Source organism: Diplotaxodon limnothrissa, linkage group LG17 (assembly GCF_057381915.1).
Source record: "Diplotaxodon limnothrissa isolate DT_005_m linkage group LG17, D_limnothrissa_male_GT1.1, whole genome shotgun sequence".
NCBI lineage: Eukaryota > Metazoa > Chordata > Actinopteri > Cichliformes > Cichlidae > Diplotaxodon > Diplotaxodon limnothrissa.
Window position 1 is genome coordinate 25,083,716 of NC_140612.1, and position 71,800 is coordinate 25,155,515.

General features: G+C 41.2%; 4 protein-coding genes across 4 annotated transcripts; 2 read left to right on the plus strand and 2 right to left on the minus strand.

Moving 5' to 3' along the window:
* Positions 1-4,931: 4,931 nt before the first annotated feature.
* LOC146615062 (uncharacterized) lies at positions 4,932-23,847 on the plus strand. Its single transcript, XM_085375529.1, has 5 exons — positions 4,932-4,987; positions 5,284-5,701; positions 8,082-8,241; positions 8,691-8,787; positions 23,670-23,847. Exons 2-5 carry the CDS (start codon positions 5,360-5,362, stop codon positions 23,845-23,847), a joined length of 777 nt encoding a protein of 258 aa, XP_085231655.1. The 5' UTR covers positions 4,932-4,987; positions 5,284-5,359.
* Positions 23,848-29,776: 5,929 nt separating this feature from the next.
* LOC146615063 (E3 SUMO-protein ligase ZBED1-like) lies at positions 29,777-31,799 on the plus strand. Its single transcript, XM_085376355.1, has 2 exons — positions 29,777-30,010; positions 30,396-31,799. The coding sequence occupies exons 1-2, from the start codon at positions 29,777-29,779 to the stop codon at positions 31,797-31,799; spliced, it is 1,638 nt and encodes a 545-aa protein (XP_085232481.1).
* Positions 31,800-42,334: 10,535 nt separating this feature from the next.
* On the minus strand, positions 42,335-42,893 carry LOC146615064 (transcription factor Adf-1-like). Its single transcript, XM_085376690.1, has 2 exons — positions 42,764-42,893; positions 42,335-42,622 (listed from the first exon to the last, which is right to left on the minus strand). The coding sequence occupies exons 1-2, from the start codon at positions 42,891-42,893 to the stop codon at positions 42,351-42,353; spliced, it is 402 nt and encodes a 133-aa protein (XP_085232816.1). The 3' UTR covers positions 42,335-42,350.
* Positions 42,894-44,563: 1,670 nt separating this feature from the next.
* Positions 44,564-53,866, minus strand: LOC146615065 (uncharacterized). Its single transcript, XM_085375530.1, has 16 exons — positions 50,012-53,866; positions 49,649-49,942; positions 47,501-47,584; positions 47,329-47,384; positions 47,042-47,230; positions 46,764-46,904; positions 46,579-46,644; positions 46,347-46,478; positions 46,131-46,254; positions 45,889-46,040; positions 45,684-45,783; positions 45,478-45,554; positions 45,199-45,307; positions 45,042-45,099; positions 44,717-44,874; positions 44,564-44,635 (listed from the first exon to the last, which is right to left on the minus strand). The coding sequence occupies exons 1-16, from the start codon at positions 53,864-53,866 to the stop codon at positions 44,564-44,566; spliced, it is 5,667 nt and encodes a 1,888-aa protein (XP_085231656.1).
* Between the last annotated feature and the right edge of the window lie 17,934 nt (positions 53,867-71,800).

The following is a 71,800-nucleotide window of genomic DNA, read 5'->3' on the forward strand; positions in this document are numbered from 1 at the left end:
AGTTCTTTGGGTATGTGATCTGCTTAAGTGGCTATGTAGAGCATTCCATGTTTTGAAAACACAGACACAATCAGAATAGGCACATGGATACTGCTGTCTACTATGAACTAACCTGTAGTGTTTTAATAACAGAGCTCGTGATGACACCACTTTTTTGCACAATTTGCACTGCCACATCAACGTATCTGGGGGAGAAGCACAAAAGACATTTTCATTACACTGTCCCTGAAAAAACTAAATAATTTGCACATTGTTAATGTTTCATATTAATCAGTTTTATTTTTAATATTGTATGCTACAACAATGAATTTATTGATCTACATCATCACCACTGCATATTGTGTAAATGTGTGTGTAATCTGACATTAAAAGTCGAGTGAGAAATCCCATGGACATTGTACAACATTAATGCAGTTCATCTTACACCAGCTTACTAAATGCTTTCTGCAAGCTACATCAAAACGTAAGCTGAAATATTAGACAGAAAATACACCCTAACCTGTCTGCTAGCGAGGAGCGCTTCTCCACTGTTGTTGGCTAAAGTGCAACGCAGTCAGGCGTCCGAGTATAAACTTGGCGCGAAAGTGCGTGCCGGACCGAATGCGCTGCCTGTACCGACGCATACCGACGCTAGCGCTACACTACATTTGGGCTGAAAACAGAGCTTTGCTATTGCAATGGAGTCCCCTCCAAAATCATTTGGAAACTCACGTGCAGCAAGTCCACGTTAGCAAACCTTTACCGGGCAAAACCCTGCCTGTACTCTTTTCTTAGTAGCACTTGCGACATTAACTGACGTGTGAACATATATATGTAGACGGGCTTTACAAGAAAAATGACTTCTTACCTGATTTTTGGACAAAAATGCGGCTGAACCAGTCCACATGGCGAAGAAATAGCAAGCTTGAGAAAGAGGGTGGTGCGCATGCGCATTGGCCCTTATTTAGGCGGGCTCTGCACGCAGCAGTATGTGCCGAGGGACAAACCTGTGAATTTACTCAACAATGTTACGTTGACACAGTTCAATGACTTTGTGTAACAACAAAAAGTAACAACATTTCATTAAATTTGCACAAACACTTTAAGGATTTTTGCAAAATCGAGTTTATTAAGAACAAACAACAAAATCTACTTTAGTAAAAGCAGAGATAGGCTGAGTTCATTTTTTTGAGTGTAATCAAAATTTGAAAATAGCCACAAATCGACCCAAGACCCTCCAGGGGTTAACAGTGTAAACTGGAGAAATGTAATTGTAACATGGTAGACTAATGTGCCTGTGTTAATTCAGCTCCATATTATTGTGTGAAGTTGCACTGGGTTGGGAGTGGTTTTGTGTGTGTGTGTGTGTGTGTGTGTCACATTTTTGGTGAGCAAATGGCTGGAATGGGGTTGGACTAATTAGAGGCAGGTGTACTTGATTGCACTGATACACTGGTCTACTTATAGCCCACACTACAAACACTGCTGTGTTGTTTTGTCTCGCTGTGCAGGTATGTAATGTGATGAAATCAGATATGTTTGGGATGGATGGGTTTTGCGCTATGAATTTTATATTAAGTGTGTCGTTTTGTCTCTCTGTGCAGTCCAGGGCCTATTATATGCCACAGCCTAAAGGCAGCAGAGTTGCAGAGGCTTGAGTGACCACTGACTATATGCTTGCAGGGTGGTGGGTCTCCAAGGACAACTTCTAACCCTGTTAAAGGCAACATGTGGAGTGCAACTTGGCTGTGTGGCATAGCTGGCTCTGGCCTTGGGACTGTGTGTTTTTATACAATTCTTAAGTGGGACACTGGACTGTTTTATCTTTTATCTCTTGATATATTTTTTGTCAATAAATTATCTTTTAGAATTTTATTGACTGACATCTTTTTGCCCATGACTGAAACGGTTGGTCAGACCTAGAGTCTTTCTTTGGGTGTGTTACAGCAGCTTCTGCTCTAAAAGAAACAAATAAATAAAAAGAAAAGAAAATGTGTAACATGCTCATCAGCTTAGCAGTGTCTACATATTTAATTCAGCTTCTCAATCCTGTAGTTTTAGCTGTTGTCTACAGGGTTTTGCTTATTGGTTGTTATTATAGGTGTGCTCTATATCTCAGCAATGTGTCATTCTAGGATGATAGGTTTCAAGCTGGTCAAGTGCCTCTATGCACTTCATTAGTTTAGTTATTCTCTGTATTGTCTTCATCTCACATGTCATTACACTGAGTTTCAGCAAACCTTAAGCTTGATGCAGACTACTGCTTAACAATTATCCACCTCACATCATAACCGATTAAGGTGCCTCTTCATATTAATATGTCATTGTTAATATTATCCTCTTTGTCTTATATAACAGCAATAGCATATTATAATATTTTATCAGTGTGTACCACTATACTACTCCTGAGCCAATTTGTTAGTTAGGATCATCTTATTCAGCAAACAGATAATTTAGAATTCATCCAATCTGCGGTCACATTTGTTCTCTCTGTTGCATGGCGGACCAGGCAGTTCTATTATAATATATTATTTATATTTTATTTTGTATCCATCAAGGGCTTCAGATGACCTGCAGAATCATCCTTTTCCCAGGGTGGAGACAGTTACCTTTTCACACACTGTCCTTGGCTGAACAATGACACAGCCTTAATATACCTTATTTATTTTATTAAAATATTTTCGTGTGAATTATTTGCTTTATATTCATTTTATACATGCTGGGCATGGTCATCATGCCAACTGTGTTTCATTGTTAATATCACTTTACAGGTTGTTATCCTTGCTATTATTAATTTCAAATACTCTAAAGATAATTTCTACTGTAACTTTCCCTTTGTTCATCTTTATTTCGTACTTTTTATATTTATATCTACTCAGTGGGGTCTGTTTTCAACCCTTTTAAACTACTACAAAACTACTGTGATCTCTAGTTTTCACTTAATAAGGGATTATTATGTTCTTCCTGATATGGGTGTTGCTGCAGATGCGGCTGCAGGAGTGAGTGATGGTTTACTAAAAGGATTGTGGGCACTGCACAGTGTCTCGTCTTCTGGTTTTACTAAACTGGCAGTTGAGTTCTGTTCTTCTGACTGTTTATATTTTGTTTTCTTAAATCTCTCAGTTTACAGACACTGTTTTTGTCCGGCGTCTGGACTTTTCTTTTCTCACCACTGCTCGTCAGCAGGAGTGAGTTTTAATTTCACTTGCTTGATTACCCATCTTATTTATGTATTTACTTATTTTTGTTTAAGTAATATATACACAATACAGCTGCTATCACCTTCGCTGGTATTAGAGACGAGAGTGGTTGCTCACACGCCCTTCTACTTTCGGACTATTTCCAAAAGCGGTGTGAACTTTACGAGACGGAACTCGACCGTTCTCTCAACTCACCAGCACGTCAGTGAATAGCAGTAAAAGAAAAACACAGTAGGAGCAGCTCAGTCTCTTATTGGACCGTGAAAATTCAGCTTGCTCCATTAATTAAAACAATACACACACACACATTCACATTCACAGCTTCGACGCGCGCGCGACCAGAACCCTTATGATAAGGGGAGCTCCCAGAGCTACTTACTCCCTAGACCCAGTCTAGACCCAGCTGGGGGAGCTACCCAGAGCTCCAAAGCTACCAGTCGACGAGCTTCCAAAGCTTCCAGTCGACGAGCTACGCTACCAGTCGACGAGCTTCCAAAGCTACCAGTCGACGAGCTACTTCCGCTATTTTAAATTCCCTGAATTCAAAATGCGCTTTTACGCAAGATTGTGTCAGTGTGTCTGTATCTACCTGGTCAGTGTCGCCGGGTCTGGTCCACCTCGATCGGGTCCCACCACCGTGGGTCGCTTTCTAAGACGTTGGCCAAGACCCGAATTTAAACGCTCTTGGACTTTTATCACACACCTGGTGTGTGAGCTGTCGACAGACGAACAACGTGGACTGGTCACGGAGATGGGACACGATGGAGGCGCTCTGGCTGTCGAAGGACCAAGAAATGTTGGGGGAAAACTCTGTAAAAAACCCAGGAGAAATAAAGACACAATGAGACAAAGTTACTTTCTTTATCAAACGTGTACACGGGTGAGCTGCTAAGAACAACTCACACGTGTACAGAGGCTGGGCACTTTTTATAGGAAAGACAGTGAGAACAGGATAAGAAAATACAAAACAGATAAAATAAACAACTCCATATGTGGCGCTAGTCTCGTCAGCAGAGAGCTGGGAGAAAGCTGTGAGAGATAAAACAATCTAAAACAATATGTCCCAAAACAGTATGTCTTTGCTGAGAAAGTCTAAAAAGATAATTCTAAACTAATCTAACCATAGACAAAAGGGCATGCTTGCACATTTAAAAGAAGGTAAAGAAACATAGAATCATTTTTCCTGTAACACTAAAGGACTGATGAAACTTTGTGCTATGGCCAACAAAGAGCACCAGGTTGGGGTGTCACTTTGAACGAGCTGGGTGTGGGATATGGGGGTAATGCGCAAGCTTATTTATCTTTGGTTAAAAAGTCCCCGAAAATGCAGACAGTCTATGCAAATTCTAACTGATTTCAGCATTCATGGTTTCTGTCAGGCAATATCTTCCTTAAAGTTTTGCAAGAAAACCAAGGTCTCTCATTGAAATTAGCACGTAGAAAGCAACTGAATTGAGACAAGTTTTGCTTTACACAAGCCCAGTTCTACTGAATAATATACCAAGCCAAATGTATAGATACTTTATACTGTTATCTGTATCTACAAGAATTCTTCTAAGTCCTGATTTGTATATTGATAACTGACTGTGATTATGCAGAGGATGTTTTGAAGCAGTTTGTGAAAGATTTTGCTTTGATTTATGGTCTTGACTTTGTTGGTTATAATATACATTCTTTAATACACCTAGCTCAAGATGTACGGAAGTTTGGCCCTTTAGACAGCATTTCCTGCTTCCCATTAGAAACCTTCCTTGGTGGAATTTATTTGGATTCTGGAAGCAGATTGGGAAAGGGAAGCGGAAAAGGAGGTAATTGTGTTGAAAACACCTTAAAAGCAAAAATTTATTGAGATTATAAGAAGAAAAAAAACCTGACAGTTTCTTTAGCAGACCCTTGCTGCTCATCAGGTTCAGATATGATTTCAAAATAGCGCTTTATAACTTGTTGACTTTTAAAAAATTGTTTTAGACTTTTTTTTTGATGCCATTATATACATTAATGTTTTTAGTTTGTAGGACTAACCAGTACCCTAAATTATGTGTTTGGATTATTATTTATTTGTGTGTGTATGTTTGTTGTATTTTGTTTGTTTGTTTGTTTTAAGGCCAGTGATCCCGTCGAGCTCTGATGAGGATTGGGACAACACTGCGGAACAGCCAGAGACCTCACCACCATCAGCAATGGAGAATAGACATTCAAGTGAAACTCACTTCCTGAACATCACTCATCCATTTGTTCAGCCGCTACAACCCTCAACTCCTTCACCTGTGGTTTCACAACCAGTTCCAAGACAACTTCTACAAGCCACCAATACGAGCATGTTTGTACGTGTTCTAACCCTCCTGGAAGACATTAAGGACACTCAGAGGGTCCACAGTCGAATGCTACAGTCTCTCCTTACACAACGTGATGGACCAGTTGCTGCAGTATTACCCGAGGGTGCTGTATTTCCCATCCGGACAGTAGCAGATGTGGCAGCACTGGAGCAAAAACTGGCAGACCCTGTCTTCCTAAAAGAAGTGGTAAATAATAATGATGTAATAACAATATTCAATGATTAAAGCTGCAAGCAGCGTTATGAGGGCCCTCGCACCCCATCGCGTCGATCTACGCCCAACACCTACAACCAGCACCTCCGATCTGATGTCACATTGATGAAATTCATGCATTCAACCACCAGCTAACATTTCATCTCATTCAATCATGATTATAGTCGTCCCACTAGGTGGCGCTCTAACCATTACTGACAAATGGCATAACAAACATTTCCGAGCTCGAGTCTCATCACACCTGCGACCTTTGGGACATATTGGACATTTTGATTTTGAGTGACAGCAGATTACTGCTTTTTGGCGAGTGACTGAAACTCCACATGCCGCCATGACCACCCCGTTTCCCTGAACGTAAAAAGCTTCGCAATTTAACATCACAAAGGTCTTTAGATTCCACACACTGGAGATCGGTTCAATATGATGAAATCCCTTGGAGGAGTTCGTCAAAGAACGGTGCCTGGAAAGAGGGGAAAATGTCACAAAAATTACACATTAATTTTAAAATGGCTGACTTCCTGTTGGATTTGGGATATTGCACCAAGAGACTTTTTTGTACATCTTGATATCTCCTATAAGCTTACCATGTTTCAGAATCATACATAGAACACAGAGCAGGGGCTGTGGTTTTGAAATTTTGTAGGGGGCGCTGTGGAACAATTTCGCGCTATTCAATGAAAATGATCACATGCCAACAAAGCCTTCATCCATTTGGAGGTGTGTGCCAAATTTCAAGCCTCTATAAACTTGCCAAGACCCTCAAAAGCCACTTCATCTTTCATGTTGAACAGCGTTGCCACCAGGGTGCGCCGTTCAGTTTAAACTCACAATTTTTGCACTGAAGCATCACGAGGGACTGATGGTGATATTCACCGCTTTTGAGGTGGCCACGATGAACCTGTGAAAATCAGTACAACAAAATTAAAGCCATGACATTTCCTGTTGCCACTAGGTGGCGCTGTCCGTATTTCCGACAATGGGCACATCAATCTGTTCAGGGCGGGTCTGACATCATGCCTGTAAAGTCTGATACTGATCAGACTGGATTTCATTGAGTTATACTAATTTGTTTCTTCATGGCGTGACATCAAAGTTCGCCACGCCGCTGGGGTCACACCCTTTTGCGAAAAGTCACAGTTTTCACTGTAACCCAAGACCAACTCCTTAAGGCTTTCCTGGAGAAATTTGAGGCTGCAGATGTCACCCATCACTATACTGTACCCCAAAGTGTAAAACATGACATTTCCTGTTCCCACTAGGTGGCGCTGTCCTTGATGTCAAATATGGCAGTTGAAATATGTTCAGGGGTGGAGCCTTATCATATGTGTTCACTTTGGTCAAGGTCAGAAAATCTATGACAGAATGAGAGGCAATAAGATTTTCATGGCGAGTCATCGAAATTCGCCGTGGCGCCACGGCCTCATGGTATTGTGAAAACTCAAAAGCTCCGCAATTTAACATGGCATAAGGGTGTAGTTGGCACTGACCAAATATGAAGGTTATGAAATCAAACCCCAAGGAGGAGTTCGTTAAAGTTCGAGGCATGGAAACGGTAAAATCAGAGCCAAAATGTCACATTCAATCCAAAATGGCGGACTTCCTGTTGGGTTTAGGACATTGCCATAATAGACTTTTTTGTTCGACTCTGAACGTTATATAGGTGTACCGACTTTCAAACATGTAGGTGATACCCATACCGGGGGCTCGCGTTTTTCATTTTTCTAGGTGGCGCTACTGAGCTAATTTTCCCTGGCCATGTCTGAGAACATTAAAATACGTAAATTTTCACCAGACCTGACGCGTGTGCAAAATTTCATGAGTTTTCGAGCATGTTTAGGCCCTCAAACGGCCAATTCATTTGCCGAAATAATAATAATAATAATAATAATAATAATAATAATAATAATAATAATAATAATAAACAGAGCAATTACAATAGGGCCTTCGCACTATCAGTGCTCGGGCCCTAATTAATGCCTCAATCAGTCTGTGTTTCATGCTAGCAGTTATGATCAAGGAAAGTTGCTGTTTGTTCGAACATGGTCAGTGCAATGAAGGAGTGGGAGGAGAGCTGAACAAAAGTTGCTATTTTTGTTAATAAAATAACTTCTCCAAACATTACCTAGTTATAAGTTGTGCCATGCCAAACCCAAAACTTAAGAAATTACTTTTGGTGAATCATTTAGCTCTTTGCATTCACATCAGACAGTGTTTGACTTTGACACCTAACTCTTTCTCAGTCAATTAGCATCAATATTATAGAGCCTAATTACTGTGTAGCTGTGCTTGCTTTCTTTTAGGTGTGACTGATGGTACTACTGTCAGTAAAATTATTGTCCTTGCGTGTCCTAAGGTTTCTGTTGTGGCAGAGATCAGAGGGAGCACTGTTGATGAAGCCACAAGAAGAATGATGGCCTTCATTATGGACAATGCTCTTTCCAGGCAATATAACTTCGTTGGGTGCCATGGAAAGCGGGAATTTCGAGGGCTTAAAGTTTTTGAAGTGCTATATGGTAAGTTCATTAGTTGTAAGATATTTTGTTGATGTTTGAATAACGGATGCTCACTACAGCTGCAGTCATTCAGAATCAACTTTTCTCTCCACCATTGTGAGCGGCTAGCTTCGCAATAACAGAAGTTTGACTTGATTGACGCGGGAATGTTCCCAGTTAGCCTAGCAGTCAGCAAGGAGGCTTCAGCGGTGCATTATGGGATCTGTAGTTTGTATATTATTAGCGCCTCATATCGCCGGGCCATGCATAACAATAATAGTACATCTATATAAAATGATCTTGCGGGCCGGATATAAATGTATGCCGGGCCGGATGTGGCCCGCAGGCCTTGACTTTGACACGTGGTTTAGATAGACTGTACAAATTGTGGAGATGAAACCATCAGCTCATGTTGTTCTGGAGGTTGGTGGCTGCTGGCAGGAATGACCACGTTTCTTTCTGGCTTGTAGCATACTTGAAGAAGTCTCTCACTAAACAGTTTTTTGGTTGCTCACAGAATGTGAATAAGCTCCAGGAACTCCAGAGCCAGCCTCTATTTTTTCCAGTGTAATTAGTAACACACTGATTTATCTGATGGCCCTATTTTTGATTTACATGAAAATTATTGGCGCCCGCCTGGCACACACCTCAAGAAGTGGAATCTGTTTTCTCCTTGGTAGATGTAGCCCTTGTTACATTTTACTATTTTGTTTTGTGTTCATTATGAGGTGCTGTACCATGCAAAAAACTGGTTAACCACTTGCCTGTTCTAAGCTCTGTGCCAATCACTGAGACAGCCCACAACACCAGTTATCATTGTAACTATGTAGACATCTTTTAAACATTTGTCTTAAATGTTTTAAGGTAAAATATTTCACATTAATTTAATTTTTGAGTGCCTACTTGGTAAATCATTTTGTAAATAGCTTTTCTGTTTCCATGAATACTCATGGTCTTCAAAGAGTTCAATGTAGGAGGTCAAACAACTTGAACAGCACAACCTCCAAAACAACTTCAGTACTATCGCAAATCTGATTTTGTTTGTGAAAATGCACTAATTTCTTTTTTTTCTTTTTTTTCTTTCAGGACCAATGGATTGGTGAATGAGTGAGAAGCTGTGGTTTGCTGCATTTGTTTTTCCTTTAAACTGTATAACATTTATTTGTTATTGTTTTGTGTATACTGTGGACATTTTTGTCAACATGTTCTCCACACAAAAAATGTATTATATAAAAAAGCATACTGTTTTAAAATTTCATAGTAATCAGTATTAATAAAAAAGATAAACTGGCTTTGTTGTACAGGTGATTTAAATTATAGCTTACTTACATTATCCAAAATTCCATCTGGGCAAACACACTTGGGGCCACCATGGAAACTGAGGACAAAAATAGCTGGGTCTCAGGTTGGTAACCCAAGTGGGCCCCAACCATCAGACCCGCTTCTACCCATCTGGGCCCCATACTCATTTGTTGGCTGGGCCTGATTTGGGGCCCATCCGGGTCCCATCAATAATCCATCTGGGCAAACACATTTGGGGCCACCATGGAAACTGAGGACAAAATTAGCTGGGTCCTAGGTGGGTACCCCAAGTGGGCCCCAAATATCAGATCTGCTTCTACCCATCTGGGCCCCACATATTTTTTTCAACTGGGCCTGATTTGGGGCTTATCTGGGACCCAGCATAAACCCATCTAGGAAAACACATTTGGGGCCACCATGGAAACTGAGGACAAAATTAGCTGGACCCCAGTTGGGTTTCCCAAGTGGGCCCCAAATATTAGCCCTGCTGCTCCCTATTTGGGCCCCACATATGTGTGTTGACTGGGGAGCGTGCCTGCTGAGGATACATACAGATACTTCAGTGAACCTGAGCAGTGACTTGTGTATTTATGTTCCTAGATATCAAATCCACCCAACCCCTCCTTTCACTCTTCTTTGCCTGTGCTTCATTACTCCACATCTCCCCTAACCTTTAAATACAGATGCATTTGCTCCCCTCCTGGCTAGCTGGGTAGTTCTCCTGCTGCCTGAAAGGTTAATAGATTTCCTGACCCCCTTGTGCAGTGAAGTGCAGCAGGATGGGAGGACACGATCAGGTTGCATGCATACCAAATTTGTGCATGTGAGACATACAGTGGAAGTATGCTGACAGGAATTTGACCGTGCCCTTTTCCAAATTTGACATGTAATTCTTTTCCTCTCCAATCGTTTGAGAGGATTGTGTTCATTTTGCAATACTTTGCACGAACAAAGACTCTCAAATCCACTGAAATCCTCAAATACTGTGCAAAATACCCCAAACTCTCTCCAGCCACTTTAGTATATTTTGTCTTTGAGTGCCATATTTCATAAAGAATAAGCTTCAAACTCAGGCCACTATGTGCCAAACATATTAGTAATCATGAAAGGACTCCCACTGTTTGCCCATACAAGCAGGAAACAGAGAGAACACACAGCAGAAAGAGAAGAAAGCAACGCGAGTGCAGAATAGAAAAGGCCAGATGAGAACTATTGGGCTAAATTGATTTCTCTCAGGGAGACAGCAGTGCAGATGATCGTGCATCGTACGCTGTGTTACATAAGCGTCTTGCCACAGCTAAAGGGAGTGATAGAAGTAAACAAGGCATAATTGCAAATGCAAGCAATCAGTAGTGACAGAGTCGGTGGCGTGGGGTGGCCATTAGATACCAGGGGGAATTTTGCACTGGAAAGTAACCACGAAAACTCGGCATTCTCTGAGGTGTATCTGCTCACATTTCATTGGATTGTTTGCAGTGAGACACAAAAATACACATTAAATTCATTTATATCTCCATATGTTGGCCTTTCAAATTGTTCCTCATTTATAATTTAGTGATTTTCCCGTTGAAAAAGGTACTGCGGACTAGATGTAAACTCTGATGAAACCGACATGCTGGTGTTAATGTTGGCTTTGCCACCAGGTATCTACAGTTTCACATTTCAAGACTTAAACAATGTTGAAACTTACAAGGCCTGTTCTCACACTGACTCAACTACCTGCGATTTATCGATATGAGGGTGTAGATTAAAAGCTTGTTAGCGTCCTCTAGTCAGAGATAAAAGGTAAATGGACTGACTTGTGCAGTGCTTTTCTCTGAAAGCATTCAGAGTGCAGCCCACATTTGCCCATTGACACACACATTCATGCCTTTAGTGCTTTTTACCCATCATGCACACACCTTGGTACTTAGAAGCTCAATGACATTTCAACATGCAACTTATGAAACAGCCGAAGTTGGTATGGGTGTAGCACTGACAACACACCTTGTTGGGCCTCCCCAGGACCAAAACAGTGAGTTGGGAATCAATGAAATGAAGATAAAAAAAATTTAAAATCCCAATGAATCCTCATTATATCCATGAGTGTGTCATTTTGGCTAAAACTACTTAGTGGTTTGATCACAACCAAGACTTTTCTTTCCCCTTCAGACCATCATCTGGCTCAACAACGGCTGGAGCTGGCTGGACAGTTCTTCAATTCAGCTGATTCCTGTTGCATTGCCTAGGGATCATTATTGTCCTCCAGCACACTGATGTCCACTTCAGGGGATTTAGCGGAGCTGGAAAGTCCTCTAAATCCACAGACGCCTCTGTGGCTCGGACGTCACTTTTCTCCATTGCACCCTGCTAGCATCCAAAATAGCAGGTGGGGTTGTTTTTGTTTACACAAAGTTAAAAATTGTACCTGCTGAGGTTAAATTATTAATATTAATCCTGACATGAATAGTTAGTTGTTCTTTTTAAGACCTGGTTATTGTGACGTGCCACCCTGTAACTGTAAATGTGTGTATAAAAGCCTTTCTTTACAAAAATTGTTCCAATTGTTTTCTGTGACCACAGAAGATAACTTGTCTCTGTAAATATTTTAGGCTTACTGCTGTCGTCTTGTATGTACTGTTGTTTGACCCTTTGCTAAGGTAAATAAAACTCATAAAGACAGCCTGCTTGTGTCCAACTCGATTTATTTTTGATTTCCACAACAAACTTTATGTCAGAATTGGGATCCCATGGTTGATTAGATCTGTGTGCTGACATGGACGTGACTGCCTTCCCAGCTGCTGCTTCGCATAATTGAGATGAAGACGACTAATTTTTTGGATCACAGATCATCTCCGCTCCACTCGGCTTGTCTTTAAAGTGTCTTTGGGCAAAATGACCAAACCCAAATAACACCGAATTGTCACACTGCCTCCATCACAGTAGAAAGTTATCCTGCTGGAAGTAGCCAACAGAGGGTGGGCACACTGTGGATATAAAGGGAGTGACACGGTCAGCATCAATACTCAGGCAGGCTGTGGTTCTCAGTTGGTAGAAAGGGGTCCGAAGTATACCAGCAAAATATATCCCACGGCATTACACCACCCAAACCAGCCTGAGCTGTTGCTACAAGGCAGCATGGATCCCTGCATTCATGCTGTTTAGAGCAAATTCTGACCCTACCATCTGAATGTGATGGCAGAAATTGAAACTCATCTGACCAGGGGTAAGTTAGCTGGATTTGATTGTTGACGATTTCGCGTCATCTTGGATCGTTCGGTTCTCCGAAGCTCATCCGGGATTTGCTGTCATAGCAACAGATCCGTAAGCGTAAACCTGCTTGGGAGCAGGCTTACTTTATGTAAACAGGATTAGATCGCGGCCACTCAGGTATGTCCGCTTCATTTATACGAAAGCAACAGCGATATTTTTCCACTGTTTTTCCATAAATAAATATTATCAATGTAACTAAAGATAATGCAGTACTTGATTCTTCGATTGATTTCATACAGATACATACAGGTCATTTCCTAAAAAAAGGGAAATGTACTATTAATCATTCTATTTCATGTACTTGATTATTTCAGATGTACAGTGGGGCAAAAAAGTATTTAGTCAGCCACCGATTGTGCAAGTTCCCCCACTTAAAATGATGACAGAGGTCAGTAATTTGCACCAGAGGTACACTTCAACTGTGAGAGACAGAATGTGAAAAAAAATCCATGAATCCACATGGTAGGATTTGTAAAGAATTTATTCGTAAATCAGGGTGGAAAATAAGTATTTGGTCACCTCAAACAAGGAAAATCTCTGGCTCTCACAGACCTGTAACGTCTTCTGTAAGAAGCTTTTCTGTCCCCCACTCGTTACCTGTATGAATGGCACCTGTTTGAACTCATCATCTGTATAAAAGACACCTGTCCACAGCCTCAAACAGTCAGACTCCAAACTCCGCCATGGCCAAGACCAAAGAGCTTTCGAAGGACACCAGGAAAAGTATTGTAGACCTGCACCAGACTGGGAAGAGTGAATCTACAATAGGCAAGCAGCTTGGTGTGAAAAAATCAACTGTGGGAGCAATCATCAGAAAATGGAAGACATACAAGACCACTGATAATCTCCCTCGATCTGGGGCTCCACGCAAGATCTCATCCCGTGGGGTCAAAATGATCATGAGAACGGTGAGCAAAGATCCCAGAACCACACGGGGGGACCTGGTGAATGACCTGCAGAGAGCTGGGACCAAAGTAACAAAGGTCACCATCAGTAACACACTACAACGGCAGGGAATCAAATCCCGCAGTGCCAGACGTGTTCCGCTGCTGAAGCCAGTGCATGTCCAGGCCCGTCTGAAGTTTGCCAGAGAGCACATGGATGATACAGCAGAGGATTGGGAGAATGTCATGTGGTCAGATGAAACCAAAGTAGAACTTTTGGTATAAACTCAACTGGTCGTGTTTGGAGGAAGAAGAATACTGAGTTGCATCCCAAGAACACCATACCTACTGTGAAGCATGGGGGTGGAAACATCATGCTATGGGGCTGTTTTTCTGCCAAGGGGACAGGACGACTGATCCGTGTTAAGGACAGAATGAATGGGGCCATGTATCGTGAGATTTTCAGCCAAAACCTCCTTCCATCAGTGAGAACTTTGAAGATGAAACGAGGCTGGGTCTTCCAACATGACAATGATCCAAAACACACCGCCCGGGCAACAAAGGAGTGGCTCCGTAAGAAGCATTTGAAAGTCCTGGAGTGGCCTAGCCAGTCTCCAGACCTCAACCCCATAGAAAATCTGTGGCGGGAGTTGAAAGTCCGTGTTGCTCGGCGACAGCCCCAAAACATCACTGCTCTCGAGAAGATCTGCATGGAGGAATGGGCCAAAATACCAGCTACTGGATCCTTTAGCTCAGCGCGACAGTGTGCTCATAGAGAGATATCGATTTTCCCGTGAGGGTATTATTTACTTAACCAACTTGTTGACGAGGGGGTGCAGGACCACCACCTGTCTTTTTTTGCTCTGCCCTTTTCTTGGTTGCTGTTAGAAACAAACAGATTATTTCAGGGTCTCTTTTCAAGAGACTAAAAGCAATATAAGTGATAAATATTACCAGTGTGTAGAATATTCTTATATTTCACTTTTACTTGTTCCCATGTTCTAGTGGGTCCTGTTGTGGCTCTAATGTGAAAGAGGATATAATGTAATATAATATAATATGATATAATATAATATAATATGATATAATGTAATATAATATAATAAATTTACCCTACCGCCTACTGGTGTTGGCCAGAGGGGCCGATGGCGCGATATGGCAGCCTCGCTTCTGTCAGTCTGCCCCAGGGCAGCTGTGGCTACAACCGTAGCTGCTTCCACCAGTGTGTGAATGTGAGAGTGACTGAATAGTGGCATTGTCATGCGCTTTGAGTGCCTTGAAAAGCGCTATATAAATCCAATCCATTATTATTATTATTATTAAATTACTTACGAGTTTAATTTGTCAGCAACTTTCTGCCAGCCCTCTCTCCTTGCTTTTGCAGCCTTTGCAGTGTTCCCTTGCGTTTTAATTAAACTCTGAAACTCCTGAAATCCCTCACTCAAGAGTTCTTGCTCTGCTGCCGAAAAATACTGAGCGCGCTCCTTCGACATTTTCGCCGACCAATCAAAGGGTTGCCGATCAATGTTTCTACTATCGATGCGTAGCCCCTGTTAAGCCACCCAGTGATCTCACATTACTTCATCCAGCTGTACTAATCGTCAACAACAGGTGTTAGGTTTTGTATTGTTGATTGCCATTTATGCTTAGAGATATTTACTCATATATGCTTAGAAGTATATAATCATTTGTAGATAGGTTCAAGCTACAAACCTATCAACAGGTGTGTTCGGAGAACCGGAATAGCGAGCTCAAAGTTGGCGCGATGATTTGATCTTGGATGTAGTAAGCGAGGTACGAAGAACGGACCCCAGGCAACGTTTTTACAATCTTTTATTGTTATAGTTCTGGTGAACCTGTATGAATTAATAATCGGCATCTGCTGTTGTGATTTTGTGCCATATAAATAAGACTGACTGTAGCCTCAGTTTCCTGCTCTTAGTGGACTGTGTGGTTTTCCATCTGCTTCAGTGTGTAACGTGTGGTGAGTTCACACACGCTCTTCTGCAAACCTTGGTTGCAACAACTGGTTGATTAAATTGCTTTTGTTTTCCTATCAGCTCAAAGCTTTTGGTCAATTCTTCTCTGACCTCTGGCATCAACAAGGTACTTTCACCCAGAGAACACTTCCTAGATGTTTTGTCTTTTTTGGATCATTTTCTGTAAATAATAACTTTGTTGAAAAATCCCAACAGCTCAGCAGTTTCTGAAATACTCAGATTACCCTACCTGACCATCCAAACCACTGGCAAATTTGAAGTCCCAAATTTGAAGTCACCTTTCTTCCCCAATCGGCTGTTTGAACTTTCAGATTTAATTGACCATGTTTATGTGTTTAAATGCATTTAGTGCCTGGCATGTGATCGGCTGATTAGATACTAGCATTACCAAGCAACTGGATAGTTGTACTCAATGAAGTCTCCCATGAGTCTATATATCAGTGAAGACCACTTGGTGTATTTTAAAAGAAATTTATCAGCCATAAAATCAAGTAAAACATGAAAAAGATGAGACTTTGAGATGCTAAAAACTTCACTTCGTATCCTGTTAGATACTAACTTTGGTTATAGAGTGTTATAATACTGTGCCTCACTGATTTTCACTAATTATGTTTTTAAGGGGGAAAAAACAGCTTCTTGATTCAATTTACCCTCCAATGTGGCTGAATTATAACATTTCTGCAAACACGAGTGGGCCAAAATTCCTCCACTGCACTGTACAAGTTGCTGCTGCTGAGGGTGGACCAACCAGTTATTAGGTTTATGGGGCAATCGTTTTTTTCCACACAGGAATATGTAGGTTTGGATTTTTTCCACTTGATAAGAAACACCTTCATTTAGAAACTGCATTTTCTGTTTACTTGTGTCATCTTTTTTTCTAATATTTAAATTTATTTGATGATCTGAAACATTTACATTTGACAAACATCCAAAAAATAGTAAATTAGGAAGCAGGCAAACACTTTTTCACACCTCTGTGTATCAAAATAAGAAAAACAAACCTACTGCATAAATCCATAAAGTTTTGTACGATGATTTGTTGAGCTCGTTGTACGGCTGTGTGAGGACTGCATCCTGTAAGCACCATCTGCTCTGGTAAGAATAATGCACTGTTCATTTCATCACAGCCAGAATCCCATTTGTTAGCGGCAGAGTGGCCCGGACTGTCCCTCTTGATGGCATCGTTGATTAGATTCTTAGCTCTGTACTTTCTAAACGTCATGCTAATAGAGCCAGAATAATCCATCTGGCAGACTAATTTTTGCCTATTGTCAGGCTGGGAGCATTAACTACTACAGAGCAGACTCGAAGTCAGACAGCAGACACTAATTCGTCAGCACACCTCTTAAATGATGTTATCAGTCTTTGATGGGTTTTTTTTCCGGTTTTGAACAACCATGTGATCGGCCGTTCTGTCTGGGTATTAAGTAAGCCTGAATATACTCAGAGGCCGAGCAGGAAGTAAAGGGTTTACATGGTGATGAAAAAGTGAGAAATCTCAGAAAAGAAGAACGTTTTCACAAATTGCAGCTTTAACTCCTTTAAAAAGCTTCTGGTACTCCTGCACAGACTGAGTCATTTAGCTGAAATGGCAAATGTTAACCATGTTAGACTTTACCCCAACCTGGATCTCTGAATAGTTTGATGCTTACAGTGGAGTAATTCAATCTGAAATTGGTTGTTTGCAGTAGAAAACCCACACAGCAATATTCTTTGTACTCTTCTTCTCAGGATATTTCAGCTCATATTTTTCATTTCTTTAAAAAAAATTTTTATTAAATTTGTTATTTGAAATTAGCGTCATGTTTTGCTTCAAATCCTGTGCAAACTGTCTGAAAACATTAAGGTGAAACATAATTAAAAAGAGTGCTCCACTGGAAAAGCTCTCATTTTGGTTCTTTAAAAATGTTGTGGTGTTGAAGCGGATTTAAATTCTCCAATTTGGGGCTCTTGGCCAACAAATTCATTACATCCGTGCAATACGCAGGGCAGCTTTGGTTCAGGTAGAGTGGGCAGTCTTGTTACGTTACTGCAGTGTTTGCTAAAAGAAAATAAACCATACAGCCTGCTTTATTTTCCAATTGCTTTGTATTTTAAGCCCCAAAGTAAAAGACATGAATTTTATTGAACCTATTTCACAAAATAAGTGCAGAAATTCTAAAACAAAGGTATTCACTTGTAATAGTAGATTACGATGTAGATTGTAAATGTCATGAGCAAATATCTAAGTTAACCAAATTATACACAGTATGTTGACAACCTGACCATCATGGCCAATATTCACTCCCCTCTTATCTCTTATCTGGCCTCCACTGACCTTTGAGGAAAAGCATGTGACTCTGTAGCTGATAAATGCTACAGTTAACTTTGTCAGGGACAGTCCTCACTCGTCATCAGCTGTTACGTTTAAAAGGATCTATATTTTATGACATTAAAGCAATTACATATAAGTGCACATCATTTACCATTTTACCTGCTCAGCACCAACAAATATAGAGCAATATGGGGAACACAGCTGCAATTTCAGCAGCGTAAAGCGAGGTTAGCGGCAGATTAGAAGCAAGTACAAACACATCTATAAGGGATGACAATGCAATGCACAGTTGGCACTTTATCTTTACAACTGCTTCTTTACAGCTTCTTTTGGTGGCGTTAGTAAGGTACGGCTTAACAAGCTGCTCATACACAATGTATTGTAGCAGGAAGGAAAGTATATTGTCTGTAATCAATGAAAATGTAGTGCTTCCAGCCAATTTTAGACTGAAACTCTCACTTAAGCTCAACATAGCTTGCTAAGCCATTAATCTCTCTTTGTACTACACCCTCTGGTCAGCCATCAGTTCTGAGTTTATTTCACAATAAACATTTCTCTTGCTTTTAAAAGTAGTCTCCCAGTGACTCCACAGTAGTATACATTATTTTTTGACAGTAGGAGTAGGTGTTAATGAAAACGATAGATCAGAGCAGTTAAAATAAATTAATGTAAACTGAGCTTTTGGATGAGGCTGGTTCTAATCTCTATTTAAATATACATCACCTTGGATCCTTTTTCTTGTTAATGATTGATGAAAAAAATAAAAACATAGAATGTGAAGCGTGTACTTCTGTGGAGGATCTGCCAGAAAAAGACTGGCTTATGACATTTACTTTTAACCCACATAGTGATCGTGCAATAATTAAATACCTCTACTTTGTGCAAAGGTCAACTCGCTGCCCTTATTCAGTCAAAACTAGTTGAAACACATTTGGGCCTTTTAGCTCGAGGGCACTTAGGGAAGCGTAACAGTTTAACAAAGAAGCAGTGGGCATGTTTTAATGACTCTTGTCACTCCCATTTATCACCATTTTCACAGCACACATTAGAGCGTTTTAAGCCCACGTGGTTCTTGTGATCACAGCTCGGGACTTGTTAGCGTAGCGAGATCACAAGTTCAAAACCGTAGGTGAGCTCGAAGCTTTCAGCGAGTTGGAAGCACTCTCAATTTAACGTTTTTTGTTGAAAACTGACTGGCTCAAGAGTCCGAAAGGAAAACAGAAATGTGTCTTTCTAATTTGAATGTGTCTGTTTCCATGTCAGAAATGTTCCATGTTTGCAAACCATTTAACTGTGACAGAGCTGGCAATGAAGACGGGGAAGGCTTCTTTCTACTCATAATCGAAATTGCTCACTGGGCAGACAAACCCTTATTGTAGCCATGTGCAGTTTGCTCTTTTTAATTCGTCTTTGGTCCTGGAAATGACTGTTTAGTGCGTTTTGTTACTTTTTTACTTGCATCTTTAAATCTGCAGGAAATCATTAAAAAAAATTAGTAAAAATCAGGAAAAACCTCAAAACATCATCATAGCTGCTATGATACGTTAATTACCCTTTTTTTTTTAAATTTTCATGTCTAGCTAAAAGGAGGTGGTTTGCATAACTGTTCATTTTGGAAATTAAACTTACATTCACCACTTTTTAATGCACACTTGTTCAACAGCCTGTTCAGTGTCTAATCGGCTGATCACATGGCAGCAACTTAGTGAATTTTGACAGGTAGATATGGTTGAGATGACCTGCTTAAGAAAATCTAGCACCAGAATGGGGAAGAAAGGTGATTTATGACTGAACGTGGCATGGATGTTGGTCTCAAACAGCCTAGTCTATTTCAGAATTTTTGCTCCTGCAGGTTCAAAGAAATCTGTCATCCTACCTGTTAGAGGGAAGACTTACCTGAAACATGCCCATTCTCCACCACTACACCCCTCACCTTTCTAGAAACTAGACTTTCCACCAAAAGCCCCAACCTGAGCTTCAGTCGCTCACCCCACCAAGTAAGACTGTTAAACTTCCACCTTTTATTGCAAAACTCAGAGTTCCTTTTCTTGTCCTCATCCACAGAGCTCCTATTTGTGTCGTTGCTGCTAAACCAAAGTCTCAAGTGTCACGTTTACTCAATATTAGAAACTGGTTGCCTTTCAATAAATCTATTAAAAACTTTCTTTGGCATGCTGAGACTGACTCCAGAGTGGTACTTTAGACCAAATATGACATTTTCCCATATAATCATCTCCAGGGTTTACAGAGAATTATCAGAAAAAGGAAGAATATCCAGTGAGCAGCAGTTCTCTGGGTGAAAGCTTAAGCTTTTGAGAAGAGATTCTATGATTACACATCACTTTAAACCCTGAAACAGGTGGACTACTAAAAACAGGGCTCACCAAAATTAGACATAGAAGATTGGGGAAAAGCTTGATCAGTCTTGATTTCTTCTGTGACGATCAGATTGTGACAGCTGCTGTCAGCACGATAACGAGCCACGTCACAAAATTCAAATGTGGGGATTCCCATCACGTATGTGCAGATGACAAATCTGCAGCAACTGTGTGATGCTATAGTGTTAATATGGATCAAAATCTCTGAGGAGTGTTTCCAGCACCTCGTTGATTTGATGCCACAGAGAACTAATGCCCAAAGTCGTAGGTGTATTCAGCAAAGTGGCTGGTAAGTGTATATTTTAAGAGGATTAAAATAAGATGGCATGTAGATTTCTGACAAACTGAAACCAAAACTTTCCTGACGTCATTGTAAATGTTTTACTGAAGAAATGTAAACTGTTATTTTTCACCCTTATTTTCCTTTATTAAGATGACTATGTGCGTGTTTTCTATTACGTCAGCGTTTTGTCAAGCCCCTGGCTTTATTGCTGACCTTTTAATACCCTTTAAGAGCACAAGGGTAGTTTGGGTCACTAAATTTAAGCCTGAAAACAAATAAGAACAGAAGAGAGAGGGTTTTAGGACAGACTTACCTTGAAATAGACATTTTGCAGGGTCCTGCAGTGTGCAGTAGTTATACCCATCACTTATATACAGGCATGTGAAAAAGGTGTCTACACCCTTACTGCTTCCGCTAGAATTAAGAGGGTAAATAGCAGCCAGGTGCAGCTATTCAAATGCACTTGATTAACTGATCATCAGTAAGCGCGAGCACCTCTGTTAAAGCAGCTGTTCTGGCAGTTTGCTTTGGAGCATTCAGGTGTTTGCAACGCTGCGGTGTGCATCAAAGTTTTACTTTATTTCACTTATTTGAGGGTTTTTCTTCCCCACAACTCTCCATCTGCATGAAATAGTAAAACTTTATTTTCAATCTAGACATAAAGTGACAGAAAGTTTGCAGCTTTTCCCCTCGTGTCTCCTGGTAGCTGTTAAACAAATTATTGACTGCTTCCATCAGGTCTGAGCAGACTGCCAGTACAATTACTGGATGTCCGTTTACTTTCCCTTTGTGTCCTTCCAACTCCATTACAGCTTCCACCACCCGAACCTTTCGTCAGATGCCAGCACATTTTGATGGACACACAGCCGGTGAAAGTCTCTGCGAGGTGCGCTGCTCTGCATGGTGTCAAAGACCAAATAATGAGCCAAGTCCAGCCTGTGACCCACAGCTAATGCTGCACACTGCAATCCCTCTGCCCTTCTTGCGCACATCAATGTCAGCAAACATGAGGGTCTGTTTCCAGAAATATCTTCACAATTTCCCAGCCATGTGTAATTGCTAATGAAGAAGTTTTAGAGATTACTTGTTGTCTGGGAAACTTAGTAAGCAATTACATGATTGAGGTTAGGGGGTAATTGCAAGCATGTGAAAATATGACAGATTACTTGCACCACTTGGGCAGAATCCCATTAAAGTGAAGCATACGTTTCCCTGTTGACAAGTCTGAGACAGCTTAGCTTAGCTTAGGTGTGATATGATGCCATATTTTAGTCCTGCAGTTTTCTGCATGTATCTGCAAGAAAATAAAGTGAATGAAGACATTAACAGCAGAGGAAACAATGTGAGAACCTGCAGCTGATCTGAGAAATGATCTGAGCTGCGCTGACTTGTAACACAGTACTTATACATTTTTCAAAGCTGCCACTAACAATAAAAACTTTCAAATGAGTTTTCCCTCAAATGAACTGCATTTTAATGATTAGATGATTCAATTATGTTTTGTTTTTTTTCTGACTTGCTTTGAGAGCGTTCTTCTTCTAGCTGAAAAGCTCAAACCAAGGGTCTGAAGCCCATGGCTCTTTGACCGTCTCTTTTACAAAATGCTATATGAATATAAAGATTAATAATAATTGTGAACTAGAAAATGCATTTTCTGAAGAAACTGCAGTGTGGATGCTGATAGCTGAATGTTTTGAGGAGCCATTTTAACACTGGACTCTATGGAAGAGTTGAAAGAACCATGACATATACTACAATAACCATGACATTGGATGAAAGAGGGCAACGATGGCTACATTTTGAGGGTAAAATGATGACTGTCGACTGAACACTGTGGACACAGCAGCAGTTTAAAGAGAAGATTTTAAGATAAAAATTTCCCTTGATCCTACTCTAGCAGCTAAGCTGTCTCACTCTAACCTCCAACATTCCGTCCCATACACACCCATTATAAACTCTGAAACAGGTGAAAAGCATGAATTTTAAACTGGAGCTGAAGAAAAAGTATAATAGCTATTGAGAAGATAAATACAAGTTGAATAGTTGAATGTCTTGGCTTCGTTTTTAAGTTTGAATGGTGGCTCTAGGTCAACGTATGTGAAAGTAGATACAGGTCAAAGAGGAGTAAGTTGAATGAGGATTCAAAGGATCTCCCCATTGAAATACATTATAAATATTTGTTGAATAAAGTTGAATAATTGGCTAGCTGCTGTTAAGCTAGCACAAGCACAGAGTACTTAAAAGTTGGTGGCTACATAATTTGTCCTCTAAAACAAGTCATGTCTATATTTTCAAAACACTAGTATTCCAGCAGAGAAGAGAATGGTAGCACCACCAAAAGTTCAAAAAACAACTGTTACAAGCTTCTAGGATAAATAGCAGTGCTCTACATTCAGCTTAGAGCTGGGCGATAGAACGATAACGATATGTATTGCGAAATAACTTTTTCTCGATAGAAAAATTAAACTATTGAGATAGGCCTCGCCGCTCTTGTCCTCTTAAAAAAAGAAAAGAACAGCCAATCCAAATTAAGTAGTGCAGAGCCGAACCAATCACAGCCGCAGCGTCACGTCACGTGACTTGTTACGTACAGCACAAGTGCCAAGTTGCACATGTGTATTTGTTTTGGGAAGCAGCCAGCCGCCGTGCCGCCCGGGTAATGGAGGAAATGAGTGTGCCGACTAGAGAAAAATCAACCGAGAGCGTGACCGAAGGTTACCGAAGAGAAAACCGATGATGGTTCCAATGCCGGAGAGGTTGTCGAACGGAAGAGCCACAGAAGTTCCGTAGTGTGAAGGTATTTCGGCTATTTCAAGTCTGACAAAAAACAGAGTAGCGCTCACTGTAAATTGTGCCGAAAGCAAGTCTGGAAATCCAATAAACCGGTGCATGCTCAATCTCTGACTGGAAGCGCTAATTCGGCTTTTGTCAGACTAAAGTAACTGTTAAAACTGTTTGAAAAGCTAAGCTGTCACGACCTGCAGGGTCGGCAAGGCACTGATCAGCAATCTCTCTCCCCCTCCCCTGTTTTGCCAGGGCGGAACTCATGGCGGGTTCACGCCCTCGGCCCACGCCCTCCCGGATCATGCACACCTGGGCCTCATCAGACCAGCTGGTATATCAGAAGGAGGAGATCAGCTGTTCAACGCTGGATTGTTGTGAAGACTCCTGTCAGTACACGTCTAGTTTCCCACACTTCCGCCTCAGAAAGTAACATTTGTCTCTCTGTTCTAGATTCCCCGGACCCGTCCCCGTGTTTCCCCGTGTGGAGCGTGTAAGAGGTGGCTGGTCACTAGCGGAGAGAGGTTGGCGTGAGCGTGTGTGTGATTCCCTTGTTTTCCCTGGAGCCCTGGAACCCGTCCTCGCACATCTTGTATATAGCACTGTCCTCGCACTGCCTGTAAATACACTTGGTGAAGATTTTTGTGAATAAACTGTCTCTGTTACAACACACTCCGGAGTCCTGCGAGTGGATCCTCAGAGCAACCCGTGACATAAGCTATACAACAAGGAGAGATTGAGAATTTCCTTTTAGTTCTCAGTTTATTTGATATTGACAAAAGTTAGTCAATTTTGTCTGTTCTTCTGTAACACAAACTAAGATTTATTTTTAGAATTAAAATTTTGTTTCTAACTGGAATTGACAATTTAGTCTGTTTCGTTTGTTCTATTTTGAAACTTAAACGCTTTAGTGGCTGCCTTTTGTGTAGTTTGCAATATTTGCCTTTATTTATCTGAAAAAGTCTCATGTTTCTTAAGTACATCTACCCTGTTGAACTTATTATGGGAAATAAATATTTAAATCAAAACAAGCTGCTGATTATTTCACATTTTACTTGTGAGCAACGGCACATTTAAATCTTACAAATATAGTTATTTGGCTTATATCGTGATAGATATCGTTATCGCCTGAAATGAAAAAAAAAACATATCGTGATATGAAAAAAATCTCATATCGCCCAGCTCTAATTCAGCTAATAGAGAAATACACAATTGGTTATATGAAAAATGAATATGTTACCTTACCTGAAGGTGTAGTTTTATCCAAAAAGTACAGAGAGGCCAACAGCAGCTGCATTCATTCAGGTGACCCTGAAAGGGCGCAAAATTTTCGAAGAGGACGGACCGTTGTTTAACTCAATAACTTTGTGTTCTTGTAACAAAGACCATTTTGAGAGAAAATAATTTAGGTTCACCAGACGAATAATAATTGCAGTAATGCTGGAGTCCTACATTTACGTTGAGTGAGATGAAAAAAAATGTTTCAGCTTAAAGAGGGCCTTGAATTTTTTTCTTTGAGTATACAAATTAGTGATGTGTCGGTCGTGAACGGAACGGCTCTTAGAGACGGATCTTTGACGTGAACGATGCGAGCCGGCTCCTTATCGCGAGCCGTGTTTTTTTTTTTTCTTCCTTTCTCTCACCCTCTCTCTCTCGCACCTTTTTTCCGCTTCACTCCGCATTAGTGATGTGCGGATCGATCCTGAAATATCGATTCCTCCGATACCAATCATTTATGTTCTAGAATCGATTCTCACATTAAAATATCGATATTTTAGTCATTTAGAGTAAATTTGTAGTTTATCATTCGGTATTCCCCATATGGAAAAGAAATAGTAAAAACTTATATGATTTACTCATGAAAGTGGCCACTTTCTCATTACTTTCATACATTGTTTTAGTAAGTGTCCAAAACATACAAGTTTCATTATAAAAAATTTCAAGGGATCTTATATCTGTTTTCACTCTTATATGCTTTTCATACAAGTTTCACACAAGACAGATACAAACTTTACAAGATTTATATATATCTTTTCCATATGGGTCTCCTTGAAAAATCGGGAGGGTTGGCATGTATGGTTGTGGCAAATCACTAACCTTGTCAAAAACCTCAGAGTAAATCATATCACAGAATATGATGAGCGTATGTTGAGGCGAACTGAAGAGGAGGAGAAGGACAGGTGCTGCTAGGGCGAGACAGACGTCTCTCACGGAGTCCTTTCAGTATCGTCGATACCACCCTGAATATTACTTGGTATCAGATCGGAAAGAAAATCAGTGGTATCGCACATCACTACTCCGCATACGAGCCTTGTACTTTTCTACTAAACAGTCGTCTTCTACTTTGGTGAGGTTTTTTTTTAACACTGTTTTGCTTTTGTTTTCTTTTTTACTGCAATTCCTGTAGAGCAGCTTTTAATGTGTTAATTCAGTATGTGCTACAAAATAAATACCTTTCCTTTACAGTAGGTTTATTTTAAATTGTTCCAATCATGGAACTTCAAAGGAACAGCACTTAAAAATGAACAGCCCGTGATGTCAAAGTACACATTCTACTGGCAAATCCCATAAATGGGGGACAAATTCAACCAACTTTAGTGGATCTCGGATGTCAGAAACACAAAACAACCTGATTGTTAAAACAAAGACAAGGCAGACGCAGAGAAACGCAGACGCAAACACTGAAGCATCTACAATGGCAGAAGCACAAATAGAAATGATTAGAAAAAGAGGACTCGCTGCCACCAACTGCAATGTCTCTGCAGGAGCCTCTGAAAAAAACAAGACACCACGGAACAAAAGATGGAAAAAGAAGAGTCAGCTGCATTCTCTGTACAGGAATCTTTGCAACAACTACGAGACAAACAGAAAACACTTACTGCCCACTCTCTCTCTTTTTCTTTCTTTCTGATTGTGTAATAAAAGTATGAACATGTGTTTATAAGTTACACTTGTGTTTGAATCTTGCAACTCATCACACATTTGATTTCCATGTGTGACAACTTCAAGTGTCCAGAGTGAGGACAGAATGAAGGACCCACTGCTGCACATCATCTGTGAGGCTTTGCAGCCCTGATGATCCACCACCAGGACAAACACAGCAGTATGTGAGGAAGAGAACAAGGAAGAGCCAGCAGCAGCTGACAGATGGAGAGAATAGACAGACTGTTCCCTGTTTGTGAAGGACTGCTAGAAAAGTTTAGAATAACTAATTGTCTGTCCTGAATCAGTCTTATTAGGTAATGTTCAAATAATTATATCATTCCAGTATTTTCAGTGTGGGAGAAAGTACTCAGGGCCTTCAAGTTACACACTATGAAAGGCAGTAACAAGTTTAATATTCAGAAACCTAAAGTGTGTATCAGCAGCAGAATGGACCTAAAAATAAATGTCCATGTTTGTTTCATTTCTATGAAGCTTTGAGTATTTTAGTAGTTCTGCTGTGTTTGTTGCATCATATTGCTGTAATTGTTTATGAGCTTTAGATATTTCGAGGTAAGTTGATCTATAGTGTTACATCATATTCTATAAGGATGTTATGTGTTCGTATACTTTCTTCCTAGTTTGACCCATTTAGCAGAAGTCAGCCTGTTTACGACTCTGATATCTATTCTGTATAACTTAACCCTTTGACTGCCTGCTCAACCATTTGGTTTAGCATATTTTGAGAGACTATATATAATGAACTGGAGTACTTAGCTTAACTCAACCTTACTGAGCCATCTCTACCACTTGGTTGAGTTATGTTATCCTAAAAAAAAACACTAGATGGCACTGTGTCAGGATCAGTGTTGGTCAAGTTACTTGAAAAAAGTAATCAGTAACTAATTACTGATTACTTCCCCAAAAAAGTAATCCCGTTACTTTACTGATTACTTATTTTCAAAAGTAATTAATTACTTCGTTTCTTTTTAAAAACACGATTTACAACCTGAAGAGGTGATAAAGTGATAGATCTTTCAGCCCAATTCTACTTTTTCTGCATAATCCATCATACAAAATGTAATCAAATGGAAAAGTCTCTTTTTTTAACTTGTTTTTATCAGTTTTAATCTTTTAACTTTATGCATCAAGCAAAAAATTTAATTATATGCAACATTCTCTGACTTGAATAAATTAGTTTAACATTTAAACCTTTTTTCTACACATTCCAGCACATAAAATAAAATATTTTTTGTGTTTACACTCACTCTTTCAAACAGATGCAAGTAAAACACAGCAGAAAATAAATAAAGTCAAAGACTCACCTGTAAAGCAGGAGCAGGGTAGGCGGAGGTTTACCCTGGTGCAGGTGTGCCGCGGTCAGTTGAAGAATCCGTGAGTTTCTCTGTGAATTTCCCATTACGTCGTTGCTTGCTTGGAGGTTTAGGGTTTTTTTTCACTGTAAAAAGAAGTTTTCTTCCCACGCACGATGGACGCTAATGTTTTTGTCACTTTTTATGGAATTATATTCAAAGTAAGGTCAGTGTTAGGATGCCTGGGTCGTCGACCCAGGGTTTTTGAGTTTATGATATTATTTATACTGTCTAGTTTTTGGTTTCTTTGAGTTCTGTCTTATGGCTTAGGTCTCTGTCTTCTTTAGTTGCTCTGTCTCCCCTATCACCTGCATCCCCTTGTCTAGTTCGCGTCTATGTGTATCTTAAGTTCCTATATCCCCGTGTTCAGTCAGTGTTTGTGTCTACCCTGTTCCCACGTCTCTGTTCCCTTTGTAGTGCCTGCATGTGAGTCTGTGTCTTTGTTCAGTCTGTGTTATGTGTTTCCTGTTTTACTTTGAAGGTCTCCGTCTTTTCTCAGTGTGTTCAGTTTACGCTTCTTTGGTCTCGTCAGTTCTGATTTGCCCCAGCTGTGTTTCCCTCCTGTTACTCATTCCCTGATTGCTCCCTCTGTGTATTTAAGCCCAGTGTTTCTCTGTGTCTGTGTCGTGATCTACTGTTTACCAAGCTGTGTGTGCTGTCTGTCCTCCGGTATTAGTTTATTTTTTGATCGTTTCCAGTTATGTTATATTTGAGTTTAACATTAAAACGGTTTTTGAGTTTACATCTGTCTCTGGAGTCTGCACCTTGGGTCCTTTTCCTGTCTGCACACAGCCGCACCTAACAGGTCAGTACTTCCACGCTTTAAACACCGCACGCTCATACTCTCTCCCACAATCGATATGTGATCCATTGTTGATCTGCACACAGCTGTTGTCACTAACACGCACTCGCTTACGTCACTGTCGTGAGACATTCTCGCAAAAAATCACGGTTTTAGTAATGCAGCGTTCCTACGGGAAAGTAACGGTAATCTATTTACTGTTTTTGCAATAGTAATCCCTTACTTTACTCGTTACTTGAAAAAAGTAATCAGATTACAGTAACGTGCCCATCTCTGGTCAGGATATGGCAGGCCTCATCTGCCACCTTCCAACCAGGAAATCAGAAAGCAAAAAATCACTCTGGACACATGGACTGTTTTGGCTAAAAATTTTAAAGGTAAGTACATTTTTCTGCAGTATAAACATGTCAGAGTCTTTACTGAACATGATTATGTCATTTGATACCAGAAAATAGCTGTAATAAATCCATAATATTTTTTTAAAAACATGCTCAACCAAACGGTTGATTTGTCAATTGATGGTAAGAGTAGCAAAACTTAGCTAATGTTTAGAACTGTTGTTTTAACATATGAAATTGACTATTTACTAGGGCTGCCACGATTAGTCGACTAGTCACGATTACGTCGACTATCAAAATCGTCGACGCCTAATTTAATAGTCGACACATCGTTTAAATGCCGTAAAATCCTGAAAGGTGCAGGAATAACAGTAGGATTTAAGAGTGTAATAACGGACTGAAACAGAAGATGGTGGAAATGCACCTACAAGGATACCGTTAAACGCCAAAGATGAAGAAGCAGCAGTCTCCGTTATCATGGCTACTCAGCAACGGAACTCGACCAAACAAAAGAAAAGAAGGTCCAATGCAAAATCTGCAAAATGGAACTTGCCTTCCATGGCAGTACAACAGCGATGCACGAGCATCTAAAAAGGAAGCACGTCGTGACATCCGACGACGAAGTGGTACAGTCGTCTCGGTAAGCTAATTGGCTAGTTAGCTGCTAACATTATTGTAAACAGCAAGCTGCTAATTATTTGTGCTGTCAGTGTTAATCTCGTTAGTATGATAACGCCATAACCGCATTAACGCGGCAAATCCCCGTTAGTCAGTGCCATGCAGCCCTCGCACCGCGTTCTCGCGCTAACGGGGATTTGCCGCGTTAACATCGTATTGACGAGATTAACGCTGAGAGCACTACTTATTATTGCTTATATTAATAGCTGTTAACATTACAGGACTGCTAAAAAAATACGTTCGTCTTCAATGGACGACTTTGTCACCAAGCCAACAACATGTACACCTCGGCAAGCAGATGTCCTGACTGAATCAATCTTGAACATGTTGGTGACGGACATGAGACCCCTGTCTATGGTTGATGATCAAGGTTTCAAAGAGATGATCAAGCAGTTCAACCCACATTACCATGATAACTACCTACCAGGCCGATCCCACTTCACCAAATTGATGGAAAAGAAATATGATGCTACCTTTGAGAAGGTTGGTCTCTCTTTCTCTCCACTCTCTCACACCACAAACACAAAATAGCAATTTGTATTAGAATTTAATACATTTCATGATGAAATAATATAGAGCTTGCTGACTGAGGAACCAATAAATTAATCTTGGTTAAAGCATGTAATGGAAAGTTGTTGTTGTTGTGTGTGTGTTTTTTTTTTTTTGTTTTTTTTTTTTTGTTTTTTTTTTTTTTAACTGATATGTTGAATGTTTAACATACGTAAGTGTATTTGATGTAACTGAATTATTCAATTGGTAAATTCAAATCTTAATGCATAAACTGACAAGCATTATTAATAATGAAAAAATATACTGTAATATATTTCCCTAATGCTTACTATTGTTCCAAATCATCTCATATCTTTAGGTAAAGCAGACCCTTGGTGGTGTCAAAGGTTTCTTCACCCTGACTGCTGATGTCTGGACCAGTCGTGCAACAGAGGCCTACCTTGGTGTGTCTTGCCATTTCCTGAGTGAAGATTGGAAGATGAAGAGCTTCATCCTTGATACCATGCCTCTTGAGGAGAGGCATACTGGTGCCAATATAATGACATGGATGGAAGAGGTGCTAACAAAGTTTGACATCTTGCCTGCCAAAATAAAAGCAGTAGTACATGACAGTGGTTCCAATATGGTGGCAGCAATGCGACGACTTGAAGAAAAACATGGATGGGCCTCTATCCGCTGTGCTGGACACACACTCCAGCTCATAGTCAATACTGCTCTCAAAGAAACCACCATCAGCAGAGCACTAGGTGCTGCTAGGCAGCTAGTGGAGCACTTTAAGAGAAGCGAGCTGGCTAGTACAAGACTAAAAATGAAACAGGAGCAAATGAATGTGAAGAAAAATACACTGATCCAAGATGTCAGTACAAGATGGAATAGTACATTCCACATGATAGAAAGACTCCTCGAACAGCGCTGGCCTCTCACTGCCACTCTTTCAGATCCCGAGGTAACGCCAAGGGGGAAACACTACTTCGACTTGAAGCCAGAGCAGTGGGTGCTGCTTGAAGAACTGAAGCAAGGTTTGGCACCTTTTGAGACTGCTACTGTTTACCTTAGTGGACAGAAGTACACAACGGTTTCAGGTCTTCCACAGGTGGTCAAAGGGCTGACACGGGCTGTACACCAAAGCCAACTGGAGACGAGCTCAGGAAAATCTTTCATTGCCAGTGCAGAAAAAGGCATAACACAGAGATGGGGGAGTATATGTACTTTCTCAGCAGACAAAGAAAACTCTCTTATTCTCGCAGCTGCCTTGGACCCCAGATACAGAAAGTTGAAGTTTTTGGCTCCTGAAGATGTCATCAGAGTGCAAGGGACTGTTGAAGTGCTTGCTGTCAAAGAAGCAAATGCTGGGACACATGAGCATGCAAAAGTGCAGACAGCCAATGGTTCAGGTAGAACTGAAAAGACTGCTCTGGACAACCTCCTTGAGTCTGACACAGACAGTCAGGGTGACAATGAGGAAGAAGCATCTAAGGAGGACCAAGATGTCCAAGTTGTGAGAAGTGAAGTTCAGCTGTACTTTAAAGAAGCCACAGTTTCTAAAAAGGATGATCCTCTTAAATGGTGGAGCGAAAATGAGGGACGTTTCCCCACACTATCAAAGCTAGCTAAATCTTTTCTGTGCATTCCTGCAACCTCCACCCCATCGGAGCGGATCTTCTCCACAGCAGGGAACATCTGCTCTCAAAAGAGAGCAAGCCTTTCTGCAGAACATGTAGAAAAGCTAACTTTCCTGGCTATGAACAATAATCTCGTGTAGATTGCTATACTGACTATATAGTCCCAAAGTTCAATATAGTTGTGAGGACTGAGCACAAAATGCTATTTTGTTATATTTGTTTTCGGGTGGCTTCAAACTTGAAATTTCATTAAAAGTTTAATAAACTATCATCTTGTCTTTATTTTTAGTTTCACATACCTTAAACACTTAAAGCTGTAAGCTAATGATAGTTGTATAAGAGCAGATGCATGCTGCTGCAATAATCTGTACGTTTTACGTCCAATGGATGCATAATCTGATTAGTCGACTAATCGCAAGAATAATCGGTGACTAGTCGACTATCAAAATAATCGTTTGTGGCAGCCCTACTATTGAATATAAATAATTCAATGATCTATACATGTAAATATGACATGTTTAAATTTTTCCATGACAAATACTGTGTTACAAAATGTTCTAATGTTTAAAGATTTACTCACTTTCTGTGATTATTTTTTTTAAAGTACAGTTTTAAATGACACATGGAAATCAAACCAACTATATTTCTACAAATTTTTTTTTTAATGTTTATTAGATGGATTGCTAAGTAATGCTTCTGGGATCATGCCACTTTTCAACTGTCAAATGCTGGAGCAAAGAGTCCAAGGCGAAAGTTATGATCCCATGCCCATCACTCATCCCTGGATACAATGAGCATATGGGAGGGATAGATCTCTCTGACATGCTGGTACACCTGTACAAGACCCCAGCCAAGTCTACAAGATGGTACCTGCCACTCTTTCGTTACATGCTTGATCTGTCCATTGCAAATTCCTGGCTGGTCTACAAGAGGGAATGTGGACAACTAAACCAGAAACCAATCACACTCAAAAGATTCCGCCTGGCAGTTGCGCATAGCTTGAAACAAGCCAGGATCCAAAGTTGGCCGACCATCATCCAGCTCTCCACCACCACCAAAGAAACGATACACCCCAAGACCCTCACAACCACAGCCAGATGTGCGATATGACTGCTTTGGGCATTGGCCACTTCACTGTGACAAGCGAGGCCGATGCAATTACTGTCCAAAGGGCGTCTCAAGATGGAAATGCCAAAAATGCAATGTTTTCTTGTGCTTGAATGCCAGTCAGGAATGCTTTGCAGTGTACCACCAGAAGATCTAATCATCAAGGGTTATTGGTGAAGTTGCATGAACGGCAAAAGAAAAGAGCCAGAACTGTTTCAGTGTGTTCCCAAATTTTTCAGTGCAAAATGGCAATGGTGTATATAATATACCACCAGAATTTTCTGGAAAATAAAATAAAAAATGTTAGTGCTGTTCCAACACTACAGTGAAAAGTTTATGTTAACAACAGGTCAAAAGTGAATTTGTATGTTTATGAATTTTCAGTAATTGCAGATCAAGTTTTTGATCAAATTTACAATATTTTTGTGTTTTATACATTTTGTGGTCTGTTATTATAACGCCCACTGTTGAAATGGAATCCAACAATGTTTGATGTTTTACTACCACAATAAAGTGGGTCAAACACAAAATTGGGTAGTTATTGTTTTGCAAAAGGAGTATAACCTTTACTTTTTTCTACTAGTTATGTCTGTAGAACTTTATGTAGTTGTACCATAGAGAGACATCTCAACCGTTTGGTAGAGGGTAATATTTAACCCTCAGGGCTCTATACTGGCCATTTGTGGCCACTTTGCTTTTCGCTTTTCAACCATTTTTGTTCTGTTAATGCCAGTGGAATGAAACTTCCCAAAGGTGTGTATTTTTGTCAGATTTTTTAATTTTCAACATCAGCTCCTTAATAATGTCAATATTCACTATACACTAAATAGTTCCTCTTGGTTCTATAGTGGCCATTTGTGGCCAATTGAAACCCATTATAACCACCTTTTTTGATTCCTTGTTACTGACAGTACTATATCATGCAATTTAGGTAAAATTGCTTTCATTCTAAAGTCAACACATGAAAATTGTAGTTTTTAATGTTTTTTACCAAATTACATCATTTACCCATTTTTGGCCAAGCAAGCAATTTCATGTAATATTCTGAGTTTCTAGTAGCAGCCTTTGATGGCCTACCACACTCCAATGGACCAAAATAATGAAACAATTTTGACATAGGTTTGATCTTAAGGATCTAATAGTTTGTGTTTATGCATGACATTGCAGTACAAACATGTATTTGCAAGAGACTGGAATAAATTCAAACATTACATAGGCTGCAGTGAATTTCTGTGGATGCAGGATATTGAGCTTTGAGGTTCCCAGTCACTTAGCTTTGAAGCACATGCTAAAAGCACTTTTACTCTTGTATTTTTCATCAAAAGATACCATACCCAAAATATTAACTCTAGAAATAAAAACAAAAACAAAAAAAAACCCCAATCACAGGACATTTTGCAGAGTTCAAACCTGCAGCTGCAGCTGGAGCGCAAACAACAACAAACACTGTTTGTAAACGTGTCCTGGAGTTTATGCAGGTGCAGACAGAGCTACTGCTGTAAGTAAGCCTAACAGCTTCCAGATCATTTATTCTGGCAATATGGCAAGAAGGTCATCACTGCTTCAAGCACTGCCTATATGATCTGGTCAGAGAGCAAGGACAGCAGCAGTCATCTGTCCTTGAAGAAAATACATCTGCCCAAGATGAAGAAACCTCCTCTCCAGAAGATGAGGGGACAATCTTCAAAGAGGCTGACTGAATCACCACTGATGTTGAGTTCTAGCCAGTGCCCGAATCCTCTTCTTTGTGGGAGGATTGGGGTTGGGGGGCATGGAGGTGGAGCCCCCCCCCCCCCCCCCCCAATGATTGGAGGGCTCCACTCACTCCACTCCACTCCAGACCACTGGAGGGCTCCACTCACACCCAGTTCTCAGGAAGTGTTGTTGTTGTGTTTTGGAGTGAAAGTGTTGAGTTCTGTGGTGATGAGCAATAAACGAGCAGTGTTTATCGACAGCTCTCGTGTCGTCTGTGTTTACCTCCACATTGGTGACCCCTGACTCGAACATGCTGCAGTCCGATGGTGGCGCAGACTCCGCTCTGGATGCATCAGCAGCGCCAGCCCTCTGCCTCCGGCTGCAGCTACGTTTGCTGTGGCGCAAACGTCCTACCTTGTCAGAACACCGGACTTTTGGCTTCACGATCCCCCGTCGTGGTTCGTGCACGTGGAGGCCCAGTTCGCCCTTCACCACGTGGTGGCTTCTCTCGACCCGCTAGCAACCCGTCGTGCGTTGACGCTTCACCCACCCGAGTACGCCGCCCCTAAGGAGGTGCGTCTTCGGTGCTATGCCCTCACCGACGCAGAGCGAGCCGAGAAGCTCCTCTCCCTCTCAGGCCTGGGTGGTGGTACGGCTCTCGAACTGATGGCGCACATGCTGTCCTTTCTCGGACCGGACGACGGGGGATTTCTCTTCGCCCACATTTTCCTCAGACAGCTGCCGGCCGCGGCCGTGAGAGCCGGCCTCGCCAACTCTCCGCTTCCGGGCACGAAGGATTATCGCTCCCTGGCTGAGGACGCGGATCGTATTCAAGTATTCAAGTATTTATTTTTATTGTCATTGTCAAAGAACAATGAAATTGCGTTCTCCGGCTCAATATTGAGCTCTTTTATTTGGTCACTAAATTGCGTCACTGGCCACTAACACACCATGTGTGACATTGCGTCACTGGCCATTCATCTCTCTCCCCCCCCCCAAAAAAGAAAGAATAAATAAATAAAGTAAAAATAAAGCATTGTGACAGTTACTGTTACTGACCTGCAATGATGATAAAAAACATATTAGGTTTCACCATTTATATGCTAAAAGATGTGAACTTTATTACTATTTTTACTATAATAATACATAACCTGACTGGTATTCAAAGGGTATAATATCAGAATTTGAATTATATTTTGGTTTTTATGACTAGAAGCGGTGCTAATTTAAAAAATCAAGTCAATGAAAGTAGAAAAATGTTTTAATATATATGAATTTTATAGCATTTTGTAAATGTAAACAGGGGGTGGCCATTTTTGGCCACGAACAAGCTGAGAGGGATTTTTTTTTTGTTTTTCTCTCACTGCACAAAAAAACAAAGATGCATAAAACTCATTGATACTTTTAATTATTGCTATGCATCTAACCTCCATCATGGTTAGAAAATAAATCAGATTGCATGTATTATTTAGAAAAAAAATGGGGATTCTATGCTTTTATCCCTATGTAAATCATTACAATTATGTGATTTAACTGGTATTTAAAGGGTTAAAATTATGAATTTGATTGAAATTTTGATTTTCATGAACAACCCTGATGCTAATCTAAAAAATCATGTAAAAAAAAAACTGGACATTTATAGCATTTTGTAAATGTAAACAAGGGGTGGCCACTTTTGGCCACGAACAGTCTGAAAGGGGTTTTTTATGTTTTTCTGCCACTGCAGAAAAAAACAATGTTGCATAAATGTCATTGATGGTGTTAATTATTGCTATGCATCTAACCTTCATCATGGTTAGCAAATAAATCAGATGGCATGTATTATTTAGAAAAAAAACTGGGATTTTATGATTTTCTCTATTTATGAGTTGTTATGATTATGTGTTCAAACTGGTATTTAAAGGGTTAAATTTCAGAATTTTAATGAAATTTTGATTTTGATGAACAGCCCTGATGCTAATCTAAAAAATCATGTAAAAAAAACTGGACATTTTTCTTAATATATAATAATTTTATAGCATTTTGTAAATGTAAACAAGGGGTGGCCACTTTTGGCCACAAACAGTCTGAAAGGGGTTTTTTATGTTTTTCTGCCACTGCAGAAAAAAACAATGTTGCATAAATGTCATTGATGGTGTTAATTATTGCTATGCATCTAACCTTCATCATGGTTAGCAAATAAATCAGATGGCATGTATTATTTAGAAAAAAAACTGGGATTTTATGATTTTCTCTATTTATGAGTTGTTATGATTATGTGTTCAAACTGGTATTTAAAGGGTTAAATTTCAGAATTTTAATGAAATTTTGATTTTGATGAACAGCCCTGATGCTAATCTAAAAAATCATGTAAAAAAAACTGGACATTTTTCTTAATATATAATAATTTTATAGCATTTTGTAAATGTAAACAAGGGGTGGCCACTTTTGGCCACGAACAGTCTGAAAGGGGTTTTTTATGTTTTTGCTCTCTCTGCACTAAAATAACAATGCATTATAATCAATGTTGATGTGAATCAATTACATGCCCCAGACTCTACTATTAATAATACAAGAAATTTCAGTAGCAATGCAATTATATAAAATTGCGAGATTTGAGGTTGTCGTCCAGCTGGTGCAGTGGACAAACAAACTGGTGTTTAAAGGGTTAAAAAATAAAAAAGTAACTGAAGTTACTTAAAAGCTTTATGCAAAAAAAATGGCAAAAAAACAAAAATAATAAAAAATTACAGACCTAATCTGTAGGTGGCCACTAACAAGCTGAAAGGGTGGTGATTTTTAACAGACCCTGAGGGTTAAAAAACTATAAGGTGCGTATAAATTTTTTTTTTTTGATTGTGATCATTATTGACCTAAAGGAATAGAAAATATGAACAAATAATTTTTTCATTGTATTTTTCTTGGTGAGGCAGTCAAAGGGTTAAAGCAGTTATGACATCTCACCCAATAAAGGAATATTTCATATATCAGTCTACTCTTCATTTTATCAGAAACTTATCACAGCTTGTACATTTTCTTTTTGCACATATATGTAAGCATTGAGCCAAATTTAGTAATGCCAACATACTGTCTCTGATATATGATACATCTATATATACACTGTCAAAGAAACTTGTCTTTGAGTGACGATTTAAGGTGATAGGACATATAAATAAATGCAACTTGAATCTTTACTGAAGCTCAGTATTTGACACAGAGTTCAAACTCACTGCTGTAATAACTAATAATGATTAATATAGTAACTATAATATTGGCCATATTATAGTTACATTACCAAAGTGAGATGATTTTAGTCTCATGAACAACATTAGCTAATTGTTATTTACTAGCTAACCTTAAAATGACTGTTCAGTACAGAAATGAAGCCCAACAATCATGTTTTACAGTCCTGTGGTCTCAGCCTCAGATACCAATTACACAGAGCTCATGTAGAAACAAATGAACAAAATATATTCTCCTTCATTTCTGTCAATCAAAGCTGTATGAAACGTTTCCAGCTGTTAGTATCATGGTTGCTAGGCAACCTGGGCAGCGCACCGGAGGCTAGACGTCCCATTTCACAAGCCTACAAGCCTAGCACTTTCTGCCTTAGCGATATTTGAGTACGCAGCCCTTGAGGACCGTTGAGGCTGCGTACTTTAAGGCTGCAGAACCTGAATTGGGATACAGCCACTCTCGCACTTTTTTCCCGCTTCACTCCGCACAGGAGCCTTGTGCTTTGCGCTGGGCAGAGGGGGGAGGGGCGGTAGTTACACTCACAGTAGCACAGGAACAGAGCGGGAGGGAAAGAGAGCCAGGGACAACAACGTCAGATTAGAAAGGTTTAGTGATTATCCACAACTATTTTCAGTTGCGGATGATAAAAGGATTCAGAAAGTTTATTCCTGCAGGCCCATATGACAGAGAATGAGCATCTTCTTTTTGTTTTCATATTTATAATTAATTGTATTGTGGTTTGCAGTGTTTTGTGTTGTTTCACTTTAAATTTGTTTAAAAGGAAAAAGCTGAAAATTTAAATAGTTAAAGAGTTGAAATGTAAATAGTTGTTTTTTGTTTTATATGATTTATTTATTATGTTTTATGTGGAGTGAATAAATAAAAGTATATTTACGGTGGCCCCTAGAGACAAAGCACGTACAAACAACAAATCACGTAAAAACTCCAAAACACGTAAAAACTCCATAGCACGTACAAACCCCAAAGCACGTACAAACTCCAAAACACGTAATAACTCGAAAACACGTACAAACTCCATAGCACGTACAAACTCCAAAACGAGTACAATCTCCAAATCACGTAAAAACTCCAAAGCACATACAAACTCCAAAACGAGTACAATCTCCAAATCAAGTAAAAACTCCAAAACACGTAAAAAATCCATAGCACGTACAAACTCCGAAGCACGTACAGACTCCAAAACACGACGGATTTGGTGTGTGGTAGTAACACGTAAATGAACTTTTTTTTTTAAAATTATTTGAATATATATGAATGCCTGTGTTTAAATAGACAAACAATACACATATGCTTTCAATTGTGTAATTTAAGTGATCTAGGTAGCTCTGTTTTGGAAGTTCAGTGAACACTAGAAATGTGTTTTGGAGTTTGTACATGCTTTTTGGAATTTGTACGTGCTTTGTCTCTAGGGGCCACCGTATATATTTATATATAGTTTGTTGATAGTGATTTGAAATGTAAACAGGTTGAATACATGTCTGTGGCTATTGATGATTTAATGGAGTGTGTGACGGTAGAAAGAGTAATATAATTGTTAGTTGTATGTATAGGAGTCCTGGGACACTGATAGAAACATTCACAGATGTAGTAGAAGATTTATTGAGCAAGGTAAAGGGAAATAAGACATTCTGTATTTGCGGTGATCATAATATTGATTTTTTTAAAATGTCCAATCATAAGGCATCATCAGTTTTTTTTAGTTATTTTTTGGAAGAGGGTTTTACCCTCTGATTACTAAACCTAGTAGAATAACTGAAAAGTCAGCTATTTTAATTGATCATATTTTCATTAATTGCTTGGAAAGCAACATTATAAGTGGTCTTGTCATAAATGACATAAGTGATCATTTACCTGTTTTTGTTACTTTAGATTATAAAAGGACACGAAAGGAGGACGTGTGTGTGGACAGATATATAAGAATTAGAAATGATCATGAAATAAATAAGTTCAGGCAAGATCTTATGAAAGATTGGAATGAGGTTCATGTAAATAACGTCAGTGCTGCATATGAGGCATTCTTGGTTTTGTATGAAAATCACTGTCCACTGGTATTATATAAGCAAAAGAAAAATACTGGTAAACCATGGATAACAAAAGGACTAGAAAATGCATGTAAAAAGAAAAATAAACTGTATAGAGATTATATAAAACTTAGAACAAAGCCTGCTAAAATGAAATATAAAGTTTATAAAATAAGTTAGTATTAATTATCAGAAAGGCTAAGAAAGAATATTATAATAAATCATTTTACAACAACAACAAAAATATTAAGGGTACATGGAATATCTTGAAAAAATATTGGGTAATAAATATACACCCTTAAATTTACCTACTTACTTTAATAAGAAAAATAAGGTCATAAGTGATATGAATTAAGTGGTAAATGCATTTAATTCTTTTTTTGTAAATATTTGGCCTAACCTGGCAAACTTAATTAGAAAACAGGATGATTCAGAATGGAATGACGAATGGAAAGGAGAAAGAAGAGTAGTACAGTATGTTTTTAGGGGAAATCACTGAAAAAGAAATCATAGCTATTGTAGCAAAATCTAAAAACAAGGCATCCACTGACTGTGATGGGTTAGACATGGTCATTGTAAAAAAGATCTTGGATTGTGTAATCAAACCTCTCTGTTATATTTTTAATCTCTCATTTTATACGGGTGTATTTCCTGACTGAATGACAGTGGCAAAAGTTATCCCCCTTTATAAATCAGGAGACAGACATAGTTTTAATAATTATAGACCAGTATCATTGCTATCACAGTTTTCTAAAGTGCTTGAAAAACTCTTTGCACAAAGATTTGATAGTTTCATTGAAAAACATCAACTGTTAAGTGAAAGTCATTACGGATTTCGATGGAACAGATCAACAGCAATAGCATTAATGACTACTATTGAAGGCATTTCATCAGCAACACATAATAAATATACTATAGGGTATTCATTGATTTAAAAAAAAAAAAAAGCTTTTGACACTCTGCAACACTCCATCTTGATTTCTAATTTAAGTACTTATGGTGTGAGAGGAATAGTATTGAACTGGTTAAGCAGTTATTTAGATAATAGGTTTCAGTATGTACAGTGTTTAGGCAATTCATCTGATAGAATGAAAATAGAAGGTGGGGTCCCTCAAGGTTCTGTTTTAGGACCAAAACTTTTTAATTTATATATAAACGACATTTGTGATGTGTCAAAAATGTTAAATTTTGTTTTGTTTGCAGACAATACAAATTTTTATTGTTCCGGAGAAAACTTGAAAGAATTGGCTAAAATTATGGTTATTGAAATGAAAAAAATTTAAAATGTAAATAAGTTATCGCTAAATTTGGAAAAAACAAAGTTTATAATATTCGGAAACCGTGCAAGGGAGGAAGAGATGGTATTCTCTATAGAGGGAGTATTAATTGAAAGAGTGACAGAATTCTGTTTTCTGAGTGTAATAGTGAATGACATGGAAAGTTAACATGGAAATCTCATATTGAACATGTTAAAAAAAAGTTGGCTAAAAGTATTTATATCCTGGGTAATGTAAGATATATATTAGATTACAAGACAATAAGAATATTATATTTTTCATTGTTTCTACCCTATCTGAGTTATTGTGTTGAAGTATGGGGGAATACATGTGTGACTAATATGAAACCATTACATTTGTTACAGAAGAGAGCGCGTTAAATAATGCATAATGTTAAATATAGAGAACACATTAATAGTTTGTTTATAAAATCAAACTTATTAAAAACTAGAAGATATAGTGAAATTACAGACATTAATTATTCAGAGCGTTCTCACTCCCGAGGCGTAACATGTCGACGTTTTGTCACGTCCCGCGGCGTTCCTGAGGAACGCGAAAGGAGACCTTCGGCGTTCTTATGGTACGCGGCGGGTTATGGCTGGAATCCAGTGCAATGACGCTCCTGCGGTAATAGACGTTCCAGCCCTGTATTCCAGCCCTAAACCTAACCTTATCCCTAGCCCTGACCATAACCTTATTCCTGACCTTAACCAGGACTTTAATGATGTTGAATAGCGTGTTTCCGAACGCAGGTAATATATTAAATGTTAATAATGTTAATAATGTTAATAATAATGTTAATAATGTTAATAATAATATATTAAATGTTAACAGGTTGAAGACAATAGTCATAGAGAATATTATATTATTATATACTTATTATTATATACAGTGATCTCCCATTTATTGCAGCACATGAACAGTAGTCACAGTTCTCACAAGTTGATTCTCAAAGTGCAAACCTTTGTCGATTTTAAAACGTAAAAGTATTATGCCGCGCTTTTTCTCCGTCTGCGGCGCCACTTTTGTGCGCCTTTTTTGCTCCCGGTGCAGGTGTCTATTTCCGAATGAGGGTCATAGTTATGAGTGTTTTTGTGCTGTTTTTTTCTATTTGAAGTGATGGTTATCAAAACCAAACATGATAAGTTTGGCAAGCGCAGGAGACACGACACGGAGGAGATTTGTCATTTGGGCTGCAGAATGCAATGCGCATTGTTGAAAGCTGTACGGTGCAATAAAAAAAATCAGCGAAAAGGCGAGGCAGTGACGGATGAACAGCGGGACTACTTTATACTGTTTATTAATAAACAAAATATATTCCTGTATGACAACACGCATAAATTAACTGCCTACATTAATTAATTGTAAACATACCTTCTGACTGACACTCCCCTGCTGCCTCTTCGGGCTGTCCCTGGTCCTCGGGGGAGAAGTTCTCCACGGTCCGCACCATATTACCGCTGGTCTCCCGCGGGGTGAGGAAGGGGTCCAGAAACCCCATGACCGCGAAGAACTTCCATCTCCTCCCCGATCCTGCTGCAGACCCACTCCTCTTCTCCTTCTCTGACCTCTTCTCCTTATTATAGGTGTCCCTGAGGCTCTTCCACTTTCTCCTGCAGATGTCCTCTGAATAAATGCATTATCTGGTTAGCGGAAAGGTATTTGTACAACAGTGGGAAAATCGCGGGACAGTAGGCGCGCTTGCTAGCTTTTGCACGGCTTCATCGGGTCAGTCTGAAAATTAAAAAGAAGAAGGAATGAACTTACCAGGTTGCCCGATCTCCTCACTTATGTGTCTCCAAGCTAGGTCCTTTTTATTCCTGTCTCGGTAGAAGTAGGAGCTGGCATCGTATAGCTCGGGGTGGTTAGCCACGGTGCTGATCAGCTTTTCCTCCATACTGAATGAAGAATGAAGGGCTTTGGCTGGATCTGCCCCTTTGACCTAGGTCAGAGCCACGTCACCAGGCTCCTGATTGGTTGTCGCGGCGCGATTTGACGCTGGAGTTCAGATTTTTCCAACTCGAGCGGTAGACGCGAAACGCGCGTATGCACAAAGTGCAACACAAAAACTCACGCGCGTGGTTTTATTCGCGCGTCAAACGCGCCAGACGCGCTACACTGACGCGCGTTTCACGCGTTTTGGCGTTTTCGCGACGCAAATCTGCTTCCGAATTTTCGCGGGACCCGCAATCGCGCGTCATCGCGCCTTTCCATTGACTTTACATGTAAACCTGACGCTCTATTCGCGTCCATCGCGTTCGGTGTGAACACACCGTAAGCGATTTGAAGAAAAAGAGCAAACGTGTAGATTCAGTCCAGACGGTTCTCATATTTCCTCTTTTTTCCGAGGTCGTCATTTAGGAACGTGGTGGGTAGCCGAAAACGTAATATGGTGACAATTTGTCACCTAGCATAAAATGTTACGCTTTGGGAGTGAGAACGGGTTGAATTATTATGTTTAGGGCAAAAAATAAAACACTACCTCTTAAGTTACAAAGTTTATTTGTATTGTGTTCAGAAAATGGAGACGGCAGAAGGAAGTTTTATTTTAAGCATCGGTTTGCTTGAACCACACAAAGGAAAATGTGTCCAACAGTCATAGGCATAAGAAACTGGAATTGTCTCAATGATCATCTTAAGTGTTGTACAAATGTTTCTCAATTTAAAATCTGCTATAAGAATAAAATGATAAACTAATATGAAGAAGTTGAAAATACCGGAATTTAATTGTAGAAAAAATAAAATAAAATAATAAACATATATCAGAATCAGAATACTTTATTGATCCCTGGGGGAAATTATTTTTTTGTTACAGTGCTCCATTATAAACAAACATTAACAAGACAGACAATACGCTAACTAAGAATAGTACAATATATACATATACATAAAGTCAATTATTAATAAATACCTGAAAAAGAAACGTGTAGTTGTAGCAGTAAACAGTGTGTATATAAACAGTGTGTATATATAAATAAAACCACAGGTTGTTTTTTTTTTGTACATTACTAATTCCTTTTGTGCATAATTTTATATTGTTGTTAATAATAAATTAATTAAAGCAACAAAACAACCTGAAGAGCTGGTTGGGAGCTGAAAGATCCGGATCTTTTTAGTGAGTCGCATGGACCTCATTGGACCATTTTACCAATGAGAAAAAGTAAATCTTTCATTCAGCTGTTGTTAACTGATCTTGACTTAGTTAATTAAACGTTGTAAACGTGCTTTCAGTGTGTCCCGTACATGAGTTCTTTTAGTAAACCACAGCACGGTGTGTTTTTTGAGCTGATGAAGTTCAGCCAAAACAAGAAACATGCAGCAGGGGACATTAACTTGTTAAAATGTTATAAAAGGACAATTAAAGATTTTCACCCTACATGGTTGTCAATGATCCAATGATAAATGAATAATTTCAGAATCAGGCCTTAGGAGGTTAACAATGTCTCTGACGATGAGACCAGTCAATGTGAGGCGACGGTGGTAAGAAAAAACTCCCTCCTGGAGGAAGAAATCTTAGGAGGAGCCAGGCTCTCTGGGAGGACCCTTCCTCCTAAGGGCAATACTTACCTAAAATTTGTCTGAGACGACTGTTGCTCCTTCCTTTTCAGCATGATGATGGCTGTAACTTGCTTCCACATCCTGTTTTAGAATGAAGACAAAACTGATGAACAAGGTAATAGGACATTTAAAAATTATCTCACTTCAGGATGAGCTTCTTACGTTTCTCTTGTAAAACAGGATGTAGGCTGAGTGCTGCTGTTCCTCAAAAACTGCACATCCGGTTGTGTGGAGCACCTGTGCATCATTATAGGTGAGCCAAGGATCTGATGTAACCTGCGGGCTCGCATCAGGATGCACGGAATTACAGATGTAGTGTCCTGAGATCACATTAAGACAAATGAATCCAACTTCTAAAAGTCAACTGATTCATGATTTGTACTTAGTGCTTCTTAGAACATCAAAAGCATTTGTGTGTGAGTCCTTCACTGAAAAGTAGCAAGCTCTGTTAAATCATTTTCTGTTTGTAACAAGTCAGTTGTTTTACCTGATTCTGTTCCTCCATAGTGACTAATGATGCTTATAAGACTGTAACAACCATCACCCTGAGAAGGAACAAATCCAAAGAGTGTTAGTTTCATAAAGTCTCACATCAGTGTGATAATTAAGCTGAATCTCTGAGATGTTCTGCAGTCTGTTTTTACCTGTTTGGATGACACCACCAAGTCCCTCTGCAGCCTGACGGGGTCATTCACCTTCTGAAGCTTGCAGGTTTTTATAAAGCCAAACCTCTTCAGGTGCAAAATGAGAACTCTGACAGAAAAGAAAAAAAAACCCAAGGTACAAAACAAGAAGAATGAGTGACAAACACAAACCAAAGATGGGACAAAATGACTGCTCAAGTGTTGTCTTAAAAACTCTGTTTTTTGCACCACAGTTTGGAAACCAGGTCAGTCGATCAATTCTGATGTGACCTTACTCACCTTGGCAGTGTATGAAAAGACGGCTTCACTTCCGAGGTCGTCCCTCCACAATCACAGAGAAATTCTATTTTTTGTTCCTGAACAACAGCACAGAGAAAACAGGCTTTATGGTAGAAAAAAAATCACAACATATGCACACAAACACTAACAAAAAAGGTGTGTTAAGATCAGTGATACTATATCTCTACTGGAATTTCTGATCTTACCTTCAAGTATGTCTCTAACATGTTTTTAACAGACCCCTCTGGAACCAGGTCAAGAGACAAGCTGGTGAATTCCTCTTGGTGTGATGATTGGTGACCGCAGCTACACATTTAAGGAGTAACATAGTTAAAGTAATGATCAGGTAGGAGGAAAAGAGGTATATGAAAACGTTGCAATCAGCCCTGTGTTTCTGAATGACGGGCTTACCTCTTGCATGTCCTCATGTTTTCCATTTTGAAAACATGATGGTCTTCTACTGGGCAGGTATAACTTCGGCCCAGGAGAGCTGCTTTCCTCTTCAGGTGAGGTGAAAGGCTTTTGATCTCATTGAGGAACAAGGTTAGGAATTCATGAGCATCCTGAAAGAAAAACACAGAGGAGATTTAAAACAGAACATAAACATTAGAAAGTAAAGGAAAAAAAACAAAATGTCCAAATAGCTGACATACTTTCTGTGCACTGCCTTTGTATTCAGGAGCATGTTTGCTGAATGCCTCCTTAAAAGATTTTAGGCGATGTTTTTTAAGGCCATAATCTCTTGAATTATGACAGTCCCTGATGTCAATGAGCCTTCTGTAAAAAGGAAAGGGTAAACAGACATTTCTGGTGTTAGATATCTTTGCTCTTCAGCTTTTTGAAGAAAGTAGAAGGTTGACGTAGCACACCTTAAGAGCTGAGCTTCTGGGACTGCTCTCCACAAAGTCTCCTGATGGCTGATGTCTCTAATGAACTCGTCAGTGTTGAGCAGGCTCTGCAGGCAGGAGTTCATGTAGCAGGTGTTTGCAGTGTTTGGAAACCTGCCACACATACACAAAGTTTACAGTATCAGTGTAAAATAGTTCATTTTCTCCATTTTGACAAAGTGAGCTTTGGTCCTCGTGCACCACGTGTACTCACCCGAAGTGGTCCACAGTCTGAATTTTATTTTCCGTTATTTTTCCATCGTTCAAATGTTTCGCTACACTATTGCAAAAAGGTAAAAACACGAACACACAATTAGGAAAGATGTCAAGACGCTAAGCAGTGTATGTGCATGTATGCATGAGCTTTGAAGCTTAAACATTTTGACGTTTTTCTCTTACATGTCAACCACCTGCTCCCATACATGCTCTTGTTCCAGAAACTCCATAATCAAAGTGTCCCAACTCAGGTCTGATGGCTCACCGTTTTCAGTGGTGTTTTTAACCTGGTGGGAACTTTCACCACCTTCCTTATGGGTGCTGCTGGATGAAGAAAGGAGTCAGGGATGCATAGCAAGCACAACAAGACAACAAACAAACATTGTCTCTCTGGAGAACAGCATTCAACCATCTAATGTTTATTTTGATAAGCACTCTGCCAAAATATTAAAAGCACTTACCTGGGAATGTCTGTAGTTTTGTCCTCGGGGCATTCTGGTTGTCCTGCTCGGGGGCAAATGACCTGTACTGGGTCCTCTGAACTGTTCGGTGGAGGCTGGACTTCCAGTTCTCGGCCTTCTGTTTCCAGGCAGTCTTCTTGAGGTGGTGCTGCCTCGGCAGGTGTACAGTCATGCTGCATGTTCTTTAATCTGCAAAAATATACAAAAGGATGTCAAGTATCAAATCTGCAACCAGAGGATCCCAAAAGAATTTTGCTTTAAAGTGAGAAGATTAAAGTTTCCCTCACTTGTCACTGATTTTATCAGGTTCCAATGTTGTTTCAGGAGCAACCTGCCTTTTTCTCTGTAGAAAGAAACCAAAAGACAGGACATAGCTGTGTGCTTCATTGCTCTTAATTTCTCCCATTTTATTGTGATGAGTAAATGCTTGATGACAGTGACTCTTTCCGTAAAACATACCTTCCAGAATTTGAAAATAGACCAGCGAGACTTTTTTTGTGGCTTTACAGTGTTGGTCTCTGCCTCTGTATCGCTGTCAGTTTCCTGTAGAGAACAAACAAACATAATGTTATTAAAAAAGTAAAGTCACTTAAAATGAACAAGTACATTTTAAGGAGAATATGCATTTCACGTGTTTTCTGTAAAAGCAAACCGAGAAACAGCAGAAGAAGTGTCTCCATTTTCTCTTCTTCCTTTTCTTTTTACCATTTTCATGGTTAGGTGGTGTGGCAGCAACAGAAGCCTCCGGACAAATTAAATAAATGATTTCTTCATTTTATTTTATTATTAATTTATTTGTTTAATTTTTTGTTGTTCCCAGAGAGCAAGCCAAACACTGGTCCTGAAAAGGACTATCTCTAGTAGTGTCACGGACCCAGTTCCAGGGATTCGGGAGACAAGTAGTGGTGCCATTTTCATAGTTAGGTGGTGTGGCAGCAACAGAAGCCTCCAGGACGCTGATGAGGACAAAAGTGTAAATGTTATTTTTCAAAGTGGAAATTTTTAACAAGGAGTACATCCTGGATATTGCAAAGAAAAATTAATAACTGTTATTGAATACCAAAATGAACAAAATCATGTATTTTGTACATTTACACTCTATATTTTCAACTAATCTCTGAATCGATATAAATAATAGACAAAACTAGAAGCTGTAAAAATGATATAAACACACAAGGCGGAAGAAAAATAACAATAAAGGGGAAATAAAAGAGCTCACACTAAACCACTGCTATAAATATCTCCAGCAGCATTAAAGAGTCACACATTTCTTTACCTCTTTTGAGACGTAGAAGGAATTTCTGTTTAGAAACAAGAAAACCAACATCAGTAATGCCATAAAACAAACATACCAAGGGAGGCTCGTTTTAAAGTTTGAATGGTGGCTCTAGGCTAGTTAGAGTGGAAAGAGGAGTAAGTTGAATGAGGATTTGAAGGGTCTCCCCATTGAAATACATTATAAATCTTTGTTGAATAAAGTTGAATATTTAAAAAATATAAATGTTAAAAATGAGAAAAATAAAAGCACACATGTCCTAAAGAAGAGGAATCTAACGGTGGTTGAAGGGTTTTTCTAAGTTGAACGGTGTTGAAATAGTCAGAGTCAAAAAAACGTACAGAATACATAATAAAACAGAAAAATAATAATAAAGATTACTTAAACAGCATCCACACTAATAAATTTTGCTGTACCTCAACTGCTCACCATTTTCTGCTGAAGAAAGTGGATGGATGGATGGACAGACAGACAGATAATGTTATAATTTAGAAAGAAATTCTTATTGAAGTTTGGGTGTTTGGTTGGGTCTAAATATAATCATATTGAATACCAGTGTTCACATCCTGCCTTCTAAACAACACTGCTTTCTTTTAACTGTGATCACAATCTTCCTTAAGCTGAGCCAAATTGATTTAACTGACAGAACAATCAATTTAATCCAGTGAACATATTCTGGAGCTTTTGATCTTTACACAGCCTTCACGATAAGATATTTCGTCCAGATTTCAGCAGAAATTTAGACGCTCTACTAGTATATTTTGAAATAAATGACATAATATGTCACAATTATTACAGAAGGGTTTTCTTACCCGATGCTTTTATCACCTCCATGGCATCATGTGTCTTTGCTTTTTAAAAGGACAGTTGAATAACAAATTGATTTTGTTACTGTGGAATACACCAGGCACAAACACACGCACACACAGGTATGTACTGCCAACTTCCACATTTATTGAAGCTTTGAGTGTTGAGTTTTGACAGCTGACTCAGTCGTACAGTCTGACAGCTCACGAGCCCAGCTGATCTCCCCCCTGGCCGCCCCTCCCCGTCTCACTATAAACACAGCGAAGGGAGACCATCATCAGTACATAAACACCATCAGCTGTTCTTACCGGCCTCGCAGCGCCGCCCTGTTGAGCCTTCTGCTGCACTCCTCCCCTGCAGCTGCGCCCGGGGCCACGCCTCCGCCACACACCCCCACCGCCCGTTCGAGGCCGGGGAGCCGTCCGGCCGAGCCAACTCCCCCCCCCCCCCCCCCCCCCCCCCGCCCCCCGCGAGCGAGAGAGGAAATCGGCCACCGCCATCTGCGCCCCCGGCCTATGGATCACCTTGAACTTAAAGGGCTGCAACGCCAGATACCACCGGGTGATCCGGGCGTTGGCATCCTTCATGCGGTGGAGCCACTGCAGCGGGGCGTGGTCCGAACAGAGGGTGAATGAGCGTCCCAGGAGGTAATAGCGCAGGGAGCCGACCGCCCACCGGATGGCCAGGCACTCCTTCTCCACGGTGCTGTACCGGCGCTCGCGCTCCGCTAGCTTCCGGCTGATGTATAGGACAGGGCGGTCAGCCCCCCTCACCTGCTGGGACAAAACGGCTCCCAGCCCTCTGTCCGAGGCGTCAGTCTGCAGAACAAAAGGGAGGGAAAAGTTAGGAGTGTGAAGCAGCGGCTCCCCACAGAGAGCCTTTTTCACCTGCACAAACGCCGCCTGGCACGGCCCCGTCCACTGGACCAGATCCGGGGCACCCTTTCGAGTGAGATCGGTCAGGGGGCTGGTTAGCTGCGCAAACCCCGGCACAAAGCGACGATAGTAACCCGCCAACCCCAAGAACCGTCTCACCTCCTTTTTCGTCCTGGGGCGCGGGCAGGATGCGATAGCCGCCGTCTTCTCCACCTGTGGACGCACCTGCCCGCCCCCCAGGTGGTACCCCAGATACTGCACCTCCCTCCGTCCAACCGCGCACTTCTTCGGATTGGCCGTGAGCCCCGCCCCCCTCAGGGACTCCAGGACCGCGGCCACCCGCAGCACATGCTCCGCCCAGGTGTCGCTGTGGATGATCACGTCATCCAGGTAGGCGGCAGCATACGCTGCGTGCGGACGCAGTACCCGGTCCATGAGACGCTGGAAAGTGGCCGGGGCCCCGAACAGGCCGAACGGAAGTGTCACGAACTGGTACAAACCGTACGGAGTGGAGAAGGCCGTTTTCTCCCTGGCCTCGGCAGACAAGGGAATCTGCCAATAGCCCGTGGTTAAGTCCAGTGTCGTGAAAAAGCGGGCCGTGCCTAACCGGTCCAGGAGCTCGTCGACCCGAGGCATGGGGTAGGCATCAAAGCGTGACACTTCGTTCACCCTGCGATAGTCGACACAGAACCGTATAGACCCATCCTTCTTCGCCACCAGAACGATGGGGCTACACCAGGCGCTGTGCGACTCTTCTATTACTCCCATCCTCAGCATTTCCGCCAATTCCCTCTGCACGATTTTTCGCTTGTGCTCCGGGAGCCTGTAGGGCCGTGAACGCACCGTCACGCCAGGCTGCGTCACGAAATGGTGCTCGATGAGGGACGTCCGGCCGGGCAGGGGGGAGAACACGTCCGCAAAACGCTGTTGCAACGCGACAACATCCGCTCTCTGGGCCTGTGTGAGATGGTCATCACAAGGGAGGGAGGCGGGAATGATAGAATTTGGCACCTCAGGCCCCAACTCATCTCTCTCCTTCACCAAGCTCACCAGAGAAGCGGTTTCAACCTCTCGCCACAGTTTGAGGAGATTGAGGTGATAAATCTGCGTGGCTCCTCCCCTGTCCGACCGAGCGACCTCATAGTCCACGTCCCCGACTCGCCGTGTGACCACAAAGGGTCCTTGCCACTTGGCGAGCAACTTCGAGCTGGAAGTAGGGAGTAACACAAGCACTTTATCTCCCGGTGAGAATTGCCTGAGCCTAGCCCCTCTGTCATACAGGCGTTGCTGACGCTGCTGAGCCTGGAGCAAATTCTCCCGTGACAACCTCCCCAAAGTGTGGAGTTTTGCTCTCAGGTCCAACACGTACTGAATCTCATTTTTGGCGGGGCTCGGACCGTCCTCCCAGCTTTCTTTAATCAGGTCGAGCACCCCACGTGGCCTCCTGCCGAACAGCAGTTCAAAGGGAGAAAATCCCGTGGAGGCCTGGGGCACCTCCCGCACTGCGAATAACAGAGGGTCTAGCCAGTGATCCCAATTGCGTTCATCCTCGTTAATGAACTTCCGAATCATGGACTTTAAAGTCTTATTCAGCCGCTCCACCAGCCCGTCAGTCTGAGGGTGGTAGACGCTGGTCCGAATAGATTTAACGCCCAGTAATTCGTACAGTTCCCGCAGTGTACGAGACATAAACGACGTGCCCTGGTCAGTCAGTATCTCTTTCGGGATTCCGACTCGGGAGATGACCTGAAACAGTGCCTGCGCCACACTCTTTGCAGAGATGGTGCGCAGCGGAACTGCTTCCGGGTACCGCGTTGCGTAATCCACCAGGACTAACACAAAGCGGTAGCCGCGTGCACTCCGGTGAAACGGCCCGATGAGGTCCATGCCGATGCGCTCAAACGGGACCTCAATGAGGGGGAGAGGGCGCAGAGGCGCTTTCGGTATGGCCGGCTGGTTAACAAGTTGGCAGTCCGGGCAGGACGCGCACCAGCGGCGCACATCCGCTCGGATGCCCGGCCAATAAAATCGGGCCGTTATTCGCTCCAGAGTTTTCTCGTAGCCCATATGCCCTGCCATGGGGTTATAGTGGGCCGCCTGGAAAAGCGTTTCCCGGCGGCCCTGCGGCACCAACAACTGGGTGTGTGTTTCCTCGGTCTGAGTGTCACGACTCACTCGATATAACCGGTCGTTTAATAAGACGAAACGCGGGTAGGTCTGCGCGGCCTCAGGGCGCACCACGTGACCATCAATAGCCATCACTTGGTCAAAGGCTGAGCGTAGGGTGCCGTCACGAGACTGCTCCAGTGGGAAATCACCCATGGGGGACACTTCCGGGGCCGGCGGGACGTCCCGTGAGGGACCCGCCGGCTCCTCCCCCCCGGAGTCGGTGTCGGACGACCCCGCGTCACCGCTGAATGCCGCGCACACGCTACACCCCGCTTCCGGTCGTGATCGCACCCCCGCGTACTGCCCCAGTAGCTGATGAAACCCCGGCCAATTGGTACCCAGAATCAGGGGGTGCGACAGGCGCGGGCTAACCGCCGCCGTTACTCTATGCATTTTGCCCTTATACTTTAATAACAGCGGCACTATGGGATACCTGTGAACATCACCATGCACACACCTCACCTCCACCCATTCTGCCTCCAGCAATGCCCCGGGGCGAACCAAGCTTTGGTGTACGAGGGTCTGCGTGCAGCCCGTGTCCACCAACGCCTGGCGTATACCCCCTCGAGTCCTTACCGGAATACTGTATGTCCCTCCTGGACCGGGGGAGGGTGCTGGGGCGCCAGCAACGCGGAACACCTGCCCCACTTCCATAAGCGGACAATCCCTCCTCAGGTGCCCCGGCTGCCCGCACTTCCAACACTCCGGCCCCGGCGTCTGTGCTGCTCTCCGTGGCTCGGGGGCGGCTCCACTTGGCTCGGCTCCCCTGGACGGCACCAACGCCGCGAAAGGGTTAGTGGGGCTCAGCGCCGGCAGCCGCTCGGCCTGCCCTGGTGCCGGCACACGGCGCCTCGGGGCCGGCACTGGGGCCTGTTTGTTCGGCCTCCGTCCGGCGTCCCCGGGTTCCCCTGCTCCAGCGGCAAGGTGGTCCTCCGCCAGCGTCACCGCTACCTCCAAGCTTGCGGGCCGGTGGCACCGGACCCATCTCGCCGTCTCCGCTGGCAATCCCTCCGTGAACTGCTCCAGCACCACCTTGTCCACCAGCTTCGTCTCGCCCTCCGATGCCCCCGGTTGCAGCCAGCGCACCGCCGCGTCGCGCAGCTGCCGGGCCCAGGCAAATGGTCGGTCCGTTGTAGCCAGCCGACAGGCCCGGAACCGCCGGCGATGGTCTTCGGCGGTGAGCCCCAGCCTGTCCACCACCGCCCGGCTCACGTCCGGGAAGCTGCTCCTCGACGCCGGAGGCAGACTCAGGGCCGCTGTTTGTGCCTCCCCAGACAGCAGGGGGAGCAGCCGCGGAGCCCACTCCTCCCGCGGCCATTGGCAAGCCTCCGCCGTGGCACGGAAGGTCTCCAAAAAAACTTGTGGGTCGTCCCCGTCCCCCATCCGGGGCACCGCCACCGACAGTGGCGAGGGCTTCGGCGTGGCAGCGGCCCCGACCAGCCGTTCCAGAATTTGCGTCTGTCGGTCCGTCTGCTCCTGCAGCGCGGCCAGGTGGGCACGCTGGTCGGCCGCCTGATCCCGGCTCATCGTCGCCATCTCCGCTAGCATCTGCGCCAAGAATTGCAGAGGCTGGGCGGGTGGCGCGGCCTGTGGGTCGGACATTCCCCGACCGGCACTGTCCTGGGTTTCGGCACCACTTGTGGAATACACCAGGCACAAACACACGCACACACAGGTATGTACTGCCAACTTCCACATTTATTGAAGCTTTGAGTGTTGAGTTTTGACAGCTGACTCAGTCGTACAGTCTGACAGCTCACGAGCCCAGCTGATCTCCCCCCTGGCCGCCCCTCCCCGTCTCACTATAAACACAGCGAAGGGAGACCATCATCAGTACATAAACACCATCAGCTGTTCTTACCGGCCTCGCAGCGCCGCCCTGTTGAGCCTTCTGCTGCACTCCTCCCCTGCAGCTGCGCCCGGGGCCACGCCTCCGCCACAGTTACATAACAAAACTATTGATTGTGGCCATGATTAAAAAGAAAATACAGACTGTCCAATGTTTTGGCGATTTATCCTTCCACCCTGACATCCTCCCTGCATGAACCCTCCCTGCAAGCAACATCAAACTGGGGATTTTTGCTCTAATGGTAAATCATTTTAACCAGTATGTGATCAGCCAACACGTCTGGTTACACCTCGGGAGTGAGAGCGGTCTGGATCAGCATGCACTACAGTTGACTAAAGTTACAAAAAAAAGGTGGTCGGAAAGTTGCTGACAAACCTTTCTTGCAAACAGATCAGGAATCTCTGATGTTGATGAATATTGCAGTTGAAATTCTTATCAAAGCATGGCGTAGCTCATTTGTATCCAATGTGTCCTGCAGTGTCTGTCCCCTGACACACTGGGTCATGGCATCTGTGGGAGGGATTTGTCACTGAGCTGTCAGTGAATGTTGGTTGTAAAGCAGTGAAAATCCAAACCACAACTGCTCGAGCCGTTTCTCATCACAAGCATGTCAGGTAGTGCCATTTTGTCAAATCCCCAGACCAAACCAATGTTTCCTAATGTTTCCTGTCTAAAAAAGTTAAAACTAACCACCGAGTGAAACACCCTCAGCATCCAGTATTCATTCAGCAAGCCACTGATGTCAAAGGATACCTTGTCTGCACTTTTGAGACACTGCTGGTTTCTAACAGAAAAGCTGGCATGATAACCTGAAAATGAGCATTCGGTGATACACTGTTAAAGCCACATCCAAAGGGACTTTGCTGTTTAATCAGGTGGGTTGTGCACAGTGATAATGATGGTGATAAGGTGGGAATCTCAAAACGCAAAAAAGAGACAAATATAGCAAAAACAGCTGAAAACAATGCACAGATATCCTCGGGTGGCACACAGACTCAATCGAGTGTAAAACAGAATCCAGCAGAGTTCTGCAGATCGAATCTTTCTAGACAGGAAGTTTCTTCCCTTTCATGTGTAACTTTGTGAGTCTGTGCGTGTGTGTGGGTATAACTTAGACATTGGGAAATGGCTGGCCATCTAAACTTTAAAGGTGTCTGCTGTGTGTCCCTGGAATCAGAGCAGAGGTTGTTCCTTTTCAGTCAGAACCCCGTTGTCTCATGCGAACACACACACAGGCGTAGACAGAAAGAGAGAAACCAGAGGGACGGGGGTGTGATGATCACCCCCTGCATGCTCGCGAACAAGCGTAACAATGTGTGCACAAAGCAGGCAGAAAGAAAACGTGAAAATGCTTTTTGATGTGCTTTCATGACTACAGTTGTAATAACAGTCTCTGGGTGACAACAAACACGTTCACTTTTCAGGCAGTATAAGTACAGGACAAATCACTCAGTGATTTAAGGGTGACAAACTGTTTCATTAATGGTCATACTGGAAACAAGATCACATCAGGGGCTAGACATACAGTCACCAGCCACTTTATTAGGTATTCCTGTTCAACTGACTGTTAACGCAAATATCTAAACAGCAAATCACACACAACTCAGTGGATATCGACATGTAGATATGGTCAAGACAACCTGCTGAAGTTTAAACCAATTATCCGAATGTGAGGGGGGAAACAATGGTCAGATGGGCTGTTCTGATTATTTCAGACACTGCTTGCCTGCTGGGATTTTCCCACACATCCATCTCTGGGATTTACAGGATTTTTCTGAATGGTCTGAAAAAGAGAAAATATCCAGTGAGTGGGAGTTGTCATGGTCTTAGTCTTGACCCACTGTTTTTATGTTTGAAGTGTTAAATTTTTGTAAATTATTAATTGTTTTGAGTTTTGTATGCATCTGTCGGGTTTGTTTTATTTTGATAGTCCATTGTCTCGTGTGTATTACGTTCAGTACCCCGTTACGTCTTTTTTGTTCCTGCTGTGGTTCCCAGCTGTCTCGACTCCTCTAATCTTCCCCTTGTTTACAGTGGCTTGCAAAAGTATTCGGCCCCCTTGAACTTTTACACATTTTGTCACATTACAGCCACAAACATGAATCAATTTTATTGGAATTCCACGTGAAAGACCAATACAAAGTGGTGTACACGTGAGAATTGGAACGAAAATCATACATGATTCCAAACATTTTTTTACAAATAAATAACTGAAAAGTGGGGTGTGCGTAATTATTCAGCCCCCTGATTCAATACTTTGTAGAACCACCTTTTGCTGCAATTACAGCTGCCAGTCTTTTAGGGTCTGTCTCTACCAGCTTTGCACATCTAGAGACTGAAATTCTTGCCCATTCTTCTTTGCAAAACAGCTCCAGCTCAGTCAGATGGGCAGCGTTTGTGAACAGCAGTTTTCAGATCTTGCCACAGATTCTCGATTGGATTTAGATCTGGACTTTGACTGGGCCATCCTAACACATGGATATGTTTTGTTTTAAACCATTCCATTGTTGCCCTTGCTTTATGTTTAGGGTCGTTGTCCTGCTGGAAGGTGAACCTCCGCCCCAGTCTCAAGTCTTTTGCAGATTTCAAGAGGTTTTCTTCCAAGACTGCCCTGTATTTGGCTCCATCCATCTTCCCATCAACTCTGACCAGCTTCCTTGTCCCTGTTGAAGAGAAGCACCCCCAGAGCATGATGCTGCCACCACCATATTTGACAGTGGGGATGGTGTGTTCAGAGTGATGTGCAGTGTTAGTTTTCTGCCACACATAGCGTTTTGCATTTTGGCCAAAAAGTTCCATTTTGGTCTCATCTGACCAGAGCACCTTCTTCCACATGTTTGCCGTGTCCCCTACATGGCTTGTGGCAAACTGCAAACGGGACTTCTTATGATTTTCTATTAACAATGGCTTTCTTCTTGCCGCTCTTCCATAAAGGCCAACTTTGTGCAGTGCACGACTAATACTTGTCCTATGGACAGATTCCCCCACCTGAGCTGTAGATCTCTGCAGCTCGTCCAGAGTCACCATGGGCCTCTTGGCTGCATTTCTGATCAGCGCTCTCCTTGTTCGGCCTGTGAGTTTAGGTGGACGGCCTTGTCTTGGTAGGTTTACAGTTGTGCCATACTCCTTCCATTTCTGAATGATCGCTTGAACAGTGCTCCGTGGGATGTTCAAGGCTTGGGAAATCTTTTTGTAGCCTAAGCCTGCTTTAAATGTCTCAATAACTTTATCCCTGACCTGTCTGGTGTGTTCTTTGGACTTCATGGTGTTGTTGCTCCCAATATTCTCTTAGACAACCTCTGAGGCTGTCACAGAGCAGCTGTATTTGTACTGACATTAGATTACACACAGGTGCACTCGATTTAGTCATTGGCACTCATCAGGCAATGTCTATGGGCAACTGACTGCACTCAGACCAAAGGGGGCTGAATAATTACGCACACCCCACTCTGTAAAAAATGTTTGGAATCATGTATGATTTTCGTTCCACTTCTCACGTGTACACCACTTTGTATTGGTCTTTCACATGGAATTCCAATAAAATTGATTCATGTTTGTGGCTGTAATGTGACAAAATGTGGAAAAGTTCAAGGGGCTGAATACTTTTGCAAGCCACTGTATATATTGTCTCAGTCTCCTCTTGTCCCTCGTCCAAGTCTCTGGGTAGAGTCCCTTGTGTCTCTCTTTTGTGGGTGTTTTTTTTTTTTTAAATCTCCAGTTCAGGTTCTCCGTTTGGTTTTCCTTGTTTACCTTAGTAAACAGCTCACTTTATGTTAACTAGTTCCTGTTCTCCTGCATCATCTGAATTTAGGCCCTTGTTAATCTTTACACAATCTGTAGCCCCATATTGTCACAGCAGTCACAATGTTGGGAGAAAATCCTTTGTTAATGCCAGCAAACCACTTGAGTATTTTTTCTGAGTATGTCCATCCCTTTATAAACACAGTATGTCCAGCTGATGGCTGCTTTCAGCAGGATAATCCTCCATGTCACGAAGCTCAAATCATGTCAAACTGCTTTCTCAACACGACAGTGAGTTCACTGCACTCAAATGGCCTCCACAGTGACCAGATCCCGAAGATGGAACGGGGGAGTTGCATCATGAATGTGCAGCCAACAAGTCTGCAGCAGCTGTGTGATGCTGTCATGTTAATATGCACCAAAATCTCCGAGGAATGTTCCCAGCAGCTTGTTGAATCTGTGAGGCAACTGTGAGGTTTCTCTGTGTTTTCTGCTTTTTTGGGTGGAGAGCTAGACTGGTCTGTGTTCCATCCTTGGGTGGAGCTGCCCTTCCTGGGTTTGCACATTCACACCTGTTGCTGCACTTCTCTGAATCAGGCATCAGCATCTCCCATTTGTTAACAAAGACTTTCAGCTGTGTTCGCCTGCCTGTAACCTTATAGCAGAGGTTCTCTAATGCTTTGGTTTGGTGTGTGTTGCTGTGTCACAGTCCAGCTTAGAGGCCTTGGATTTAACGTGAAATAATGCTATCAAAAACACATATGTATGGTATGTAAGACAAATAATTATTTTAAAAAAAACTATAACTAAAATATGACTGTAGAGGCTGGTTGACATGTCACGCATAAAATGTGTAAGCAGTCTTCACTCTGATGTATTTCCTGTCTCTGTACTAAGCTGCTATAAAGGGAAAAGCCAAAGGGAACTTCAGCAGACTGCCACTGAGCTGACACAGTAAACCGGAGGCTGATTCTTTAAAGCTTTACTGAGTGAAAGTGCCTCTGACCCCGTCTCTACATCTGCGGGTACCAGCTATTAATACATAATGGAGAGATAAGATGAATCGCTGGCTCAACTTTCACCCATAAATAGCTATACATCGCAAGATACAATTAGGAATCAGGAACCATGCACTTCTACAGAGCAAACATTGTTTTTTTGCTAAATGTTGTGTTAAACAGTGTTGTTGTTTTTTATTCTAACCATTAGCTCACTGTTTTTCTCCAGAGTCAGATGGATCAGATGTTTAATTTTTTTATACAGCCAGGTAATGTAAAAGTGCAGGACGAGTACAATAATGAACTGTTCAGTCTTTTACTTTATGATAATAAAAAAAAAAACCCTTGCATTTAAATGTAGTCACACACTGGCAATTTTATGATTGGGATAGCTTTTCCTTTGTTCTGACATGACTCATTGGCCTCTTGACTATAATCTAGAGGAAAAATATAACCTTCCATTAAGGTCTGGAGAGATCCTCCTTATTAAGTGGAATATTTTACCCATTGAATAAGCACAAATGAAGCACGGTGTTAATGCAGGCAGGCCACAAAGTCAAGCTGAATCCAGAGTTGATCAGCTGATTACTAAAGTTACATTCTCATACAATTAAACCGTATTCTGTGTCACATTTGGAGGGAAATGTGTATTCTGTCTCCAACGAAATTTAGCGAGTAGTGTAGATATTATCCACATTAGAGTTTGACATTTAGGTGTTTTTGTCATGATAAATCTGCCACCGAACAACCAAAACCCTGCAGTCAGTGAACAAGATATTTTCTGAGCAACAGTTTAAGTGGTAATGTCAGACTGAGTTGAGTTAACTAAGAATTATTATTGTCCAATTTCAGCTGAATCCAGGCAGGAGAGATCCAAGGGGACAGCAAGCACAAGAGCAACACATCAAGGGTTTTCCTGGGAGAGAGGACAAAAGCAGACAAGAAGTATCTGAAACCTAAACAAGGCACGATGATAAACCAAGTCTTACATTACCACTTAAACTAGCTGAACAATCCAGTGAAGGAGAGGAGAAACTGGTCCTTAAGGAAGCAAGACTCCTGGAATCTCCAGCCAACACCCAGTGCCTACATGTAGGAGAAGAGGATGGAAAAAGACAGAGAGTGCAAGAGAACGAGGGAGAAAAGAGAGGAGGAGCTCTGGACTCTGAGGACCAAAATAGGTTTTGTTTTCCTATCAGGTTAAGACACCAAAAAGATTTCAGTTGGGCTTAAAATAAACACATTTGGAAAGTCAGCCGAGCTTTCATCTCATCCACTTCATTTTGTAAGGTGGAATGAAAAGGAGCAACGGGAGGAAATTAATTGTATATAACATACCTGAAAGCTTCCCTTGAACATCACAGTTAGGACAGTGCTCATGAGCACTAAAAAAGCAGGCGCAAACTGTAGGTGTCCCTATTATAACTCGGTAAATGGGTCAATCTTTGGTGGTAAAAAGGGGTTATTCATCCAAAAGGTTACTCTTGTCACTGACACACGACTGAAAAAACAGCGTTGTATAAGCAACACACATAATGACCTATTACACTGTCCTCACAAGACTCCACTAAGGAGTTTTGCTGCCTCTTCTTAAAAGAACTCTCAGTGTAACAGGTGGCCATTAACATCTTTAAAAATCCAATTCTAGTGACTCTTTTCCCTTCACAGGTTGACTCTTGGATCCTTTTTCTTCTTTAAAAAAAGAAGGCTCCCCGCCTTGCCAGGAAAAAGAAACGAAACAGCTCACTGGAGGGAAATAGAAGAGAAGGAGCGATAACTTTTAAAATCTCATAGCTTACAGAAAGATAACAGCAGGAATCGTGCAGCATTTCTTTTACACAGCATCCACTGCCGTCTAGACGATGGTTGACCTTTCTGATGCGACCAGTGTTTCACTGGATTTCAAGGCTTTTTGATAATGTTTCCATAACGTAGACTGCTTGCAAACCTTGACCTTTGTGTGCTCATAAACAACATCATGCCTTCTAAATGCAGACTCATTATTTTGCGTGAAACAAACGGTCAATATGCACAGGGCAGGCATATTTTATCGTGTTTTTTGACACTTTCCCTTTTGTTTTCCGAACTTTTTGTTAAATTCACCTAATTAATAATTTATTGCATCATAGTTGTTTGATGAGGGTGTTCAGTGAACTGAGAAAAGATTGACATCACCCCAAAATATCAAATCCTTTGATACGATTCATCATAATTCTGCTTGCAGATAGACAATCTTTCTGAACTTTGCTTCAGTGCATGTCTCTGTTTGTCAAGTGAAACAGGAATTTAGGATGTTTTTTCTTTCTTTTTTTTTGTCTTGCTGTGTTAGCGTCAGACACCTCCGATGTGGCGTTTCAAAAGTTCACAGTTGGTCTCATCCTGGCTCCATTCCAGCATCACCTGGCGAGTTTTCCTGAGGAGTCCAGGCTGTTCTCGCATCCTGTCATCAACCGACAAACAAAAGAAACAGTCAGAGATTTAATGCAACATTTGGACGAGATCCAGAGAGGAAATCACATAACTGTAGGGCACAACAAGAAAGCAGCAGTGACGATAAAAGAGCAGACGAAGGGCAGAAAACAGACAGCAAATACAATGCAGAAATGCTGGCATGTTAAAAGTATGAAAAACAATGCGTGATGTGCAGGATGTTCATTAAAGAGGGCTTAAAGCAGCCACATGTGTTAAACTAAATATTTCTAATATAGTACATCTTCATTTGGCAGTTGTAGCTTGTGGCCACAGCTCCTCTTTGTTGATACAGCTTGTCTGTATTTGGCATGATCTTCCAGGCTGGACCTTTCCCATCGGGGTGAGATAATTCCCCAGTTTTTGATGGCTGCACCTGCAGTTTGGCCACAAATGATCTTGGCAACTTAATGCTCTGTTGTCTCATGTAACCTAAATCTTATAACATACTAATTTTGGTTTTCCATCATGATTAAACCCTGCTTTATTAGTAAATCCTCAGGAAATGTTTTTTAAAGCTTCCCTGTGTCCCAAAACTATATCTACAGAAAATAGCTTCTTTTCTTAGGCACAAATAAATTCATAGCGAATTTTGATTTTTTTAAAAACAATGTTTTAAACACACGTGTTCACAACCCTGAAGCAGCACACATGAAAATTATGCTTAACCATCTATTTTCCATATCTTTAACTGCATAATCAATCCATGGTTACAATGGGGCAAGAGCCAATCCCAGCTGTAATAGGGTGAACGGTGGGGTAGGAGATGAAATGTGACACCACAAGATCCTTTACGAATGTCTGTACGTGATGGGTTGGAAATGAAGTACCTGCCTCACTATTTCCAAATGCATGATCGTACCAATGCTGAAAGAAACATGAAGTCATACAAAAAAATCAAGTTTTCACATTACTCTATGCAGTCAAAGAGGAACAGCCAGGTGCTGCTAATCATTTCTGCAATTGATCATCAGCAAGTTCGGCCTCCCCTCTAAAAGCAAACGTTTTGGTAGTATGTTGCTCTGAAACATTCGAGACTGTGTTAACATGCTTCCACAATCTTTCACCAGCAGAAATCGTGTGAGGTTTTCAAATCAATCGTAATTAAAATACAAGGGGAACGCTCCAGAGCTGAACACAGAAGTGGCATCAGCTGCAGTTCTTCTAGATGAGTCCAATTAAGACTGTTTTTTCACCCTATTCTCAGCACCCTTTTCTGTCACACCAACTCTCTGTATATCCTCTGAGTCTTCTTTGAGGTCATCCTCTCTTCCACTTGCCTGCCAGCTCCATCTTCAGCATCCCTTGTCCAATATATCCATGTCCCATCCTCTGCACAAGTCCAAACCATTGCAGCCTTGTCTCTCTAATATGTCTCCAAGCTGCTCAACCTGAGCTGCCCCTGTGTGCTCTGGTTTGATTTCTTTAACTTCTATGGATGGTTTCACTGCACATAAAAATTCTGAGTAGGGATAAATTATTTTTATAACTCATCTATGTAGATAATTGAGTTAGCGCTGAGGCCAAGTTGATTGACAGGCAGGCAGCCTTGTAGCCGACCGAGTCTACAAAGGCTCATCCATTACTTTGACTCATTAAATGGATGTGTTCACTGTACTTGGGTCACTGGAGCCTTCTTGGGGCTTTAATGGTTTAGAAATTAGCACTCCATGCTCTCATCCATACAAGGTAAATTCTGGTTCCAAAAGTGCTGAGTCTAAAACAATGGGCAATGTCACAATGGCTACGTCCATCTTTAATACTGACTATACTAAAATATCAAGAGAAACTTCAAATTGAGAGTCATTTGATTTAAAAGAAATATAATTTCTAAAGTGGAAAGTTGGAGTAATTGAATTATGATGCTAGCTGTGTCTTGTTTATTTTCAGATGTGGAAAAAAAACCCATAAAAAATTGGTCTTAGGTTATTTCATATTGTAGAAGCTAAAATAAGAAGCTTCCTGCAGCATCTCCTCTTCTTATGTTGTAAAGAACAGAAATATATAATGATTTTTTGGTGTGGCATGCTGGTTAGCACTGTTGCAGACAGCAAGCAGGTCCTGGGTTAGGGTTAGTGCAGGGGTAGGCAACTCCAGGCCTCGAGTGCCGGTGTCCTGGAGGTTTTAGATGTGTCCATGATCCATCACAGCTAATTTAAAGGGCTAAATGACTCCTCAGCATTTCTTGAAGTTCTCCAGAGGCCTGGTAATGAACTAATCATTTTATTCAGGTGTGTTAACCCAGGGTGCGATCTAAAACCTGCAGGATACCGGCACTCGAGGCCTGGAGTTGCCTACCCCTGGGTTAGTGTATCCAAGTTGGTTTGGGTTAAAATGCACCTTTTCATGGTCTAAACACCTCCCCGTGTTTGCCTGAGTTCCTAATTAGTTAATTATTAACACAAAAATTTCCCATAGGTGTGAAAGTGAGTGCAAATGGTTGTCTGTCTCTCTATGGCAGCTGTGATACGCTCCAGCTCCCTGCGACACTGAATCGGAGATGCAGTAGAATTGCATGGATGGATATAGTGAATTTTAAATATTGATTCTTTTTCTTTTTTTTAATTAAAGCAGTGAAGATCCAGTTGACAGGCCAGTCTAAGAATCTGCTTCCATGTTTTTGCATTGCTGGCGATTCTGTTTAAGAAGGAGCATAATTCATACTGTCAAAGCTAATATTAGCCATTTATCCCCTAGTGAAGTTATGTAATGATATCACAATGAAAGGCAGAGGTGGTGTTTACTGTACACATAGGTTTATCCCTCAGACATTCTGAGAGAGTTCACCCCGCAGGAGCTTTATAACAGGATTACTACAGCAGGGGCCCAGGAGAACACCCACGCTTGCCCAGCTGTTTTAATCTGGGGATTTTTTTTAACAACTACGAACATTTTGTATTCAAACTGAACCCTTGTAGGTCGTTTTGTTCTGTCTTCCCACCTATGAGACATGGAAAAAAACATCAAAAGAAGCACAGTATGTACATTTGCATTTCAACTGGAGGATATGTAATGGCAGAGATTTTTTATAACAATGACTTCAAGGGATTAGTTATTTAAAATAGGATGTTTTAATGCTATATACAGTTGTTTGTATTATTAAACCTTGTAAAATACATCCGTCCATTTTCTGCCACTTATCCTGTTCCTTGTTACAGGCATGTGTGACGCCAAGTCTTCCCAACCCTACCACAGCACATAATCTATCTAGGGTATTCTGGCCTGTCCCAGTTGGAGGAAACTCCACACAAATCAGGGTTACTGGAGCCTGACTCACAACTGTCCAGTGGACTGGCCTTAGCCTATGGGACCCAGCCAAACTTGGCCTAAAGGAGTCACATGGGCCAACTGGAGGGGTACAATGTGGATGAGGCAGAAAGCAAAGGTGGTGGATTTGGTATTCCCTACAGTAGTTCATCCATCCATCCATCCATCCATCCATCCCAGCTGTCCAGAGTGGTGACTAGTCCAGGGCTAACACACAGACAGAGACAACTGTTCATATATGCCCAATTTAGAATCACCAGTTAACCTAACCTCAGTTTGTCTCTTTGGACTGGGGAAGAATACCAGTATAACCAGAGACAATCCATACTACCACAGGGAGATCAAGCACTAACCACTGCACTGCTATATTTCAAAGCCGATCCGATAGGATAACTATTTGTCTTTATATTTCTGCTATTCAGTGAACAATTGACTAACATAGAGAGTAAAAAGGGAGAAGTAATTTTCTCAAGAAATGAAAACCAAACAAAGAAAAACTTGGGGGTTTCCTAGGATATTGATGGAGCTATTTGTTGTCCTTTTTTGTGCTTCTTTTTTTTTTATGATAAAAGAAGGTAAACATATTCTGGGAGTGAAACCATCACCACAAACAAATGCTAATGCTGCCAGCTCTTGCATCTGTGTAAAGAAGCACTGATTCGTTTTGCAATATCAGCTTAAGAGATGACGAGTTGTGTCTTTTGCCATCAATCACTTCCCACACAATGATGGTCCAAATAAGGCTGCTCTCTAATTAAAATATAACCCAGCACATTTTTTTGTTAGTCTGAAATATTGAATGAAAAGACCACCTGCTGCACTAGTATGAATTAAATAGACAAAGCAATGATTTGCTTCATTTTGGTAGAGCGGCAGCTGACAATGTCCGGAAAAGCTGCTTGAGCAGTGCATTGATTTTTACTGGTGTACTGGTGTAAGCCTCTGCTTTGTTGTTTAAGTAATGGAGCAAAGCCTGTGAGCTAGTTCATCTAGTTAACTCAACCTGCACAGCTCCATACACACCCACTCATTTCACATCATGTACTGAACACACCCTCCTCTAATTAAGCTGCAGAATTTCTCTCTCTCACTCTGACATGTCTGTCATACTTGTTGTTTCAACCTGTCCAACACCCTTGCATCCACCTGTAAGCTCCAGAGGGATATTTACACATCACTTCCTATTTTTCTTATGTAACACGTTTGCACAGAGAGCGATTATCTAAGAAACTAGGCACCGAACTCAAACAATACTCTGTATTTTGCTCCTGTAATAAACCATTTTTGAACAAGTTGCCTGCTGAAGGACCAGGTTTTGCCTGAGTTTTTCAAATGTCACTCTGACCTGGCTGTGGGGGCAAGGACACTAATTATGTTTCAAAATTCTCTTGAGTGTCTTTTATCCATAGAGCCCAAGGTTGTTCATTATGTTACGATTGTGGAACACTCACTGACTGAATTTGGAGACTGAATTTCAACTGGACCTTTCAAAATAAATCAATAAATAGCCCAGGGAGCAATGCAGTTACTCGCTAATGCTGTATCTCGTTCTTTTCCCTTTTTTCTTTGTCTTCTTTGCATGCACTTGGTTCCATTCGCTGAGCACCAGGCACCATCCTTTACCATCTACCAGGCTCAAAAACATTTGTCATGCACTGCATCCATATACAAGCCAAGCAATGTAGAGTGTCTCATAAAATCTGTTGTGGTTAAAGTATCCGGTTGTTCAGTCTGATGTCACTAGCCGTGTCTGGGTCTAAACTCCGCTGCAGGTCCATATATCAAACGATCACTATGGCATTACTGAGAGTTGAAAAACTGTCTAAAGTCTTTCATCTTTAATAAAATGATCAGCGTTCTGCTCTACCAGGTGTAACAATTGAGTTTGGCATCAAGGCATCCATGAAAACGGAATTTATGACATTTAACGGAGTTAGAAGTTAGCAGGGAGTTAGCTCGCTAGCTTCTATCTAAATACAATATAGCATGTCCTGACTGCGGGGTTTTGGAAACAAATTAAAACGTACAGCTCTGCTATCACTTCCAGCATAAATGAAGACAGAAAACTAAACAGCAGTGACGTTTGTAGGGTTACCAAAGTTGGGCTAGCTGGTATATAATGATGTGCTACGTGACCGCTAGCGAAACAGCTATGTTAGCATAATATAAACAAGCTAACTTTTTTTTCCACTCGATAAAAGTTAACGTGAGTGTTCTCGGTGGTCAGGAACAAATGTAATCGCATGGCAGGATGCTGTAAAAGGACCAAACTTCAGCCAGGAGAACAACTGAGATAATCCATCCACAATACGAGGTTAGTCATTCATATACTGCTGCATGGGCTGGGCTGTAGTTACATCCTAAGGTTTTAAAAACTGAGCTTAAATAAATGATTAGCGGTAATAAAAGCCGAGGGAGGTCAACAGGGATCATTGACTGTTTTAGGAGCTTTTTGAGATCAAATAGAAGAAAATACATAACATTAAACATGTTAACAACACAAAAGCCATATTAAACGCAGACTACTTTAGACCCGGAAGTAGGATTCGTCGCGTCATCACTGAACAACCGGATTAAGTTAGCAAATATACAAGAATTGCTTCAACTCCTATAGTATTGGTCAGAATTTAACCAAACACACACCAAATGATCGCCTCAGTGTTTAAGGCCGAGGTTGTTGTTGTTTTATGTAACAAACCATTTGTTATAGAAATATCCAAACAAATGTCAGAATTTTCAAAAAGACTAAAACACAGACTTGTGAGTTGAGTGAAACAGGTCTTGACCATACCTCCAACTTCCTGTTTTTGATGTAGTCGGCTAAAAACAAAGCTAATTATAGCCTAATTTACCACTTCAGCCTAAAATGGCCACCAGTGAATAATGAAGTAGTAATTATCTTCAAACAGGAAGAGAAAGTAACCTCATGGCAAAATGAAATTACAACTTATAACAGCTATTCAAAGATCTAATGACATTTAAAATGGGGTTTAAAATGCCTTTTAGTTAGACCTACAAATTGTTTGCTAGTTTATGTGTTCATTGATTTTCCACTTTAGTTTCTGCATGTGGCTAGGTATCATTTATATATAATTCCTTGAGTTTTCACATCATCCTGCCTCCCGTCAGTCCCCTTGAATCTTGTTAAGTTTCTCTTTGATTGGTGTTCCTTTGTTATGTAACTTCCTGTTTCATCCTGGATTTGTTTCAGCTGTGTTTAGTCCCCTTCCTGTTTCAATTTCCTTAATTACCACCTGTGTGTCTATACTCTGTTGTATCATGCTGTGCGTGTTTGTTACCTGTTTATTCCCACAGTGCACTTTTTATTACCTAATGTTTGTAGTGTTCATGCCTTACTTAGTTTTTGTTACTCTTTGAGCTTAATTAGACTTAATAAACAGCTTGGAACTCTGCCTCTCTGGGTAGCTGCCTTTGGGTCCACTCATCTTCACTCTCAAAACAAAGCAGTTGGTAATGTATGGTTGGTAGTTAGAGTTTATCTGGGGGTTTACATTAGACATAACTTCATGTGCTATTTAATGTTACATTTACACTACAGAAAACAATGCCTTGATCAAAATTACTGCAAAAGTCTGCAATGAATGTGCACTTTCATCAATTTTGAAATGGTTACTTTGAAGATAGGAACCAGATGAGTGACTAATCATAGGTAGAAGCCACCTTCAAGGGGATTTTGGCATGTCAGGATAGCAAAACTTTGACTGGGTCAATCTCTGTCAATTTCCAACTGAATGGAATAGTTGCATACTACTGGCAATTAACTTAACATTAAGCAGGACTACTTTCAAACCAGAACCTCATAGATCTGAAACAGAAATTCAGAGGTTCCTCCACAAATAAGGTGAGTGGGTGTGGATCTGTAACATAACACAAAGACTAGAGTAGAAAAAACTGTTGAATAAGACTTAGCATTTAGACCTGTCCTGAGTGTTTAATATGCAGTGTTGGGGAGTAACGGAATACATGTACCACCGTGAAGTATTTAAAATACAAAATATGAGTAACTGTATTCTGTTACAGTTACCGTTGAAAAGGGTGGTATTCAGAATACAGTTACTTTGTTGAAACAAATGGATTACACGGCGGTCTTTTCCTGTTTCATACATAAGGCTATGCTCTCTCTATTTTTAGTAATTCCACACCGGAGGAAACCTAAACAAAGCGCACATTAAGAGGCTCTAATGCCTTACCAAATGTCAACCTACTGTAGCTCATTTTATATTAAGATTTAAAAATCTAGTTGGTATGTAGTGGAATACATTTTAAAAGTAACCTTCCCAACACTGTTAATATGTGTTTAATATAAGCATCCACCACTGTAACAGCATATGAATGCAGAAAACGAGGATAAGCAGTATTAGCCCCCGGCCCTTTGAGGGTAAAATAATGATGATAAGTGCTGTAAATTATCTTATCCTCATACTTCCTTGTTTCACCCATCAATAATGAATCTCTAAATGCTTAAAAATTGTTGTCTAACACTGCAATATCTATCAAGCATTGCTACAGCATAATTATATGGTGAACAAAATGTAGTGCACTTTACCACATGTGTGGTAAAGTGCAATTACATTTTTCTCATGCAGAGAAAAATGTAGTGTCTCTTGTTTGAAGAAGGGCAATTTCAAGTTGAGGCGGTAATGCGATCTCCTGCAGTCGGACAGTCGGCAGAGTGGAGGCACAATATAAACATAATTACATTTATGACAGAAACACGCCACATCTCATCAGTCAGCGGAGGAGAGAGGGTGCCGGGTTGATCCATTTTGTCGCCCGTTCAGGGAGTGGAGTGGGGATATCACTTCACCCACTTAGTATATTAGACTGCAGCTAATTGATTGAATTGGATAAGACTTAAAGCACACCAAGAGTCTACTCTCCACATCGTCCACTCATCTGTAATCACATCCTTCACACATCTGATTCTCATTTTGAGAATTTTGTCCTCTTTGTACTTGTGTAAATCTGAGATATCTCGACCTGCAGGCATGCTGAAGACACAGACCTGTAATATTTAACCTTCATGCCTTTTACAGTGTTGTATATTTTTTTTATTTCTCTTTTCTAAAATGAGCATTAGTTTCATAATCGGGATGATTAATAACAGTTGATTGACTCCTTGTTTGTGATTAATGTTCACACTTTACCAAATCCCACACCCTTCTTGCACCATCCATGACAACATCGAATGTTCAGATTCCTGATTCTGGTCCAACTCTATTATTTACACAGTAAGGTGTGGGTGGTACTATACTGGTATGAGTACACTGACTGTAATCAAGCAGAAATAGCACAGCATGTGGGAAAAGGGTGCTTAATGTATGTACTGCATGTACCTTTTGGTTTACTCAGAGGGATTTGCTTCATGTAGTCCTTTAAGGTGAGATTAGAAACATCCTACTTGTTTGAAAAGACAGTTTTATTAGACATCGAGTCAAGACAAAGTGGTCAGACTGAGTTTAAGACAAGCCTTCACATGAAAGCCAATACAGCACGACTACAGAAGGCAAGACACACATCAGAGAAGCTGGAAGAAGCTGTGTGGATGATGTATCCACAACTATAGGACTGAGTACTGAATCAAGACATGAGAGAAATCAACAGTATACAATTAGATACATCATTTTTAGCCCGTGATAGTCCTGTATTTGTGTCCATAATCGACTTCTTGCACAGCCAATAAATGACACTTTGTCTCAACCCTTTAAATTAGTTACTGTTTTATTTTGGTAGGGAGTTATCGCCTGTGCCCTAAGCACTTCCTCCCTGTTTCTTTGTCTTGATTGTCTACACCTGTGTCTAGTTTGCTCCACTTGCTTCACTTATATGATTCCCCCTTGTGTATAAGTCCTGTCTTCCCTTCAGTCTTTATTGCAATGTCTGTTTGTTTTTAATACTGCTGTATTTAACAGTACACATATTGAGCAAACATGAGGAAAAACAGGAACAGCTGAACATACAGTTCATCATTCTGTAAGGGGAAAGTATTTCTAACTATGTCTTTGATTTTATTCACTGTTGCCTTCCTATTGGCTGGAAATACTATCCTTTAATATTTATCTTTTACAATGTTGCACATAAATTGCACAGAGACATGAGACATGAGGAGGAAATAGATCAGCCAGGGGCTGCAGTTTGTGGAAGGCTTCATAAGATAGGATGACAAACAGAGAAACAGGAATGGCAGGTGAAGTATGGAAATGTGAAATGTGGTGTTCTTCTGAGGCTGGTAAGTTTCAGTGTATTAGATATGGTCATCATCATTAACTTGAGCTAAAGATCCTATCCAGCTGTTTAAGCAGAGACACCCAGACATTCCTTTCCATCTCCTCCAGTAGGCATCCCCTTTCTTTTAGAAGTCTGAGTTCACCTTGGAAAGAATTTGGGAAGCTCCCTCATGCTGGAATCAGCTGCAACTGGAACTACATGGAGTTTATGGAAGTTTCATTCAGAAAAAAAAGTTACTATGTCAAAATTTCAGACTCAAAACTCATTAATTTGAGTCAATGAGTCTGAAATTTTGACCTATGGATGCCATTGGTTTTTTAGTAGCATAAATCTGTTTATTTCAGCTTATACCAGTTATTTCAGGCAGCATCCTGACACAAAAAATTAAGCTCATTATCTTTAGCACTGAAGTTCACAGGTTTTGATTATTCCTCTATTTTACTCTTTATCACTTGTACATCGGTATATTTATTTTGTTTTCCATGTGTGTATTAGCATGTGCGTTACTGGGCCGTTAAACTCCCATTGATTGTACTGCTTTTTACCTTGGCCAAATGATCTTATCCTGGTCAAATAAAAGCTTAAAAAACAACTTTGTTTCACCTTCAGTTTACTGTTTAATGCTCCAGTTGAGTAGTAATTCACGTCTGTTCTTGCATTAAAACCAAAACAACAACGTCATCCATGGCTGCCTTTACAACACATAACGCACATATGCACATCTTAAAGAGACACCATGCATTTTAAGCATGGACTTATTTGTAACTATCATGAGTCACACATGAAGCAGTGAACTGTGAAACTATTGTATAATATCCCCTTTGGTGTCTCCCTTCAGTTAAAAAAAACATTGCATTATGGAACATTTCACCTAAGAGTCCCTTTTAAATAAAATTTCATCTATGCTTAATATAAAGATGACATCATTATTATCATTTTTGGGATCTGGAGGTCATATCCTCTCCATTTTAAAATACTGTGTAATCTATCCAAATAGATTATGGACACAACAAATGGTAATGTGGGTTGAAGTGATGTTACCAGATGGTGAGTGCACCT

What these genes read in the sequence shown, in the direction of transcription:
- LOC146615064 (XM_085376690.1), bottom strand. Translation starts at nt 42,893, where the DNA reads ATGGAGGAAAAGCTGATCAGCACCGTGGCTAACCACCCCGAGCTATAC. An exon ending in TGAGGAGATCGGGCAACCTG is followed by an intron (nt 42,623 to 42,763) that starts GTAAGTTCATTC and finishes GCATTTATTCAG; the next exon opens with AGGACATCTGCAGGAGAAAG.
- LOC146615062 (XM_085375529.1), top strand. Translation starts at nt 5,360, where the DNA reads ATGGAGAATAGACATTCAAGTGAAACTCACTTCCTGAACATCACTCAT. An exon ending in AGTTTTTGAAGTGCTATATG is followed by an intron (nt 8,242 to 8,690) that starts GTAAGTTCATTA and finishes TCTGGCTTGTAG; the next exon opens with CATACTTGAAGAAGTCTCTC. An exon ending in CAGCCTCTATTTTTTCCAGT is followed by an intron (nt 8,788 to 23,669) that starts GTAATTAGTAAC and finishes CTGTTTTGCCAG; the next exon opens with GGCGGAACTCATGGCGGGTT.
- LOC146615063 (XM_085376355.1), top strand. Translation starts at nt 29,777, where the DNA reads ATGGACGACTTTGTCACCAAGCCAACAACATGTACACCTCGGCAAGCA. An exon ending in ATGATGCTACCTTTGAGAAG is followed by an intron (nt 30,011 to 30,395) that starts GTTGGTCTCTCT and finishes TCATATCTTTAG; the next exon opens with GTAAAGCAGACCCTTGGTGG.
- LOC146615065 (XM_085375530.1), bottom strand. Translation starts at nt 53,866, where the DNA reads ATGTGGAAGTTGGCAGTACATACCTGTGTGTGCGTGTGTTTGTGCCTG. An exon ending in AAAACTACAGACATTCCCAG is followed by an intron (nt 46,905 to 47,041) that starts GTAAGTGCTTTT and finishes TTCTTCATCCAG; the next exon opens with CAGCACCCATAAGGAAGGTG. An exon ending in CCAGAAGCTCAGCTCTTAAG is followed by an intron (nt 46,255 to 46,346) that starts GTGTGCTACGTC and finishes TCCTTTTTACAG; the next exon opens with AAGGCTCATTGACATCAGGG.